The sequence below is a fragment of the Sorex fumeus genome, unplaced genomic scaffold, assembly GCF_029834395.1.
Source record: "Sorex fumeus unplaced genomic scaffold, SorFum_2.1 ptg000037l, whole genome shotgun sequence".
Classification (NCBI taxonomy): domain Eukaryota; kingdom Metazoa; phylum Chordata; class Mammalia; order Eulipotyphla; family Soricidae; genus Sorex; species Sorex fumeus.
Window position 1 is genome coordinate 1 of NW_026606094.1, and position 65046 is coordinate 65046.

Genomic DNA, 65046 nt, shown 5'->3' on the forward strand with positions numbered 1-65046 from the left:
GATCACAGAAGTTACATACAGTACAACAACGACAGAAAACATTTCTACCAACAAGTATTAAGAGAGTTTTTCTCACGCTTACGCTAAGGAGTTCGTTTCTCTTTAAACATAGGTCTTAAAAATGAGACCAGAGGTTCCAACCTTGGGTCTGCTGGCTACGGACCCTTTTGCTTGATGGTTGTTGGCATGTTGTTTCTAAAAAATTTGGCATTTGAAGAATTTTTCTCTCCCATTGAGGGTTTCTGCTTGTTGCCAAAACTCCATTATAAACTTGTATAATGCATTTTGGAGAAAAGAAATAGCATTTTTTTCCCTTAACAATTAGACTTTTAAAACTTTGTTAATTGTCGATTTATATTTGACACATCATATACCTGCTTAAAAACAAACTCCTTTCTATTCTTTGTTTAGTCTTTGCCAGAAATTCTGAGATTTTTTTTTTGTGGGCAATCCCCAGTCTTAGCTGTGCAATGAATAGAAGTGAACACAGGGCATAAATTGGGAACAAAACGGGCTTTTGCCCAGTTCCTTGTTTTGCATTTTTCCACTGCTATATTCTGAATTTTGCCAATTAGCTGAAGATCTATATATCACCTTGTCTCAGCTTGGAAAATTTATTTTCCTTACAATCACAGAAGGAAAAACAGAAATTACAGATTGTGATTTCCTTCCATTTGAAAATTGTATAGCATAATGGGAATGTAGGTTATAGAGTTAAACATTGGGAGATTTGAATTCTGACTCTGCTCTATAATGCTGTGCTGTAAAATTCTGGATAAGTTACGATTTCTGTAAGCCTTTCGTAGGTTGTTAGGAGGATGAAATGAAATAAGTATGGTCATGAGCACGGTTCCAGACACATAGTAAATGCTCAGTAGATAGTTGTAAAGTGTCAACAATAGCTCTGTCAGTTTTCCCCTTTGTCCTCTTTAAAGTCGGCTTGCACAGTTCAAGGAAAAAAAAAAAAAATCCTCCACTCTTCTTTAGAAAGCTGTTCGCCAATGATTCTTATCTTTTATCTTTAAGCTTTCTAACTCCCTCTCTGTAAGTATACAAAAATCCATACCAACTGAACATCCTACTTTAACCCAGCAGCCAGGCGTGAGCCTAACTTCCTTAAATGACAGTTAATTTCTGGAAAAATCTAATTGATATCAAAAGGCTTCATTAATTCCATCCTCCGTAGGATCTTGCCCCAAGAACCTCCCCCCTAACTCAGACACATGCAGGGATGCCTCCCCTTCCTCCTTGCCATAGTTATTTGTGCCTAGACTCTCTTTCCTCTGAGTTATTCACTGCATCACTAATGATGTATACTGTCTATGCACCATTGACCAACTTCCCCACTTTGAATCTCCCTACTGCCTCTGTTGGATTCTTACTCGGTTACCTATTCAGAAACATTTTAATTCCTGTATTATTTTATTATGGAACACAGACCTTCCCTCATATTTCTCATCATCTCAAACTATTCCACAACTTTGAAGAACTCACTTTAAAATTCTTCAACAGACAGCAGTCATACCAAGATAAATTTTAACTGTATACATATATATATGTGTGTATGTGTGTGTATGTGTATATATATATATATTCTTCTGTTTCTATTATGGATGTTGTCAACTGCAAAGCAACTCTTACCATATATCTTTAATTCTCAGCTTTCTCCCTACACTTCCTTAAACATCAGTTTAAACTTGAGCAACCACAGGATTCTGATGAACTGGGCACTAGAACTCATCTTTGAGTCTGTGGGTCTCCACATCACTATGTCAATCACATTGACTGTTTATCTTCTGTATTAAATATACAACTTTGAGGAAGTCAAATTTATCTCCATCTTTTATTGTGACTTGAGACCAACTGCTCATTGGGATCCATATTCATGACACTTGATAAAACTTCCTTCCAACCCTAGTTCTAAAAAAAAACGCAGGACTGCTAGAGTATCACCATTTGATCAGGATTTCTCCTGCTGTTACACGAGAATTGATACCCAGCTAACTTGGAAATCACTGGGCTTCCCAGTTTACCCATAAGGAGACTGACAACGATTCTCGGTGTGAAACTTGCTTCCTGAGGCGACCCTCATTTTACACCTAAGCCCCCTTCGAACACTGACTTGTGTGTCCCTGGCTAGTGGACTGCTTTCCGCCGCGCCTCTTATCCTGGCTGACCTTCTATTCCCATAGCGTCCCCCTTACGGTCATCGTCACTGCTGTCTTTCTTCCACAACAGTGCTCCAGAGCACAGTGGAAACATGGCCTCTCCGCTCACGTCCACGTTTCCTTTTCAGTTTATGTTTTGGATGCCAGGGCTTGATCCCAGGGCCTCAGACGTGGGAAGCAGGGTCCCAGCCCCGCGCCACGCCCTTCCCAGCCTCTTACCACCCCCTTCCAGTCTCTGGGAAACACATACACTGCTTCTCGGTTCTACCCACGCACCTTCCTATGGGTCCGTTTGTAGACATGTCTGACCTGCCCTCGTGGCTCCCTACTCTTGCTATCCAAAGCGTTCCAGCCGTGGGCATGCATCTCTGTCTGTTGGCATGGCAGGTACCCATGTTCTGGGATGGTATCTACCAGTTCTCCACTCAGACCCCCTCAGGAACTGACCCGGGTTACCGTGTGTCCTCCTGACCTCCCCAAGAGTAGAGGCAGTCACTCAAAGCTCCCTGACCATTCCTTTCCTGTATTTCCCCCACTTTACAGGGGCAGTGTAATTGGTGGCTCACGATCACCATAATATTCCGCAGTAATTTTGAGAATGAATATATATGCATAATATTGCCTTGATTTAAGAAGTATACAGATACTCTTAATTCTGTTTTTCATCTTCAACACTTCTTTCTCTCTGTCCTCTGCTCATTTCCGTCTGAAAGTTGGGAAACGGCTGGCTGTGTACTGTGCTACTGTCTGTAGTTTGCAAGTGCTACCAGTGTACCTGCCTTCCCCAATACTGAGCCAGAACTGCGCCTCCTAGTGGAGGGTGGGCGGGCCGCCCTGTGGCCCTCTGCATCCGCACTGCACACGGTTCTCTCCACTGGCACCCCACACTTGTCCCACAGCAGGGACGCGCCGACACTGTCCACTGTCCTCTGCTCTGACCCTAGCCTCTAGCCCGTGCCCACCAGCCCCCCTGCTTGCTTCCCCGATAAGGCACCCCCCAGCCACCGTCCTCCTCTGTTGTGTCCCCCTCACCAGCTGTCCCTGATAGTCCACCTGCTTCCAAACATGGGTCCCTCCATATCAGAACGGCTCTCGCCGACCCAGACCCATGGGCTTCTCTGGAGCGCGGCCCTTCTCTCTCTCCCCCTCTCTCTCTCTCTCTCTCTCTTTTCTCTCACTCTCCTTTCTCTCCTCTCTCTCCTCTCACTCTCTCTGCTGGCCCAAGGAACCCACTGTCCACCCGCTGTCACTCTCTAGGCTGCACCCTGACCTGACCCCTCACCTCCACACACCGGTCCGGTCTGCTGTCACCCTGCATCCTGCCCGCCACTGTCTGGGGAGGGAGCAGCCTCTCCACCTGCCAGCCTGGCTTCACCTGGCTGCTTTCCGCCAGTGTGCCTTGGGGCCCACCCGGCTGCCTCTGCCCATCCTGCTGCAGCGCCCACAGTGTCCGCCTCCTGGAGTCCCCAAGGCCCTCTGGAACGGGAGCCTGGGATTTGGGGGAGGGCAGGGCCGCGGTCTCTGCTGAGGCACTGGAGATACTTCATTCATCTGCTTGCATCCCATTTTACAGATAGACCTGGGGGTCAAGGCTGGTCCCAGACACCCTTGCTGGGGAGGAGGGAAGGGGGCTGGGTACTGGCGGGCGGGGGGGCGGGGGACTCTGCACCCCGCTTCTCCCCTCCCCAGGGCCTCTGGGGACCTCTGTAACTTGAGCCAATTAAAAACATGAACTCACAGAAAAAAGCTCCTGGCTTCTCCATCTCTTCTCCCGCCTGGGATTCCGCACCAGCTCCCCCGCCCCCGCCCCCCCCCCCCCCAGCCTCCCCTGGATCCAGGCCCTGCTGCCTCCAGCTCCCAGCTTCCCTCGGGGGGCGTCCAGGCACCCCTCACACCTCTGACCCGGCTCTCAGACCCCTCCCTATCCCTGAGCCCCCTGTTCCCCACACCCCTTCAGGAGCCTCTGTCCTGCTCCCTCCTCCCCCCCCACCCCCCTGTCTTCTCTCCTACCCCCTCCAGCCCCTCTCAGGGTCCCTGCTTGAGCCCCCACAGCCCCACCGGCCCTGGCGCCCCCTGTCCTGGCTACATCCATTTGCCGCTGTCTGCTGGGCCCGGGCCCTGCCGCCTGCTCCCCCTCTGCACTCAGGGTCCCTGTACCCCTCGGGCTTCTCCCATGCTGCCCCCCCCCCCCGCCCAGTGACTCTCCCTGAGGACGCATAGCTCCCAGGGCGGCCTGTCCACAGCACCTTTGGGTGTTTTTGTGTTTGTTTTTGCAAGTTTTGGGGTGTGTTTTTGTGCTGCGCAGAGAGAACTGCTCAGCCCCCGGGTGTGTGGACAGACCCCCTGGGGGCATGCCCACCCGCCCTCGGGTGATGTCACCCCCCACCCTCGGGGAGAGTCATGGCTGTGGACGCCCCCTGACCCCGGGATCCCTCTGCCTCCCCTGCCTTCTCCTCGGGGACCCCAGCCCCTCACCTGTCCCGGCTCGCTCCTCCTGGACCCACCACGTCGCACCCTGTCCCCCCGACCCCTCTCACACTCTCGCCCCCGTTATGTGACCTCATGGTTCTCACACCCCCCAGCCTTCTGCCCCACCCTTAGTGCCACACTGCCCTTTCCTGACCTGATCCTGACCCTAGTGACCCGTCCACTGCAGTAAGGGACACAGCCCCTGCAGAGCCTCCACCGGGGCCCCCCAAGTCCCCCAGCTCCCATGCTGTCCACCTGGGGGTCAGTGCCCCTCCGCAGGCAGTATCCCAGCATTGACCACCTGGCCCAAAGCCTCTCCTCCGTGCCTGCAGCGTGGCCTCACCCACCCACCCACTGACCCTAGCCTTGCATCCCGGATCGGATCCATTCAGATCACCCCAAAGCCATGCTATGCTCATGTGTCCCCCCCCCCTCCCGCCATCACACACACACACACGTGTACATATACACACACACATGCTTCTGCATGTGTGCACACACACACAGAGTATAATTAAAGGTGGAGGAGAATGTCACCTTCTGTGCCATCCCTTGGCTGAGCTGACACCCCACTCTCCGACCCCCCAGCCCTCGCAGGATCCGTCCAGGCTGATGGTTTTTGCTCTCCGCACTCGCTTTCCCTGGGTCCTGCCTCGCTACCCACTGTGCAGCTTCTTTCCAGCCCCTGAGGCGTGCCAGGATCTGAACTCACTGTATGCCCGCCACTCCCACTCTGCCCACTGCGCCCTCGTGCCAGCGCCTGCCCTGCCAGAGCAGGCTGACGCCCCATCCCTCTCTCTCCGGGGGTCACCCGGCTCCTGGCTCCTGCCCGCTTGTTCTCTCTCTACAGTGCTGTGTCCCTGCGGTCACCTGCTCTCCGCTGGCGGCCTTTGCTTGCCCTCGCCTGGGGTCTGCCGTTCACCCAAAGCACAGGCGGTCACTGGCCAGGCCCTTCCGGGACTCCGGCCTCGGCCTCACCTTTGGGCTCCGCGCCTTGATCACACCCACCTGCGCCCCCTCCCCCCTCAGTCGCAAATCTGCTGACGGGGCTTCCCAGCCAGCCTTGTCGCCTCCGTGCCTCCCTGTCAAGTCCCCTCACGGCAGGCAAGCTCCCTGTCTCCTGGCCTCTCTCTCAGCCTCCCTGCCCTGCCTATGCCTTCCCTCACACCGTCTCCCCTGCCCCGCTGGCTCCGTTCCGCGCTGGGCCCTGTGCACCACACGTTCTCTGCCGGCACCTTCCGTTTCCACGCGTCCTCCGCATACACTGACTCCTTCCAGAGCCGCCCAGTCCCTGAGATGTCCCGCCCCCTGCCACGCGGCCCTCTCCCCATACTCGGTGGCCCCTAGGACCTCCCCAGCACACACACCACCACCACCACCACCACCCCCCATGGGCTGCCACCCTCGGCTCTGTCGAGACGCTCGCTCGTGTACCCTAACACACACCCTGCTCAGCTGGCCGCCCCTTGGCCTCCCTGTCCCCGCACCTGCCCTCCGCTCCAGTCTCCCAGGGCCCACTGCTCTGGCCTCCAGAGTGGACAGACACCCGCCCACCCTGTCACCTCCCCAAGGACACGCCCCTGCCCCCCGCCCATTCCCATACCCCGCCCGCCACCTGGTCCAACCAGCACTGGACCTCCGTTTCGTCAAAAAAGGAAAAAAAAAAGCAAAAGAAAGAAAAGGGGCGAAATGCTAAAAAGAAAAACCGAGCACAGATTTGCTCATCTGAAAAATGCTACTTGCTGGGCCTCGATTTACTGTTTCTTGTGTTGCTACTCTACTGCATATATAGAAAAGGTTCCTGAGAAACGCGTGCTCCCAGCAGCAGTCGGGGGCTCTGAGCCGCCCCCCACTGCTCCCCCCACTCTCCCTGGCCCCCCTCCGGGCCCTGCTGCCTCCCCCCAGCGTCCAGGCTGGGGGGAGGCCCCTCACACCTCCGACCTGCTCTCGGCCCTCCTCCCCCTCCCCCTGAGCCCCCTGCTCCTGGCACCCCTGCAGGGGTCCCTGTCCTGTCCCCTCCTCCCCCCCATCTTCTCTCCTGCCCCCTCCAGCCCCTTTTGGGGTCCCTGCTCGAGTCCCCACTGGGCCCGGGCCCTGCCCCCCACGCCCCCTCTGCACTCAGGGTCCCTCTGCCCCTCGGGCTCCTCCCCTGCTGCCCCAACCCCCCATGACTATCCCCGAGGACGCACGGCCCCCAGGGCAGCCTGTCCACAGCACCTTTGGGTGTTTTTGTGTTTCCTTTTGCAAGTGTTTGAGTGTGTTTTTGTGCTGAGCAGAGAGAACTGCTCAGCCCCCAGGTGTGTGGACAGACCCCCGGGGTCATGCCCGCCCCCCTCGGGTGATGTCCTCCCGCACCCTCGGGGAGAGTCACGGCTGTGGACACCCCTGACCCTGGGATCCCTCTGCCTGCCCTGCCCTCTCCTCGGGGACTCCAGCCCCTCACCTGTCCCGGCTTGCTCCTCCTGGGCCCACCACGTCACGCCCCTGTCCCTCCCCGACCCCTGTCACACTCTGGCCCCCACTGCCCTGACCTCATGGTTCTACACTTCCCAGCTCCCTGCCTTGTTCGTTATTCAGGTCTGTGACAGTATCACTGGGGCCACACTGTCCTTTCCTGACCAATGGAATCAGGGACACGCGGCACCGTCTGTCCCCGTCGAGCCCCAGCACTAGTTCTTAGCACGGGTCCGCCAGCCCCTAGAGGGGGTCACCTCAGCCTGGAGCTTGGCTCAGTTTCCCGCGTTCCTTAGACACCCAGTCTCAGCCACAGACACCCCGGATGCCCCGGGTTCCCTTCACACCACCAGTCAGCCCAGCCTGCGCCTGCCCGGGGTCCACCTGGCCCTCAGATCTTCTGAGGGGTAGGCACCTCAGAGTGCCTGGACCCTCCCCCCAGACTCCCCTGCCTCCCTCCCTGTGGCATAGCCTGGTCTGGCTTGGGGAAACAACCCCCGCTCCGCCCTGTATGTGGCCGCCTGAGGGCCAGTGTCTGCCCCTCTCCCTTAGATGTCTGAAATGACCCCAGCTTCCTCCTATCACTATCCGCACCTCAGTGTCCCCTTCACGCTGCTCGGGCCCCCCCTCCCCTCCCCACCACCCGACTGTAAATCACGCTGGCCCAGAGTCCAGGAGACCGCCCCCCTCTGACCCTGCCCTCTCCTAGGGACACTGAGACCAGCCCCACCCCCACCCTGTGCCCTCCCTGCTCTCTCTGTGCCTTCATGGGGCCCCAGCGGTGCCAAGCGCGGAGGCCCTCAGACCCCCCCTCCTCCTGCCTTACCTCCCGCAGTCCTCTCTGTCCTGCCCTGCCCTCGCCCTCTTCTCTCCTGGCCCCCTCAGAGGGTCCCCACCCCCGCCCGGCACCTCGCAGAGGGAAACCCCCACCCGTCCCTTCCATACTGCCTGCCATTTGTCAGGTCCAGTGACCCTCTGGCACCCGTGAGCCCCCTCCCTGCGCCCCAAGACCGTGTGCTCCTCTGGCTACTGGAGGTCCACTGGGCCTTGCTCCATCCGGAAGTGCTGCCCGGTGCCCAGCTGCTCTCCCCACCCCACCCCCCAACTCCTGCGACCCCACACGCTCGCCCACACCACCCCCTGCTGCCCGCCGTCGGCCCCACCCGCACCTACCCACCCCCAGACCCCCGGCCCATGTACACCGCCTCCTAGCGGCCTCTGGGACTGCCCTGCCCCCCTCTGTCGCCTGCCCTGCCTTGCCCAGCTGAGCTGTCCAGCACCACACACGCGGCCCAGAAACCCTGGCCTCCCGCCAGCCCCGCGACAGGCTCGGGGCTTCTACTTGCCTCCCCTGCCAACTCAGCGCTCCCCCTGCACCCCATCTCAGCCTCGCCTGGGACCGGGCCCTGCCGCCTGCTGCCCCCAGCCTGCCCCCGGGGTGGCCAGGCTCCCGCACACTTCGGACCCGAACCTGTTCTCGGCCCCTTCTCTCCCCACAGTCCACCTTCCACCTCTCCCGTCCCCCTGAGCCCCCTGCGCTACCTCACCCCACGCACTCCTGCAGGGGCCTCCCTCCTGCCCCCTCATCCCCCATCTTCCTCTCCTGCCCCCTCCAGCCCCTCTCAGGGGTCCCTGCTCAAGCCCTGGCGCCCCCCATTCTGACTACATCCATTTGCCGCTGTCTGCTGGACCCGGACCCTCGGGGTCCCTCTGCCCCTCGGGCTCCGCTGCTACTGTCCCCCTCCCCCCGTGACTTTCCCCGAGGACACATGGCCCCCAGGGTGGCCTGTCCACAGCACCTCTGGGTGTTTCCTTTTGGAGGATTTTGGGTGTTTCTGTGCTGAGCAGAGAGAACTGCTCAGCCCCCAGGTGCATGGACAGACCCCCAGGGCCATGCCCACCCCCTCGGGTGACGTCACCCCCCACCCTCGGGGAGAGTCACGGCTGTGGACGCCCCCTGACCCCAGGATCTCTCTGCCTGCCCTGCCCCCTCCTCAGGGACCCCAGCCCCTCACCTCTCTGCCTGTGACTGACCCTCCTCCTTGGGGACCCCAGACTCCCACTCTCATCCATCCTTACTCGCATCCTGGGATCTCATCACTCCTTGTTGCACTGGATCCCCCTTCTCTTACCCTGCACTATGGGGGTCCTTCCTGTCCCCCACTTTTTTTGTCTCCGGCTTGGTGACTGTCATTGGTGGTCCCTGGCCTTCCTAGGCAAGTGACTGTCCTTCTCCATCTGTGTTTCGGTTTCTTCCGTGCCCTGGCCCTGTGTTCCAGCCCCAGTTCCTGCCTGCCGGCCTCCCCTCATCCTTCCCCGCGCCCCTTGGGTCCCTGGGCTGCCCAGCGCAGATTGAGGGCGTTCGTTCCGCAGGCTGTCCTGGGTAGAGCGTTTCCACTGGGCCACCCATGGGCCCTCCGCACGGCCGCCCTGCGTCCCAGAGCCCAGCCTCTCAGAGCCCTCCTGGCCCCTGCACCCCTCCCATGGGCACCCCTACGCTCCTGCCCCCCATTCTGCACCCCTGTTCTCATGATGCCCCTCACCCCATCATCCTCTTGCTCTGGTGCCTGGGACCCCCCCAACACCCCTGCTCAGGTCCTGCTGCCGCCCAGCCCCCCAGGGATCCCAGCTCCCAAAGAGTGCCCCTCACTCCCCTGCCTGCTGCCCGGCCCTCTGCTGCTGCCCCGCTGGGGGACTGCACCTGACCCCCCGCTGCCTCTGACCATGCTCCCATGGCCGCCAGCCTGCCCGTCCCCGGGGTTCCTTCGCGCCCCCAGCCCACTCTGTACGCTGCCTAGGGCCTCTCTGCTGCTGCCCTCTGCCTTCCGCACCGCCAGGGCATCCCCGGGCTCCCCGGACACTCCCCCACCCCAGACTGGCCTTTCCTGCGGCCACCCCATAGCCAGAACCCTGGGCCTCCACCCGCCCGGCCTCCCATCTGCACACTGCACTTTCCAGTCCACCCCGCACCGCCTGCCCTGCTCTGCCCAGGGCCATCCAGGGTGACCGTGGCTGCCCCCCAACCCACACTGCCCCCGCCCCATACTGCTTCCACCCTCGCCACCCTCGGTCCCCAGCACCAGGCCAGTCCTCCCCCGCCAGCCCCTGGAGGTGTGCTCAGCCCTGCAGCCCGTGGCTGGCTCCTGCACCTGCACCGTCACTCCTGCTCAGTGCTTAGAGCTTGGCTCATGTCCCTCCACCCACCCAACCCCTCATCCCAGCCCTGCCCGCCCCCCAGCCCAGCCTCCCTCCCCCCCCCCCCCCCCGTCCCCGACCCCCCCGCCCCCCTCCTCCCCCCACACCCTCCTCCCGCCCCTTCCCCGCCGGATCCATAGTAAAGAGCCTGGCCAAAAGTGTCTCCCCTCGCCTCGCCTCTCCTCACCTCTCGCCCACGGCTGCAGGAGCCCACCCCTTCCGGCCTCTGCTCCCCAAAGCGGGCACCTCTCACCCCTTCCCACCTGGAGGGGACCCAGGCTGGCCGGCCCTGCTCCTGGCCCGGAGCCAGCCCTCAGCCAGCAACCCCCCGCTACCCGCACCTGCCCACCCGGTCATGGTGGTGACCCAGCCACCCTCTGCCTTGTTACCCCCATGCCCTTTCTGGCACTCAAGCCCCCCCCACCCACTACCTACCCGGCCTCCAGCCCCCAGGCACACCCTCTTCACTCCCTCTACTTTCTGTGCTGTTCGCACTCTGTCCCCCACCCAGTGCTCACCTAGCACACACCTGCCCCTGCCTTCCCTCTCCATACTGCCCGCCCCTACCGCCCGCATGCGGGGGGGGGGGGGGGGGCGGTAACCCCAGCAGCTTCAGCCCTCTGACCCCCTTCCTGTCAGGCACAGTGTCCCCACACACACACCCAGCAGCCCGGGCCCCACTGCCCACCTCCTCTTGAGGGGCCGAACTTCTGCTTCCCAGGTTTCCACTGGCTCATTCTCCACAATGAGTGGAGTGCCTGCTGTCCACTCCCTGCCGCCCACTGCTGCCCGCCCCCTGCTGTCCACTCTGCTGCACACTGCCTGCTGTCCACTCTGCTGCCTGCTCCCTGATGTCCACTCTGCTGCCCGCCCCCTGCTGTCCATTCTGATGTCCACTCTGCTGCCCACTCCCTGCTGTCCACTCTGATATCCATTCTGCTGCCCGTTCCTTGCTGTCCACTGTGCTGCCCACTCCCTGCTGCCCGCTCACTGATGCGTGCTCTGCTGCCCTCTCCATGCTGCCCTTTGTGGCTGCCCATTCCCTGCTGCCTGCTTCCTGGGTCCATTCTGCTGCCCGCTCTTTGCTGTCCACTCTGCTGCCCGCTCCCTGCTGTCCAATCTGCTGCCCGCTCCCTGCTGTCCTCTCTGCTGCCTGCTCTGCTGCCCTCTCCATGCTGCCCTTTGCTGCTGCCCATTTCCTGCTGCCTGCTTTCTGATGTCCACTCTGCTGCCCAATGCCTGCTGTCCACTCTGCTGTCCGCCCCCCTGCTGTCCATTCTGATGTCCACTCTGCTACCCATTCCCTGCTGTCCACTCTGATGTCCACTCTGCTGCCTGCTCCATGCTGTCCACATGCTGCCTGCTCCCTGCTGTCCACTCTGCTGCCTGCTTCCTGCTGTCCACTCTGCTGCCCACTCCCTGCTGTCCACTGTGCTGCCCTCTCCCTGCTGTCCACTATGCTGCCTGCTCCCTGCTGTCCACTCTGCCACCCACTCCCTATCCACTCTGCTGCCCTCTCCCTCCTGTCCACTCTGCTGCCTGCTCCCTGCTGTCTACTCTGCTGCCCATTCCCTGCTGTCCACTCTGCTGCCCTCTCCCTGATGTCCACTCTGCTGCCTGCTCTCTGCTGTCCACTCTGCTACCCTCTTCCTACTGTCCACTCTGCTGCTCTCTCCCTACTGTCCACTCTGCTGCCCTCTCCCTGATGTCCACTCTGCTGCCAGCTCTTTACCATGCACTCTGCTGCCCGCTCCCTGCTGTCCACTCTGCTGCCCAATGCCTGCTATCCACTCTGCTGTCCGCCCCCCTGCTGTCCATTCTGATGTCCACTCTGCTACCCATTCCCTGATGTCCACTCTGCTGCCTGCTCCATGCTGTCCACATACTGCCTGCTCCCTGCTGTCCACTCTGCTGCCCACTCCCTGCTGTCCACTTTGCTGCCTGCTCCCTGCTGTCTACTCTACTGCCCTCTCCCTGATGTCCACTTTGCTGCCCAGTGCCTGCTGTCCACTCTGCTGCCCGCCCCCTGCTGTCCATTCTGATGTCCACTATGCTGCCCATTCCTTGCTGTCCACTCTCTGATGTCCACTCTGCTGCCCGCTCCCTGCTGTCCACTCCCTGCTGTCCACTCTGCTTCCCTATACCTGCTGGCCACTCTGCTGCCCTCGTCCTGCTGCTGTCTCCCTGTCCACTCTGCTGCCCGCTCCCTGCTGCCTGCTCCCTGCTGTCCACTCTGCTGCCCTCTCCGTCCTGTCCACTCTGCTGCCCGCTCCCTGCTGCCTGCTCTCTGCTGTCCACTCTGCTGCCCTCATCCTGCTGCCCTCTCCCTGTCCACTCTGCTGCCCACTCCCTGCTGCCTGCTCCCTGCTGTCCAGTCTGCTGCCCTCTCCTTCCTGTCCGCTCTGCTGCCTGCTCTCTGTCCACTCTGCTGCCCGTTCCCTGCTGTCCACTCTGCTGCCCGCTCCCTGCTGTCCACTCTGCTGCCCGCTCCCTGCTGTCCACTCTGCTGCCCGCTCCCTGCTGTCCACTCTGCTGCCCTCGTCCTGCTGTCGCTCCTTGCAGCCTGCTCCCTGCTCCCTTGCTCGCCCTTTCCTGCTGCGTCCTGCCCTTGGGCGTCCCAGAGACTCCTGTCCTGACTCCATTTCATCAGGACCCTCAGCCTCCAGCAGAGACCACGCCCCCGCACCAGATGCTGCCCACACCCCTGCTTCCTCCTCAGACTCGCCTCTCCTCTCCACTTCTCCCCTTTTGCCCTCCTCTCCCCTCCCCTCTTCTCCCTACCTCCACTTTTCCCTCACTCTCCCCTCAGCTCCTCTCTCCTTCCTTCCTCTTCCCTCCCCTCCCCTTCTTTCCTCTCCCCTTGCCTCCCCTCCTGTCCTCTCCTGTCCTCTCCCCTTCTCTCCTCGCCTTGCCTCTCTCCTCCCCCCTCCTCTCTGACTGCATCATGTCCTCTTCTGTTACCTCTTCTCCTATCCCCATTCCCCTCCCCTCTTCTCCCCTCCTCTCTCCTCTCCTCTCCTCTCCTGTTGCATCATCTCTTCTATCTCCCCTCCTCTCCCCTCCTCTCCTCCTCTCCTCTCTCCTCCCCTCCTCTCCCCTCCTCTCCTCTCCTCTCCCCTCCCCTCCTCACCTCTCCTCTCCTGTTGCATCATCTCTTCTATCTCCCCTCCTCTCCCCTCCTCTCCCCCTCCTATTCCCTCTCTCCTTTTGTCTCCCCTCCTTTCCCCTCCTGTTCCTTTCTCTCCTCTCCTCTCCCCTGTCCCCTCCTTTCTCCTCTCCTCTTCTCTCCCCTTTCTCCCCTCTTCTTTCCTTTCCTGTCCTGTCTTCTCCCCTCCCCTCCCCTCCTCTCCTCTTCTTTCCTAACCTGTCCTTTCCCCTTTTCCTCTCCTCCCCTTCCCCTCTTGTCCCCTCTTCTCCCCTCCCCTCCTCTCCTGTCCCCTGCTCTCCTTTCCCTTCAGCTCCTCTCCCCTCCACTTTTATCCCCTCCTCTCCTCTTCCCTCATTTCCTCTTCTCTCCTCCCCCTCTCCTCCTGTCCCCCCTCCTTTCCCCTCTCCTCCGCTCCCCTGCTCTCTTGTCCCCTCCACTCCTCCCCCCTTCCCCTAATCTTCTCTCTCCTCCTTCCCTCTCACTCCTCTTCCTCTGCTCCTTTCTCCTGTGCCTTCCTTCTCTCCTCTCAGCTCCTCCCCATCCTCCTCTCCCCCTCGGAATCCCCCCTCCCCTCCTCTCCTGTCTGCTCACCCCTCTGCCCTGTTCCTCCCTTCTCTCCGTCCTCCTGGCCTCCCCCATTCTCCGTTGTCTTCTTTTTTCTTCTCAGGGTTCTCCCTCCCCTCTTCCCTTTCCTCCCCTCCACTCATCTGCCCCTCCCCTGTTCTCCTGTTCTCATCTCTTCTTCCTCTCCTCCCTCCCCTTCCTCTCCCTCTCTCCCCAGCAGCCCCCCTTCCTCTCCACAAGGCTCTGTGGCCAACAGAGCAGGGCCCCCATGTGACTCTCCTCACTTCCCCTCAGCCCACTCGGACCCACCAGGGGTTAAGGGGCTTCTCTGCTGTGCCCCCCTGACTCAGGCACACCTGCCGACAGACCCCCGACCCCTCCCAATGCATTCCGGCTCTCCTCTCCTTCCCCCAAGTCCCCTGCTCAGCCCCCCCTGACCCTGCAGGGGCATCTGTCCTGCTCCTTCCTCCCCGCTCCCCATCTTCCTCTCCTGCCCCCTCCAGCCCCTCTCGGGGTCCTCCCTGCTCGAGCCCCCACACCCCCACCGGCCCTAGCACCCCCATCCTGACTACATCCATCTGCCACTGTCTGCTGGGCCCAGGCCCTGCCCTCCCGCACCTCCTCTGCACTCCGGGTCCCTCTGCCCCTCGGGCTCCTCCCCTGCTGCCCCCCCCATCCCATGACTCTCCTCGAAGATGCATGGCCCCCAGGGCAGCCTGTCCACAGCACCTTTGGGTGTTTTTGTGTTTCCTTTTGCAAGTTTTTGGGTGTGTTTTTGTGCTGAGCAGAGAGAACTGCTCGGCCCCCAGGTGTGTGGACGCCGCTGACCCCGGGATCCCTTTGCCTGCCCTGCCCCCTCCTTGGGGATCCCGGCCACTCAACAGTCCCGGCTCACTCCTCCTGGACCCACCGCATCACGCCCCTGCCCCTCCCTGACCCCTGTCACACTCTGGGCCCCGCTATCCATGACCTCATGGTTCTCACAGACCCCAGCCCTCTGCCCCTCACATGGCCTGCACACTGGGACCTCCGCGTCCACTCCCCAGTGCTCACCCCACATAGCACTCCTGGGCCGTCCAGCCCTGCCCCTCCCCCGTGAAGCACCTCAGCTCCCCAACACGCTGCTCTGACAGCTCAACCTCCCCACCCCGCCGTGGGGGCTCCATCTGTGCTGGCCGAGTGCCCGGGACCCCAGCCGCCGCCAGCCTCCGCCAGCCAGCCCCTCAGTCCCAGGACGGTGCCTGCACCCTGCGCCGTCTGCTCAGTGTGGGTGACCCGCTGCCCAGGGCCTCCTCTCTGCCCCCTGCGGGCCCTGCCGCCTTCCGAGTGGCCTGGTCAGCGCCACCAGAGGCTCTCCCGCCCATGCTGCCTCCCAGGGCTCGCCAGCTCCTTGGGGCCTGCCTGATGGTCACCTGTCCTGCCGTCTGTCCTGCCAACAGCGCCCCTGCATGCCCTGCACACCAGGCCCCTCCTGTCCCGTCCTGACCCCTGACACCAGGTACCCTCCTGTCCTCTCTGTCCCCTCGTACTGGGTCCCCTCCTGTCCACTTACACCAGGCCCCTTCCTGTCCCCTCACTCTGCGCCCCCTTCTGTCCCTTCGTACTGGGTCCTCTGCTGTCCCCTTACACCAGGGCCCCTCCTGTCCCCTTCTGGCCCTTCCTGTCCCCCTCACACTAGGTCCCCTACTGTCCCATCACATCAGGTCCCCTCACACTGGGTCCCTTCCTGTCCCCCTCATACCAGGTCCCCACACCGGGCCCCCTCCTGTCCCCATCTGACCGCAGGCGCCCCCCCGCCCCCCCATCCCTTGCTCACCCTGTTGCCGCCTGCCCAGGGCCCCTGTCCTTCTCAGGCCTCGCTTGTCCCCCTCTGTCTCGGCAGCCTGCCCACGGTCTTCTCCTTCCGGGCCCTCAGTCCTGCTCTCTGCCTGCCTGTCGCTTCCTCCCTGCCCCCGACACTGGGGGTCTGGAGATGGCTCCTCCCTCACCCTCTGGGGACCCGGCTTCCTCAGCCTCAGTCTCCCCATCATGTCTCCTCGCTCAGGTCCCCGGCTCCGGCCACTCCTCCACGAAGCCCCAGACCTGTCAGAGCACCCACGACCCCGCTGTCCGCTCTGCCTCCTGCCTCCTGCCCTCCTGTGCCTGCCTCATGCCAGCCACGCCGCGCCCTGCCAGTGTCTCCCTCGTGCCCAGCAATGCCCCCTCCCCCCTGCCCTCCCCCCAGGGCTGCTCGGACCCCCTGCTGCCTGGCACAGGGGACCACGGCCCCTCCCCGGCCCTCCGCCCTGGACGAGGCGGCCTCCCGGGGCTTTGGGGGGATCAGCCCACCTCAGTCTGAGGCCTGTGGGTGCAGTGGGCTCCAGTCGCCCCCTGGGACCATGCCCTGCCGCCCTCAACTGCTCTCGGCCCCCCTGGGGGACCCTCCAGAATGCAGGGGCTGGGCTCTCTGCTGCGTGTCCCCGTCTGGCTCACCCCGGTTCCTCCCCGGCCCTGCTGCCTCCAGCCTCCCCTCAGCCTCCCACAGGGGCGTCTGGGCGCCCCTCACACCTTTCACCTGCCCTCGGCCCCTCCTCTCCCTGCCTGGACCCCTGTCCCCCCACGACCTTGCAGGGGCCTCTACCCTGCCCCCTCCTTCCTACATGGACCCCCGATGCTCCTGCCTCCTCCTCCCCCGTCTTCTCTCCTGCCCTCTTCAGCCCCTCTCGGGGTCCCTGCTCGGGCCCCCATACCCCTACTGGCCCTGGTGCCCCCTGTCCTAACTACATCCATTTGCCGCTGTCTGTTGGGCCCGGGCCCTGCCCCCTGCTCCCCTCTGCCCCTCGGGCTTCTCCCCGGCTGCCCCCCACCCCGTGACTCTCCCCGAGGATGCATGGCCCCCAGGGCGGCCCGTCCACAGCACCTTTGGGGTGTTTTTGTGTTTCCTTTTGCAAGTTTTTGGGTGTGTTTTTGTGCTGAGCAGAGAAAACTGCTCAGCCCCTAGGTGTGTGGACAGACCCCCGGGGCCATGCCCGCCCCCCCCTCGGGTGATGTCACCCCCCACCCTCGGGGAGAGTCATGGCTCTGGACGTCCCCTGACCCCGGGATCTCTCTACCCTGTCCCCTCCTTGGGGACCCCAGCCCCTCACCTGACCCGGCTCGGTCCTTCTGGAACCTCTGTATCACATCCCGTCCGCCCCTGACACTCGACAGGTTCCCACGTCACTGTGCACTGTCCCCGCCCCTCCCTGATTTGGGGCACCAACACTGTTCTCATCCCCTGGTTCTCCCTGTGCTTGCCCTTCCCATTTCTCCAGGGACCCTTCCGAAGCGCCTGACCAGTCCCTATTGTCCCAAAGCTACGTCCCTCCCCACACTGTGAGCTCCCGCAGCCAAGACAGCTTGCTTGCCCCCAGCCCTGCCCAGGCCGCATGGCCGCACCCCATATCTGCCCGGGACAGTCACAAGCCTCCAACAACGCTGCTATCCACCACGCCACGGGCTAGCACCCCGGTGTGCTCCCCGGCTCTGCTCAGCCCCTGTGCTGCACTGCCCCGGGCACCGACGCCTGCCCCCCACGCTCCTCTCACTTCCCGCCGTCCAGTGGGCTCGGTCAATGGCGAGCAGACCGTCAGCCACCCTTCCGTGGTGGACACCCCTCTCCCCTGCCTGCAGCCTTGACCCCTCCCACTCACTCAGGCCTGGCGCCTGCCCTGCCCATTCCCGATAGCCTGGCCTGACCTCCTCCTCCTCTTCTTCTTCCTCCTCCTCCTCCTCCTGTTCCCCCGCCCCCACCCCTGCCCTTGGAGCCCCAGCCACGATGCCCTGCCCACCCAGCCGAAGCCCTGCCCCACCTGACCAGCTCGCCTCCACTCAGTCCATCTTGGGCTCCAAACCACGCTTTAAGGGGCTTCTCTGCTGTGTGACCCTGCTGAATCCCACAATACCCCCCCGTGCTTCCCCCAGACCCCTCTCAGACTCACCTGGGACCAGGCCCTGCCGCCTGCTGCCCCTAGCCTTTCTCCCCCTCCCCGGGCATCTGCCTCCATCATACCTTGGACCCTCTGGGCTCCTCCTCTCCCAGCACCCCACCTTCCACCATTCCCTCCCCCTGAGATCCTGCTGCTCCCCGTTCTGTGCCCCTGTAGGGGCCCCTGTCCTGCCCCCTCCTCCCCCATCTTCCTCTCCTGCCCCCTCCAACTCCTCTCCGAGTCCCTGTTCAAGCCCCCACACCTCCACCGGCCCCAGGGCCCCCTCCTTCCTGTCCTGGCTACATCCATCTGCCTCTGTCTGCTGGGCCCAAGCCCTGCCCCCCCCCCACTTCCCCTCTGCACTCAGGGTCCCTCTGCCCCTCGGGCTCTTCCCCTGCTGCCTCCCCCCATGACTCTCCCCGAGGGCGCATGGCCCCCAGGGCGGCCTATCCACAGCACCTTTGGGTGTTTTTGTGTTTCCTTTTGCAAGTTTTTGGGTGTGTTTTTGTGCTGAGCAGAGAGAACTGCTCAGCCCCCAGGTGTGTGGACAGACCCCCAGGGCCATGCCCGCCCCCCTCGGGTGATGTCACCCCCCCCACCCTCTGGGAGAGTCACGGCTGTGGACGCCCCTGACTCCAGGATCCCTCTGCCTGCCCTGCCCCCTCTTCGGGGACCCCAACCCCTCACCTGTCCCGGCTCGCTCCTCCTGGGCCCACCACATCACGCCCCTGCCCCTCCCCGACCCCTGTCACACTCTGGTTCCCGCCATCCGTGATCTCATGGTTCTCATGCCCCAACTCGCTGCCCACTGTCCTTTCCTGACCTGGCCCTAGTGACCCGTCCACTGCATCAGGCGCACAAGCCCCCACCCAGCCTCCACCTGGGACCCTCCCCTCCTGCCTCGCACCCTGCTGCTTCCTCAATGGCAGGAACTTGGCTTCTCCACGCCCCATTCTGCACTCAGCAGCCTGCACCCGCAGTCCCCCACTGGGCCCAGCCACTGCCCCGCGTGGGGCGGGATTTCCTTAGGGACACTTGTCTCTCCTCTCGTCTCTCCCCCCTGTCCTCTCCTGGTGGGACACCGTCTCCCCTGCCTCATCTGTCCCCGGCACCGACCCTCACTCCCTTTTCTCTCCGAGCTTACTCCCAGGGCTGCCACCGTCTCCTGTCCCTGCCGCTGGCCACGGGTCAAGAGCCCGTTACCATCCCGCGTCCAATCCGCCTCGAGCCCTCCCTGCTGCGTGGCCCCCCTCTTGCCCTCAGCCTCACCCCTTCCCGCCTCACCCTCTTGGCGGACTGTCCAGCCCTCCTCGGTCCCCCTAGCCCTGGTCCCCTCTCAGCACCCCCTTCCTGCCTGGCCCCAGAGGCCACACGGGGCTTCCCCTCTGCCTCTACCGGTGTGACCCCTCCTTTGCTTCCCAGTACCCTTTCCCGGCGTGCCCCTTCCCGGGTCCTTCCGCCCAGAGGAGCCCCTGCTCCGACACCTGCTCCTGCCCGCGGCTTCTCTGAGTCCCTCCTGGCCCCCGAGTCGCCACGCCCGCCCCTGCCCTGCGTCCCGCTGCCTGTGCTCTGCCCGCGGTGCCCTGCCTGGGGCCCCAGGTGAACTCACAGCTTGGGGCTCGGCTCCGGGGCCCCCCTAGCCTCTGCTCCGTCCCGCACCCCACATGGCCTGTCCCTGAGCTCCCGTGACCACAGCTCTGCCTCCACCCGAGACGCCCACTGCCCACCTCCTTCCTCCACACCCGCTGCCCTCATGCGGCCTCCTGCCCGGCCGCTTGGACACTTCTGGCTGGAAGTGTCCACGGCATTGGCCAGCGGGCCTCTGCTCTGTGAGCCCACGCCCACCCCTGGGCGTCCTGCTGAGCGCACCAGGGCTCCGCCCGACCCCCCCCCCATGCCAGCCAGCCAGCCCCCCCTTCCCAGTTCTTCACCTCCCCCAGCCCACATCCAGGCTAGGGCCGTCCCCGTGACCACCTCCCAGCCAGCTTGCCCGGGCTCCGGAGTCCGCACGAGCAAGTGACCATAGCTGGTTACCAAGACCCGCTGCTCCTCACCCACCTGCTACCTACTGGGTCCACAGTCGCTACCCGGCTGTGTATGTGCAAGATCCCTGAGATGCGTGGGGGGGCCCTCACCGCCCCCAGCCTTACCTGCACCAGGCCTGTTGCCTCCTGCCCCCAGATCCCCCACCCAGAGCATCTGGGCCCCTCACACCCACTCTCCCTCCTCCTGAGCCCCCTGCTCCCCGCCCCCTATGCCCCTGCAGGGGCCTCTGCCCTGTCCCTTCCTTCCCATGTGGACCCCTCGGTGCTCCTGCCCCCTCCTCCCCGTCTTTTCTCCTTCCCCCTCCAGCCCCTCTCGGGGTCCCTGCTTGAGCCCCCGCACCCACACCGGCCCCAGTGCCCCCCCCATCCTGGCTACATCCATCTGCCGCTGTCTGCTGGGCCCGGGCCCTGCCCCCCCACTCCCCCTCTGCACTCGGGGTCCCTCTGCCCCTCGGGCTCCTCCCCTGCTGCCCCCTCCAGTGACTCTCCCAGAGGACGCATGGCCCCCAGGGCGGCCTGTCCACAGCACCTTTGGGTGTTTCCTTTTGGAGGATTTTCGGTGTTTCTGTGTTGAGCAGAGAGCACTGCATCACCCCCAGGTATGTGCACAGACCCCCAGGGGCATGCCCGCCCCCCCTCGGGTGATGTCACCCCCCCACCCTCGGGGAGAGTCATGGCTGTGGATGCCCCCTGTGATCCCTCTGCCTGCCCTGCCCCTTCCTCGGGGACCCCAGCCCCTCACCTGTCCCAGCTCGCTTCTCCTGGACCCAGGACGTCACACCCATCCTTCCCTGGCCCCTCTCACCTGCTGGCCTCTGCTGGCCGGGACCTCATAGACACACCCCAACTTTCTGCCCACTGGACAGACCTGATCCTGACCCCCGATGACCCATCCACTGCGGTCAGTGCATGAGTCCCTGCAGAGCCTCCACCCGGGACCCCGGCCCCTCCTGTCCTGCTGTCTGGCCCACAGGCTGAGCAAAAGAGATACTTTCCCCCAGACCAGAGCTTGGCCTCTCCCCGCCCAGCCCCCCCAGCCCCCCCTCCCTCCCAGCCCGCACCCACCCACACCCATCCCACCCACCCTTCTCCCACCCCGCTCCCACCCCCTCCGCCTCCCCACCGGATCCATATGAAGAGCCTGGCCTAGAAGTTAGATACTTTCTGGAATGTTCTATTGCTGTGGGACCACCACTTCTCCCTGCCCTCCTCTGGCCTCTCTGCGCCCCTCCACTCGCCCACGGACACCCCATCCTGCACCGCTCTTCCCCACGCTCCCCCACCAAGGCAGCTGCGTCCTGTGCGTGTTGGTCAGGAACCCGGGAACAACCCCGCCTGCCAGGCGCTCTCCAGAGGATTTGTCCCCTGACCTTCCTCTGCCAGTGCCGTCACCTTCACCTTCTCCCAGGGACGCTGCCTTCCTCTGGGGTCCCTTTTCCTTCCCCTCTCTTCCCCCCGCCCCTGCACTCTGCCTTCCCTGCGTGGGTTGGCCGCCCTTGTGGCCTCACTCCCCTCCTCTCCTCTCTGACTCTTGCAACTTCTTCCCAGCCCTGCAGGGCCCTGCCTGGGGGTCAGGAGCTTCTCCACTGTGCCCCCCCCCTCCCGCTACCCCACTGTTCCCCCTTAGCCTCACCTGGGTCCGGGCCTGCCGCCTCCTGCCCCCAGACTCCCCTCACACCTCTGACCCGCCCCTCCTCTCCCTTCAGCCCCTCTAGGGTCCCTGCTCGAGCTCCCGCACCCCCACCAGCCCCGGCGTCCCCCGTCCTGGCTACATCCATTTGCCGCTGTCTGCTGGGCCCAGGCCCTGCCCCCTGCTCCCCCTCTGAACTCGGGGTTCCTCTGCCCCTCAGGCTCCTCCCCTGCTGAGCCCCTCCCCCCCACCCCGTGACTCTCCCCGAGGATGGGCGGCCAGTTCACAGCACCTTTGGGTGTTTCCTTTTGGAGGATTTTGGGTTTTTTTGTGCTGAGCAGAGAACTGCTCAGCCCCCAGGTGTGTGGACAGACACCCCCCCCGGGGGGGGGGGCACGGAGCTCAGGTGCAGTAGTTGTGCTCAGCCTCCAGTGCTCTCCTGACCTCGCCCTGCCTCTCACCCATTTCCAAGCCCTCTCTGAGCCAGTCCCTGACTTCTCGACTTCTCTCTAAGCGCATTCATCCTCTGTGGACCCCGTTCCTAGCCAGTCTCTGCAGATGCTCCTGGTCTCTGACCTCATCTTCTCCCAGGACCCCTGCACTCTACCCCCATGCAGAGCCGGATGTCGATGTAAACCGCCACTCCTGGGGTCTGCATTGCTCTCTGTGGATCTGCAGTGCCTATATGCATAATTATTATATTCGGGGATACAGCTGTCACTTCAAGCCTGGATGTTCAGTCTCTCATTCTCACACGGCATCTGAGGGTGCGTCTTTCCCCACTGGTTCCTGTGTGGAGCAAATATACCCCTCTGCACCGACACTCCCTTCTCTTCTTCGCTTTTCAGTTCTGCGGGCGACTCAACCCACTTCTCTCTTCCTGCCTCAGATTCCTCGCCTTCCAGTGGTCCTCCCCTTACTGGAGCCTGCCTTCTTTTCAGTCCATTTCACTAATGTCTCGAATGGCTCTGAGTTTTGTGCTCACTTACTTTCCTGGGTCTGGGCACTTTCATGTCTGCAGTTCTATTTGTCACCTTTCTTGCCTCCTCTTTCTTCCTTTAAGAACTGCCTCAATTCTCTTTGTGATGCAGCTACTTAACAACTTGTAACAGTCAGTTACCAGCAAGATGCATCATCCTTTGTCTGAAATACGCTAATAGTTCTGTCATTAAATATTTACATTCCAATCTTATATTTGAAAAATTCCTCAACCGTGCCTTTTGTAAAAAAAACAAAATTAGCATTTTTCCTCAAGCATCACATTTTGAGAACTCTCAATATATTTCTCTCTCTAATCATTTTTACATTTTAAGTGTATGCATCACTTTAAGAACGGTTGCAGTTTTTAGCCGATAATTCATTCATGAGTCTACACATTCCTGTGCGGTACAAACCACCACCTAACTGCATTCTTTTACCCCGCCAAGGAACAATGGACTGTATTCAAGATCAATACCAAATGCATCTAGGTGTCTGAAATGCAATATGTAAGTAAGAAGCTTTCGGAAGCATTTACTTACCCACCGGTGAGATGCCCGTGTCGCTCCATATTGTAAGGAGGAGGATAGGAATATAATGCACAACATATTTAAAACTTCAGCAGAGCCAGTCGCCCTATCTAGAACTAGGACTGCAGCGCACACGCCTTCCCAACCAAACTCTGGTGCAAGCTAGATGCTTGTGCTACCACGGGAAGGCTAACTCGCCCTGCCACTGTCCCCTCTCATGGTGACGGGAAGGAGCACACCCCACGTGGACCAGCTGTCAGGCCACGTGTGGAGCAGGTGGCTGCCGCCCTCATTTCTAGTCTCAGGTGCCTCAGCCTCTTGGCTCTGTGCGTATTCCCAGCCCTGCCTGCTTCGGGCTTTCCTCCCCTCCCCACCCCTGTGCTCCTTCCCCTCTTTTGTGTTTGTCTTAAAATTCAAGCCTTGTCAAGTGCCCTCTTAATTCCAGCCTGTCCTCACACGTAGGAGCCCTGAAGTTCTTGGTAACTTTAATATCACACCTCCAGCGGGTCTTCCTTGGGATATCTGCCCTGTGGGGTCTTAATCATCCTCCCTCCTTCCACCGCCCTCTCTGTACTTACCAGCCCAGGCAAGACTGTCCTCTGGAGGCTCACCGCCCCTCCACCACGCGCATTTATTGGCAGTGCATATGTGTCCCTCCACACCTTCCAGAGCGCAGTGGGGAGCCTGGTACATTTCTGCTGCCAGGACTAGCATCTCAGATCCCGATACCTCTCCTGCCACCACGCACGCACTTCCGTCCTCAAGTGCCCAGTGGGAAGGGCGGAGGCAGCCAGGCTCTCGGTCCCCTCCAGTCTGCTCGTGCTCCGAGCTCTGGTCACTCCCCGCTTCATTCATTCCCACCAGATTTCCCTCCCTGCCACGCCATCTACTCAAAGCTGCTCTCCTCCAGGTCAGACAAGGCCCCATTGTCTTTCTGCCACCCACTCTCTTTAGTCGGTCACAGCCCCTGGCCTGTGTGTGATGCAGAAGCCATCCGTACCTGCCCCTGCTGCACCTGAGTATTGCTCTCCTGCTCCTTTCCCCTTCTCCTTTGATTCCCTATGTTTCTTCGGATGTGTCTCCTTTCAGCATTTTCATTCCAGAGAGCTTGATCCTCTCTTACTTCCATACAGTTACCCTTCTTCCATCTATGGGAACTCCTTCGATACACAGTTACCCTTCTTCAGGCTATAGGAACTCCTTCGATACACAGTTACCCTTCTTCAGGCTATAGGAACTTCCTTCGATACACAGTTACCCTTCTTCAGTCTATAGGAACTTCCTTCGATACACAGTTACCCTTCTGGCTTCATTTCTATCCTCCAGTTGGTCTGGAGCGTCTACGGTCCCTGCTCTGGCTTTAACTCCATTCTGTTGCCTCTCTCACCTGTGCCAACTGCTCCACATCCTCTCCCAATAGTCTTATCATCTACACACTATATTCCAGCTCCATTTTAGCCACATTCTTGCCTCTCCCTCACCGAGCCACTCACTCGTGCCTGACATATCCTAGAACCTCCCATCTGTGCCTGCTGTGTTCCTCATCCTGGTCCTCCTTAAATAAATGTTCGTTCTTGGGTCTGAAGAGAGAGCCAAAGGGCTAAGGGCATACTTTGCATACAGGGTGCCCAGGTTCAATCCCTGGTACCACGTGGTCCCCAGGCACCACTGGGAACAATCTCTGAGCACAGAGTAGCCTGAAAAGACCACCAGGGAACATACCCTCAACAAAGCTAAACAAAATTCATTTCAATAAATACCTTTCTGGGGCTGGAACCATTGTACAGAGGGGAAGGCGCTTGCCTCACACCAGCTGACCCAGGTTCAATCCCTGGCACCCCATATGGTCCCTTGAGCCCTGCCAGGAGTCAGCCCTGAGCACAGAGCCAGGAATCAGCCCTGAGCACCACCAGATCTGACCCCAAAACCAGTAAAGAAATCAGTACACCCTCCCCACCTTTTGACCCTTTTGCAAAACTCTAGCTCTCCATCACAGTCCCGACCTGCGATCCTCCCCATCTTAGATGGCAGCTCCAGTCTCTCCCTGCTTCGCCTTCCTGCCTTAAACACACACAGACATCTGCAATCTATACATACTTGTATTCCTGAATAGATTTGCATGTTCTTTGTCTCGTACACTGACACGTATAATAGTTGTAGCTTCCACCTCTCATTATGTAGCTACACTGGTCTTGAGCTGTGCGCTTCCTAAACCATCCCCACCCACTTCTCAGCGAACAGATCATCACTCAGTTGCTCAAGACACCATCTTTCTGGTGTGTTTAAGGTTCCACTGCTATCACAACTTTACTTCAGGATTCATTCTGATCTTCCCTTGCTAACCTTTCTCATCACAGTGCCCTTTGTTATATTCTAATCTTCCTTGTCACATGTACCCTTTACACTTTTCATATCCAAAACTTCATTTAGCCTCTCCCCTCCTTCATGCGTTAGCTTTATGCTGATTTGGGATCTTCTACATCACGTACGTAATCGAGGCTTCCTCTGTGCCACTTCAGAATCATTTCTTTCCTCCTCCATTTAAGAGAAAAATAACTACTCAATTTTGATACATAACCTTTATTTTAATATTTATAGCATGTAATGCTATATTTAAGGATTTAAAATAATATCTGTATATGACTATAGATATGTAATGATTTTTCCCATCAAGAATTCTAAAGCTACTTCACTTTCTGTATCTTATTCATTTGCAGGACTATATTTCTCCCACTGATACATTACTCAACTAGAATTCCCTGACATCTCTCTCTATTCCCGAACTCCTGTTTGTTTGGGGGCCACACCTGGTGGTGCTCAGGGCTGACTCCTGGCTCTGTGCTCAGGGATCACTCCTGGTGGGGCTCAGGTGACCATACGGGGTGCCAGGGATTGAACCTGGAGTCATCATATGCAAGGCCAGCACCTTAATCTCTGTTCCCTCTCTCTTGGCTGTGTGAGTCTCTGCAGTCCACATGAGAAGCCGTGCTGTAGCTCAGTGCTCCCATTATTTAGAAGGAAGCCTTCCCTCCCCCCTTGTCCTGCTATGCCTGACCCTCTTTTCTCTTCATTCCAGCTACCATCCCTGTATCTTATCAATAGAGTTTTCTCATGACATTTGCACATTCTTTATGGTTCCAATCCACGTTTCCAAACAGACCCTCTATCTGATCTCTAGGCTCGTCCCTCATCTCAATCCTGACAGAGCTGAAGGCTGTCAGAAGTGTCTTCTAGAGAGCACGCATCTTAACCGGACCGCGGGAAGCTCTCCCGCCAGCCAGATCTCCGTCGGAACCTTCTGCCCCGGCCTCAGGAGCCCGTGTCCTCTGACGCTCACTCCTGCCCCGCTGGTCCCCTGCCCGCCCACCCTGCTCCCTCTGTGCACTTGTCTGGCCCGCCCGCCGCTCCTGCCCCGGCGTGCACTTCACGTCCCTCTCCTCCAGCCTGTCCTTGGCCCCTTGCCCTGCACTGTCCACACCCATATGGTCCAGTATTTTTCCAACCAAGAAAACTCTCACTCTCCCTCCTTGTTAATTAATATGCGACTCCAACAAGTTTCCTCCTGTTAGAGGGGAGGGCAGGTGCTGGGCCACACTGCAGTGCTCGGGGCTGACTCCCGACTCCGTGCTCAGGGAACCAGAAGTGGCACTGGGAATCAATCCCGGTTGGTCGCCTGCAAGGCCTTCCTCGCTCTACTCTCTCTTTGTCTCTGTCTGTCTCTGTCTCTGTCTCTCTCTCTTTCTCTCTTTCAGTCCCATATTTTCAGCTCCCATTTCCCAATGGTCCTGTTCCGCTTCTTGACTTACCTGCCCTTCCACATTCAATTTTCTGCGCTGTGCTCCCCAATTCCTGCATCTCTCTCCCCTACCCGCTTCCAGCTTCAATGTGTTCCTCTGACCTGCTCCTGCTGTTCTTTCCTGTGAGGGCTCTCGGGTTGCTTGTCTTTCAGCAGATCCTAACCCCCTCCCCTCTGATTCCCCTTTGGGCATGTCCCTGCATGGACCTTGCAGGGTGATGGATGCACGTTCTTTCGGGGGTCCCCTCCCCACCGCCGCCCTCACCCCGACCCCCTTTCCTGCTCTTCACACAGCCTCCTCCTCAGGTAACTCCCCTCCCTTTCTCCATCCTCACCCAAAGTGTGGGGCCTTATTCCTCCAGCTGGTACCAGTGACGATTTCTGGATCAATGCTGAGGGATTAAGCAGCCCCACAAACCACACCCTGTCGCCTTCCCTGGTGGGGCGTCACCAGTCTCCCCACTCTGTCCCGCGGCCGCCGTCCCCGCTGTCGCTCAGACACTCCCAACTAGGCCCTCACAGCTTCCGTCCTTTTCCCAGCTGACAGCACATGACAGCGGTCCACCACCAAGGGTCCTGTCCTTTGCTGCCCACTGGCCATTGGTTCCTCATGCTTCCGACCACCCACCCAAGCCTGAGGCCCAGGTGCCCTTTTGCCTTCTAGCTCTTTCCTCCCCTGCCAGCCCTGCACATGCCCGCTCAGTTGCACTCTTTAGTTTTCAGCCAGTCCTGCTGTGTGACAAGTTACTCACCAGACCTTTTTCCCAGGATTCCTCCCCAGCCGCCTTGGTGTAAAGCCTTGTTGTTAGCAGACCGTGGTCTGTTAAAACACAATCCTTTCTGCCCCACCCTGAATTTCTGGTGACTTTAAGAATTTCTGTGCCTGACAAATTCCTAGTCCTGACGGATCCCAGTTTATGAAGTAAATCAGCACTTCAGTCAGGCCTAGGGCAGATAGCGCGCTTCGCATGCAGGATACCAGGGTTTGGTCCCTAGCACTCCCTGGCCCCCTGCACACCACTGGGATTGACGCCCACTCCTCCCTGCCCCCAGCCCCCCTGAAAGTTTCCAACCAAAGCATCAGGAGTGATGCTTCCTCAGCCTTGCCAGGTCTTTATTTCTCCACCTCCCAGTCAACCACCGTCGGACCCATCAGCAGCCAGGCCTGTATCTTACCAGGTAGTTCCATTCCCACAGCTGAGAGGGTTTCCCGCCCCAGGACCACAGTGCGTGTGGTCTCTCTTACCCACATGCCACCTCCTTAGAATCATTCTCTTATCTGTTGAATGAGGCCTCTTAATTTGGGTCCTTCTCTCTCTCTCTCTCTCTCTCTCTCTCTCTCTCTCTCTCTCTCTCTCTCTCTCTCTCGTGTGTGTGTGTGTGTGTGTGTGTGTGTGTGTAAGGTGAAGCTGGGGGTCTTCTCCCTTCACTCCTATCATTGTGTGTGTGTGTGTGTGTGTGTGTGTGTGTAAGGTGAAGCTGGGGGTCTTCTCCCTTCACTCCTATCATTCTTCAAGAATTGTTGGGTCTTGAGGCAATTCCAGTGTTGCTCTCCCACCCTTCCCCCTATACCTCTCTTGTCCTACAGAAATAGGGACCACACCTCCCTTCTCGCTTGCCTTCTCTGTCGTTCACTCAGTCTCCTGCCTAGCAGCACTTCCTAGCCAGCGTCCCTCACATCCAGCAACCCTTCCCAAGCCTGAGCAACTTGCCTTGCATATGTCTGTCCCAGGTTTGATCCCCGTCACCACCCCAGATGGTCCCCCAAACACCGCCAGGACTGATCCCTGAGCACAGCGCCAGGAGTAAGCCCTAAGCACCGCTGGTGTGACCCCACAACAAACAGAAACCCTTGTCATGACAGTGGGTTCTGAGAGTCACTTGAATGTGGCATCTGCACAGGGGCACTCATCTCTCCCTTGGCGGTCGCCTCCCCACATCTGAATTCCTTATAGAGCGACACCATCGACCCTCTGTACATGGATGGAATTTGACCTCAGAGTTGGGTTCCCAGCATGAGCACCCTAAGCCATTCATCTCCCTGCACAAGTCATCCCTGCTACAAACCACCCTGGCCATCTTCAGGTTGGCACCCAGCATGCTCAGGGGCTGGTCCTGGCTCTGTGCTCAGGAATCACCCCTAGTGATGCTGAGGATCAAGCCCAGCGGTCTCCAGGTACCTGAGTGACCCGCTGCTCTGTCTCTGGCCCCACCTCCTTCTGATCCTCCCAGTTAACTCTTCCCGCCAAAACGGCCCGGTTCTTTCAGGCTCTGTTCCTTTCCCGTTGATTCAAGACCCAGCATTTGGCCAGACAGTTCTCAAATCTTTCCTGTAGCAGAAAACTAGGCCTTGCTTGTCTGCCAAGGCCGCCCCACCCACCGACTGGCAGCTGACCTATGTCTTTCCCTCATTCCCATCTCTTCTTCCTCACTCTGACGCCGTGCCCTCCAGCCTGCACTGGCACCTTGCTGCATCCCTCCTGCCCAGACCCACACCCTTCAGACTGCCCCGTCTTTTCTGAGGCTTTCCATTCTCTTGCTGGAACCTAAGACAAACCTATGGATTGAATTACTTACACTTCGGTCAGGATTTGAAAGGGACAGGGCACCGTATGCAGTGCTGGGGACCAACGCTGGGCCGGCCACATGGAAGGCAAGCACCTTACCTGCGGCTCTATCTCCCTCGCCCCACGTGGTCAGTTGTTTTGATAGCTACCCTCTCTAGATCAGTACTCGTGGATTTAGTAACCTTTTCTGTCCTCTTCTTTCCTTCACACTGTTCTGAACGCACCTGCACTCTCAGTTCAGCCCGGTCCTGTGTGGGAGTCCTGCCACTGGCCGCCACTCGGTTCCCACCCATTCAGACTCCAGATTCCCCCAGCGTGGACAGGCCTTCCCACTGTTTCCGCCCTCATTCACGCGTGATGCCCCCTCGTGACACCAGCCCTTTCTGAGCCCCTTCCTCGTGGTCTTGCTGTCTTTGCTGCTGATCTCACTGACTGGCATCTCTAGTTAATAAGCAGTGGTACCACTTTCCAGTCAATATGCCAGACACAGTAACAACAAAGTCTCCAACGGAGATGTTACTGGGCCCGCTCGAGCAAATCGATGATCAACGGGAGGGCCTTTACCTTTACCTTTACCACTTTCCAGAATCCCTTGTTTTGGCCCTCTTGCCTGCCCTTCTTGATTCACCCCTTCAGTTCTGCACCCCGTTAAAAATCCTTGCATTTCTGCCTGTTGGCCCTCCTCCCTGTTCCTCTTCGTCCCTTGCAGAGGGACAGTCACTCCCCACCCGTGCTCACGAGGCACGCTACCACAGCGGCCGGCCACAGCACCGTCTGGCTGTCCCTTTGTGAGCCTATCACTTTGCATCTCTCAACACAAGACATGGGTGCAGAGTGCTTCTTTCCCAAGCTGCTTCCCTCCGTCACTGGTCCCCATCCAGTACACTGATCACAACTGCGGTGCAACCATTTCGTCCTATCATTAAGTCACGCCAGTAGCCTTTCCTCAGCATTCCTCAGAACCAGATTCCCCGTCAACTTCCTTGCCAGCCAAGTCTTCCCAGTAACAAGCCCCTCCCCGCCACCCCCACTGCTGCGCCCAGAGCTGCAGAGCTAGCCTCCTGCCACCTCCTGGCCCCTCCACTTCCTGTGCACATCTCCTTGCAGCGGGATCTTTACCCCCAGGTGCAACCCATCAGACCTCTTGGAGGCTCTGGCAGGATTTCCCGTTCCGAATCTGCGTCACGCCTGCTCGGGCCACCCCTACCCAGTACTGCCCTATTTCACTCTTCTCTTTCTTCCTCCATCATTACTTGTGGCCCAGTAGGGTTACCTTTTCCCTTCCAGTGGCTGTCTGTCATTCCTTAGTGACTCCCTGGGGACAGCGTTTTTGCTTTCCTGTACCATTCCTCCTCCGTTCTAGCCCCCATTTCTCCTACAGAACCCTGTGTCCCCCGCGCCACCACCACCACCATTTTCTCCTGCAGACCTTCCTGCACAACAGCCCTCCTGCCCTGTGGCTCTCCTGGGGGTTCCGCACTCTCCTGAGAGGCAAACACCCTTCCTGATCTCTCCTGACCTGCGACAGGTCTTTCCCTTTGACTCTCTCGACTCTTCTACCCTATTGGCCACAACCATTTACTTATATTCCCTCAGAGCTTTCTGGAATCTCCTCAGAGGCCTTTTCTGTGTCACTGCTGCCTCCTCCAGTGTTGGAGAAGCCCCTGGCCTCGCTGGGTGTGCATGCCTCGTTCACACGCCTTGCTCCTCACTGAGCCTCCTGCAACCATCCTTCCTCCGAGTCTGTCAGTCTGACTGAGCCTCCCGCAGGCATCTTTCCTCCAAGTCTGTCAGTACACACATTTCTCCATAGTTCTCTCTCTTCTGCAGCTAATGAGTTGTCAGCTGTTGGAAGACAACTCGTCACACGACAAGCCTCCTTTCTGAGACAAGTGACACTTTCTGAGACAAGTGACACTCCTTTCTGAGACACTTCCGGGCTGCTGCCTCCTGCTCCCCGTGGGCAGTTGCCTGCCCCAGAGCCCCTCCAGGGGTCTGACCAGTGAATTCGGAATTGTTCCCTGACCTGGAAAGGCTCTCTCAGCCCCTCTCCTCATCATCCGCTATTTCCCCATCCTCCTGGCCACACTGATAGTTCTGTGAACTTCCTCTTGAGAGTCCCTGGAACCTCCCATCTCATTATATCAGTCGAATAGCTTAATTAAAACTTCGTCACAAAAGTTTCAGGAAGAGTCGCTCTACCAATTTCACTCCTATTTGTTTTCTAAACCTCTCTTCTCGGTATAATTGTCTCATACACAAGTGTTTACTGTCTTTGGACAACTGCACCAGCATGCCTTAACCTGGGATTTACCTTGGATTCTGACTGTCTCTCTTTATTCCTCTCCCTCGATGCCCTATGCCTCCCGCCTCATGGGAACCACACCGGGCCCATAGGATCATGTGAGAATTAATACTGTCCTGCCTCTTCATCCTTACTTGATCTTGACCTTCCTCTCTACCACAGTTGTGTCTTTATTCTTAAGAAAAATCCCTTTAGTTGTCTATTTCTGTCTTCTTTCCCCTTCTTTCTGCAGAAACCCGACCTGAACTAGACCTCGATAATTTTCTCATTTCCACATAGTATAGAAATATGTGCTGAAGATAAGCTCTTTTCTAAATGGCTGAGCACGTTACCATGCTCTGTTTTCAACACATGCAATTAGATTCATTTACTCTTGAATTCAGACTCAAATATCTGCCATAGGATTCCCACCAGTGGCTCTAATTAGGCACAGTTTTACCTCAGCTTCTCAACTTCTGTCTCCGACTGCTCAGTCCCCAGAGCCCTGGGAAAATACCTCGTCTCCTTCACTTGAAATCTGGGCATTTCACAGCTCCTTCCTAAACAGATCCCTCCTCAACACTTGATCCCAGCATCCATCACTGGACTATCTGCATCTGCCCCTGACTTTCTGCTCATATGCTGCTTCCTAAAGCTGACATCACTGGATATCTAATAAAACTCTTCTGTCTTTCTAAATTCTTTACGATGTATTCAGACTGTTAATCCTGCAATCCCACACACCCTCGATTAAAACTTCTATTGAAGAGCCTCTGGCATTGAGTTATAATATCATAAGTATATAGGTAGATCAGTCTCTCATGTTCTCCCTCTCTCATGTTCTCTCATATTCTCTGTCTCATTCTCATTCTCTCTCTCTCTCTCTCTCTCTCTCTCTCTCTCTCTCTCTCTCTCTTTCTCTCTGTCTCTCACACACACACACACACACTTTCCTCTCACACACACATACACATTCACTCAGGACCTATACGATCAGCACTTGGAGATTAAGGTCATATCTCAGTCCTCTTTTTATCGTCATGTCGAAGGGTCTGGTATATCAGTTTCACCTTTTACATGTAATGTTACCATGTACTGACATTGTCACATGTGTTGAGGGAGGGAAGGGCGGAGGGAGGGAGGGCCCTTAAAGATAAGACTGAGCAGGTGAAAGTCTCAAAACCGAACCTGTTACACACAGCCTTCACATCTGCGTCTGTTCTTTCCCGTCCTTGCTTATCTTCCCAAAACTTGCAAGTCCCTAATCACTACAATGTTTTTTTCCTCTCCATAAGCCTTTTCCAGACCATGACCTAGACTGTAAAAATACCTTTTCTTCATCCGTCTTACAGTCTCTTCCCTCAGGCAGTTCAGAAAATCCTGTTATCATCACAAAGGCGTCACTTTTCACAAAAGGCACCCCCAGCCCCACCCCATTTCTGATCGCCCCACTCAGACCGCAGCGCCTCCTTTCCCCTGGGCTTTCTGGGGTGACTCGGGGCTGACCTCGACTCGGTCACTCGCCAGTTCCGGCAGGTGATCCGGAACATGGCGGGGACACAGAGCTCGTGCTTCCTCCCCTGGGTGGTGCCCGTCGCGCCTGCTCTTGAGGCAGGGCTTGGTGTCTCACAGCTCGGGCAGAAAGCTCCCCAGCGCACCTCTCTAGCTTGCTTCAGGCCGGGATAAGAGAGTGTCCTCCTGTCCACTCTTCAGCCCGCCGCGGGGATGCAGTTTAAAAGTTGGACCAGCCTCTGGGCCGCTGTGGCCGAGTCCCTGGGTGAGCTAGAGCCCTGGCACGGGGCACTGCTGCCTGAGGGTCCTGGCCCCTGACCGCGCCTCCTCTCCCCCCAGTGGCAGCCACCTTCAGCTGCACCATGAAGTTCTCCGTCCGGGACTGCGACCCCGACACTGGGGTCCCCGCTGAGGAGGGCTATGAGGACGAGTACGTGGTGAGTGACACCTCGCCTGCTTCTGGCCTGTACTTAGGGGGCTTCCAGGCGCCAGCCCAGGAGAACCGAGATGGGGACCCACCCTCCGGTACGTCTCTGAAAGGGCGAGCTAAGAGATGTCTCTGCAAGAGACTGCTGCAGCCTAAGGCGCCCTCCCTGGACGGCTAAGGGCAGAAGGAAGGCCCTGGCCAGCCCGAACTCTACAGTTTTGGGGGACAGCACGCCCTCCCACCCCGGGCTGTCAGGGTTAGAATCTGGCTGGCATGAGGCATCCTCCGGCCTCACCCGCCTTTGCAGAGGGCCCTGTGTCCATGTGTCTGTGCTCCAGGGGCAAGCTCAGGGGAGGGCTTGTCAGCCCAGCTCCCACCGGCCACAGCTCTGTCCCACAGTCCCCCCGGCCCTAACAGTCTGATCCTCCCTCACTAGCTGGAAGATCTGGAAGTGACCGTGTCCGACCACATCCAGAAGGTTCTGAAGCCTAACTTCGCTGCGGCCTGGGAAGAAGTGGGTGACGCCTTTGAGAAAGAGGAGACGTTTGCCCTCAGTTCTACCAAAACTCTCGAAGGTGAGAACAGCATTGGGAGTGCCCGACGCGGTATGAGACGTGCCCTCCTCGTTTACTCCAGACGAATCCTCTCCCCTAGAAAGTATGCCACAGCTCCCTCTCCTCTAGCGCCACTGTCGCCCTGACTCTGCATCCGTCTTCCCCACACAGAAGCCGTCAACAACATCATCACCTTCCTGGGCATGCAGCCCTGTGAGAGGTCGGACAAAGTACCTGAGAACAAGAACTCCCACTCCCTCTATCTGGCGGGTAAGGCGTTTCCATCAGATGGCACCCCCTCCCCTGCACTTTGCTGCAAAACCGACTTCCATGCCCTGCTGCCATGTCCGTGTTCCCTTCTCTGCATTGCATTTGATGAAATCCTGTCACAGTTTAATGGGCTCACAGGTGGACAGCAGAATTGGCTGAGCCGTCTAGGATCATTGTTCCCTTTTAAGATGGGTATTTGGCCTGCAGCACCTTACATCTCCCCCACAGATACCAATGCCACCTCCTTGCCCCAGTCAATACTCCGGGTTGACATCATCGACTACTTCCCACGTCCCGGGGAATGTCAAAGACACTGCAGGATGTGTATGCAGGACTCAAGTCCTGCCTCATACAAATACGAATCTCTGGAAAAGCTAAACTCATAGAAAGGAGAAGCAGGTGGGACATGATCATTCCCCGATTCGGAGCTTGTCTCGAGTCCTGAATGTGGCTCTCCTCACTGTTTTTTTTCAGGTGTGTACAGAGGAGGCTCTGACTTACTGGTGAGGTCCCGGCTGGCCTTAGCAGATGGCGTGACCATGCAGGTGGCTGTCAGAAGCCAAGAGGGAACACCGGTAGATGTCATCTTGGCTTCTGTGGGGTAGCTTTCGGTGGGGCGAGATGGAGCTGGCGTGCACGGCCCTGTCAGGGGGCTTTTAGGCTAGTGCATGACCTTCCCAGAATCATACTTCAAAACCGGAATGACTTTGGAGAAGCAAATTAAATTTTTGGCCCTGAGCCAGCAGATCAAGCGAATCTCTGTCCATGTACACAGGTCTGTTTGTTTTGTTTTCTCCTTTTTCTTTTAATTACCCTCAGTCAGCTTTGGTATTAAAGTGCGGCTTTGGGTGATCTTGAAAATCAAATACTAGCCTATACCCCAGCTGCTTAACTCCGTTACGGTCTGTAATCTAATGTGTGTCTGAGAGCTCCTGGCGAGGTGGGGAAAGTCGTATCCCAGAGGGGTGGTAGGGGAGGGGAAGCCAGAGTCCACTTTTGTCAAAATTCATTTTTATTAATAGAAAATAAACACTTATTCCAGTTTCAGTTATACTTGAGGTTGCTAATAAAAAAAAAATCACCCGATCATCCTATTTTGACTACAACAATGAAATTGTGGCTTAAAAAAAAAAGGTATTCAGCACCATTGCTTTTAAGTCTTTCAAATTTTTTTCTTAAAAGTTTCTGGAACTTTCCTGTATGTAAAGTACAGGAATTGCTGAGCTACATGAGGCAGTCTCTGTGGGACGACCAATGGGAAGTTAAGCAATCATCGTCAGAGGAATAACGTACATTCAGCATGGTAACTGGGACTAGCCGACGATCCCCTCCCCTCCAGCTTAGGAGGGAGATGCTTCTAAGCACTGAGGTATGAAGGGTCGTACTGTTATTAGCTGGAAAGACCAATTCTAACCGCAAATAACAGTAAATCTCTGGCACAGATGCTATTGGTCCTTAATGTCCTGTGACCTTAGGAAATTCTGTAAACAGTTTGGATTTAGTTCAATGTATTCAGAAAAAAAATTAAACAATGATTATTAGTAAGGTTCACTACTCTAGCAGAACAAAATCTGCTGGTTTAGTAAAGGATACATATATGTATATAAAGAGTAAATAATAAAGCATACTTAAAAAGACTACATCAAACTAAAATCTACTTTAACAAGATGCCTAGATTGAAGCAGCAGATGAAACTAAATCCAAATCCAATGCCGGGAGAGCTGCCCTCATTGGAGGCCGTGGGGAAAAACAGCACCCGCCCTTGAGGCTCCTCGAGGAGAGGAGGGGAGCACCCACTCCTCATGCTTTAGGATCCAATTGGAGTTGGGCCAGTTATGATTTTTTTTTTTTACTATATCAAGAATTTTTGTTTCTATTTTTTAGAAACAGTAAGAGAAGGAATGGCTTTCAGCATCGGAGAGTAGCTGTGCCCGTCAGAATTTCCTAATAGCACAGTGACAAAGGCGGGTCTGCACACATGATCAGATGTCAGAGGAATGGAAGGTGGACAGCGCAGTCACCCGCAGTCAGAGGTTCTGCTGGCATTTTACTCTAAGCTGTCCACCAAGTGAGGCGAGAATAGTGTGTGGTGGCCAGGACCTCTGCCGGGCCTTTCTTCCTAAGTGGAGCACACGACAGATGGGGGCTTAGGGGAGGTAATGCAGGGAGGCTACGCTCTCCAGCTCAGAAGGAGTTGATGAAGCCCATGTATGCATTCAAGAAGCCCATGGGATCCTCTAGCTGTGGATAGTGGCTAATGTGGTCATCCAGAATCGACACTGTGGACCGCGGCAGCGTTTTCCTAGTGGAAGAGAACAGCATGGAGGTGAACGTGAGGCCGGAGGGAGGAGGAGGGAAGTAAGCCAGAGGGGCAGCCCCAGCAGACGCCCCCGCTGTGTCGGCAGGACCCCGCACGGAGCTGGCCACCATCTACTCTGGAGTTCATCTCAAGCTCACAGCCTTGCCAGCTCCGTTTATGATGTATGCAGACTAGTTTCCGAAATGTTAATAGTCCAACAAGACAACAACAACTCGAAAGTGTAACGCTTGGGCAACATACATTCAAGGCAGGACCAGCTCCCCAGAGACACCTGAGCCTCATCAGACGGGGGCCTCTCGGCAACTCACTGTCCCAGTCAAAGCTAGGAAATGCCCCTCCTGACCTGGAGGACAAGCAGTTGGGCTTGGAATGACATGGGAACCGTGTGCTATTGTTCTTTCTGCTTGGCCGTGTGAAGGTATGGAACGGCCTTCTGGGACAGAGTCTAAGATTTCTTTATTGCAACAGCTTCTGAGTAAGCACCCAGGGAAAATAACCGCCAGGGAGAAGGCACTTCTCCACAGTGAGCTTGCTCCCGTCACTCCCTGCAGTCTGCTAAGCTGAGGTCAGTGAGAGTTAGCATTCCGGAAGGTCAGACCCAAGCAAACACGCCTCAAGATACCATCCCTGCTATGTCCTGGTTACCACAGCCCCCTTTCCCTACAATACACCCATGACTACGTAGAAGCTGTGACAGTGAGGAACAGGCTAGTATGAACTCTCTTAACTTTGACATTTGCAGAAGAGTAGGGGCCCCTACACTCCACCTCGCCATGTTTCCTGGGTGAGCAGGTCAGAGACAGTAGCTGGAGCGACAGTTCTCGAGAAGCAGCGTCAGGAGGAGGAGAACAGAGCAAAGCAGAGGCCAGCCCCGGGGAGACTCACCTGTACAACTCCAAAAATTCCGGAAAGGGGTTCACAGGATCCATTGGCCCATAGATAAAATGAACTGGAAGAGGGAAGAACAATGAATTACTAACAGGACTCACATCTGTTCCCCTACCCCTGCGCTAAAATAACTCTCCTTTTCCCTAGAAAAGACTGTCTTTAGAAATCCCAGATGAAACATAAAACTTGATCCATTGGGGGTTGGCGAGAGCACCAGAAAGTCAGTCCAGGGCTTTTAAAAGGCACTTTGCCTTGCACGCAGCTGATCCGGGTTCAATCCCCAGCACCACATATCGGTCTCCTGAGCCCCACATGGAATGATTGCTGTGTGCAGATCCAGGAAGAAGTAAACCCTGAGTACTGCTGGCTGTGGGCCAAAAACCAGCAACCCAAGTTCCTCGTCCAACTCTCCTATGCATGGAACAGAAAGGAAAAAAGAAGAAAGGCCAGTGGGAACACTCTAGAAAGCCAGGATACTGGCATTCTGGAATTCCTCTTGAGCTGTAACTGACTCTTGGTTCTTGGCATCAGCTAATCCTTCCCTGAGCATTGCTGTGAGTCGAGACAATGCAATGATTTTCTTTTCAACCCTCTAAAAATGGAGAGACAAATGATGAGAAACCTCTCCCCGCCTCTTGCTCCATCACCTACCCAACCTTCTGTGCCAGAGGTTCAGCGTCAATGTGGAGACCACGCCAGCCAAGCCCTGGCTGTGGTAGTGCTCTGCTATAATGCGTACCTCACTCTGCAGTGCAGGGCACAGGGAGGAGCACCAGTGAAACCTGAGTCTCAGATGATATCTTTAGTACGGATACGTCCCTAATAGGACAGAGCATTTATGGAAACCCCTGAGAAAAAAAGTATCTGTTGTTCACATAAGATTCACATTTATGCTACCTGTCTTCTATTTTTGTTCGGTAAACCTGGCCGCTTACTGTTCAGCCCAGTTCCCCCACACAATGGAGAAGAGAAATACTCACTGGGAATGTTTACAGAGGCCAGCGCTCCAATCCAGCGTCGTCGAAACTTCTTCCTCTGGTTGATGTACTGCAAGAGACTGAAGGGCACAGGCGTCAACGCGAGGGGCACCAGAAACCCTTTTCCTCATGGCAGTCACAGCCCCGGACTCGCGTCTCGAGGTATAACATGTTTTTTGGTTTTTGTTTTTTTGTTTTTAATCCCTAAGCAATCGGACATTCCTGGAATGGCCTGTTCAATTGGCCCATTTCTGTGACCCTCTCTCTCTAGCGTGAACCTTCATGCCACCAACGCCGGGCTAGCCAGCTCCAAGGTGTCCCGCACGCCTTGTGACGTACAGAGACTGACCCGCATGGCCTCTGGGTCGTCAACACTACTACAATTCTAAGTGTAGAAACGCAGGCACGCAGAATTCGGGAGCACATGGAGCTACGAATCACATGGGAGAGCCTTCCTCCTCCCGCGCCGCTGCCCAAATCAGACCCAACCCAGCAACTTCAGGACACAGACTTTTGTTAACTTCAGATATCATCTCTTCCAGCTTATACTTGCTATTGGGTCATGGCAGTAAAAGGATTTTTTTTTCCAAATGGGCTGGTATGCTTATATTTCCTTTCTTTTTTGAATATTAAAATTAAATCTTCAGGGATCCTGTGGAGAGGCTGGAGAGGAAGGGAGGAGTGCTGGCTCCCTCTGCCTCCCAGCATCCCAGCCAAGCCAGCAGTTCAAACAAACCCCACTAACCCAGCTGACACACAGGTAGCATTTCATCTCGAGTCGCCCCGGACATCAACAGCTCGTGAGAGCTGCTCCGTTTCCATTTCCATCTATACCGAGGCAAAGGCATCGCTACAAAGGGAGTCTTTGTACCGGACAGGGAAATCTCTGCTCTCGGTCCCCGCTGCTAGGGGAGACTTGTCTCGTTTCTCGGTGGAAAGCCGATACTCTCCAACATGCCCCAAACTCGGTCAAGTGGCCATTCCCAAGGAAATCGGCATTAGGACTCGCAGCTGCTGGTGCACACGTCAGTGCCCCTGGGCTGACACTTGCCCTTGTCTCCCTTGTCCCCGGGAAGTACGGAGCAGGACTGGCGTACCCGCGAGGAGCGGAGCTAAGCCATCCCACACGGCACCTGCCGCCTGGAAATAAGCCTCCCGAGGCCTGAGGGCAGGGCGCCCCTTACCTGTCGATGACCAGGTTCCCGTCGTTGTTGCGGATCCCTGCCCACATGTCCCACAGCTCGCTCTCCGAGGGGCGTGTGTACGGCCCGAAGACGGGGGTGAGACTGAAAGAGGAGACAGTGGGAGAAGAATTCAGAATGTCGAGTATGACTGGAACCCCAGAGGTCACGCGGCCCGACCCATAACTGATTTATGGATTCCTTCTCCTGCTACGCTGGCACATGGCCAACACCTTCGCTTCGAATACCAAGCCCGCGGGTCTGAGCCGGAATTTTAATGGCAGCAGCTTTTCTCACTACGCTGTTCCCAGGCTGCGGTGAATCCGGGACTTACCCTCGAGAGAAGACAAAGAAGTTCATCAGCCGTGTGAGGATGGGTGAGAGCACGCCTCCATCCTTCAGCAGCTGTTGGTACAGGGGTGAGAAGGAAGATTAGGAACTCGAAGAGAGAAGAACCGGGACAGAATATCCCACACTAGCAGCTGAAAGAGGACTTTGGCCAAACCTCCCACTGACAGGTTTGATCACTGGCTCCGAGGATTTTGTTTTGCCCTGCCTACATCTCTCATGGGAGGAAACCTTCTAATTCCTTCTAAAATTACATTCCTGCCCTTCGACTAAATCCCCAAGACTTCACTGACACATTCAACTTGCATTGAGGATCCCAGTTTGTTTAGACACAATGTTGAGACATAACTGTAGCGCTGTATCTTCAAATAGTTGCTGGATCTCTTATTCTCAGAAATAAGGTTTAATCTAGGAACATTTCTATTACTTTATTTGCATGGAAGTTAAAAAAAAAAGGTAACCCATAATAGCAAGGGTGCCAGCATTATTTATGTCAGTTTGAATCTTAGAAGCTAAACATTGTGTCAGCGGAGTGATGCCAACCTTTTGAAGGAGGAGAGGCCGGTGAGTCTCAGGAAAAATACCTAGAAGAGAAGAGACTTATTTAAGTAAGTCATTTACCAAACAATTGAGGCTGCACCTGAGCCCATTATCAACGATCCATGCTAGATACTGTCAACCTTTGGGGCCTCCACTGACCCAAAGAAAAAAAGACTGAGGTACCTTTGTACCTGGTCATGGAATTACTTCTCCATGAAATCCCATGAGGAACAGGTAAAATTGTATCCCACTGGAATTACTTTCCCATTTCAAAGGCAGAGGAAGGAGGAAATAATGGCAAGGTTACCCATCATGCTAATGACTAGGTGCTAAGTCCCCTAGGTGTTCCCCCACCCCACTCCCCCACCACCGCCATTCCTCAGAACATAGATAGTACTGTTCAGGCTATTGAGAGGTTTTCAGAAAGCGTGGCTTCTCTGTAAAACAAAACAAAACAAAAAAACAGAAAACTACAAACTCAGGTTTTCCTCCAGGGTCAGTGAGAGAAAGCCCTGAGGGTGTGAATGACAGGACATCTGCCCTTAAGACAGCAGGGGCCAGGCAAATCTACAGCCCCGTGCTTCAGAGCCAAGACAGTGGCACCCCAAAAGACGGACAGAGGCTCTGATCAAAGGGCTCACTCGTTTCCAGCCACGTTTCCAAACGCATCAACCAAGAGTTTACAAGACAAACCCCAGGTGCCTGACAGGCACCTGTGTCTTCACGTCCGACAGTGACATTAACCGAAGTGCACTTGTTGCAGATGTTCCAGAACAGCATCTGCCGTTCCCAGGCCTGCCCCTGGATCTGGCTATGTTCTCCCGTATCTCAAAGGGACAGCAGCGACTCTGGGGACTGCTTGGCCATGTCAGTATCATTAAGTTCCTTTCTGATTCGATTTATTTAAAAACATTCTAAGAAAGGATCGCTCAGTCTCAGACTGCCAAAGCAGTCACAGCACACAGAGTGGTCAGGAGTCCTCAAAGATCCCGTGGCTGCTGGCGGGGTGGGGCGGGGCGGGGCGTTACCATGCAGATGTCAGTGCGGTGGTGTCGGAGATGGCCCTTCCGGCTCCCCCTCATTTTACCCCACCACCAGGGCAATTACCTCCATTGGACAGACAGAGACTCTTGATGGTGAGCCGGCCAGATCGATTCTGCTTGAACCTAGAAATGGGAGGGAGACCGTGCTAATTAGCACGTATCGTAGCAGAGCAGCTAAAGACAAACTCCCAAGAGAGGGACAGGCTCGAAGGAGCCCGGGAACAAGCAGCTTTTCCCAGTCCCTTCCCCCAGTGAGATGTGTGGGGAGACCAACGTCGCTGGTGGCTTCACTGACCTATAGAGCAGCTCCTGGGCAACGATGTCTCCGTAATCGTGAGACAGAAGGTTGATTTTGCGGTTCTGGAGCCCCAGGTGCCGCAGGAGCGCCTCCACGATGCTGGCCTGCTCGAATATGGAGTAGTGGTGTGGTCTCTGCGGAAGGAAAGCCACATGCACAGGAGGAAGTCATTAGTGCCCATCTGTCTGCCAGCCAGACCCCCCCCCAACCCTCGCCCTTATCTAGACGCAACTTACGGGTTTGTCACTGAAGCCGAAGCCTAGGAAATCGAGGGCAATCACGCGATGAAATCTCAGGGTGAGGCCCTCCCAAATCTGAAAGAGAGAAGGAGAGAGAGAACGTTTGGACTGTCTGCTCCTCCCCTTCTCTCCTCCACCTGCCTCAAGAGAAGAGATTTCAATCCTAACTCAGCATCAACCCATAAAGGGAAACCCCGCCACATGCCCAGAGATGATCCTCCTGGAAAATGCTTGGGGTCCAAAAATTAATCTCGACTGAAGGAGGACCTCTGGCATTTTCAACTTGGCAGTGATCCTTGCCAGACTGCTGAAGACTTTTTTTTACTCCCTTCCAGTAAATGAGAGTCAGTTCTACAGTTAATTCTATCTCATGAAGCAATTCAAATCTGTGAGAGCCTTCCGGTGCTCACAACAAAATCCTTGATGTGGAGTTTTAATGCTTCAGTAAGACCTGAAGCCTGGTTTCATTACCTTGTACCAATCATAGCTGGACGTTGGAAAGCCATGTAAAAGCACCACGATCTCGGGACTTCCAACCACGCCCACAGAGTCTGGAAAGGAGAAGAGACACGTTAGAGGGATTCTCTCTCCAAATAGCCTGCAGAGAAAAAAAATCTGAGCAGCCAGGTAGAAAGAAATACTGCACAAGTTAAAGACATTAAAATTTAGGCGCCAGAGAGATGCTACAAGGGTTAAGGCACTTGCCCAGTGTTCATCCAGCCCCCTACCTTACACAGTCCCCCAGCACTGCTAGAGTGACTTCTGAGCAGAGCCAGGAGTAGCCCCTGAGCATCACTACATGTGGCCCAAAATTAAAATACTAATATTATTATTAATGTAAACTTATGACTTTTTTTAAAAAGGCATTCAAATCTTTTTTTTAATCCTGTATACTGAAAAAGTTATAAAGCACGCTTTATATGAAATACCTGAATTAAATTCATTGACATTCACCTAGCTGTTTTTAACTATTTCCCCATTTATCCCTTTAGAATGTATTAGAAATATGGAAAGTATTTTTCACATTATGGAGTACACTCAAAGCATAATGTCACAACATTTGAAACTCCTTGTACCTTGTCATTTATGACTCCATAAAAATTCTCTAAAATAGAATCCTTTTGAGCACCTTAGCTGATGTTATTTGTCCATCAGGGACTTTTATTTCCCATAGGCAACTGAATCCATTATCAAAAACATGATATTCGGTCCATGACAATAGTCTAACAATTATTAATAAGGGTTTATTGTAGATATGAACACCCTTTAATGCATACATTTTTAAAAATATTTGAGTAGTAAAAATTCAAACAAATGCTTTACTAAAAGTCTTAAATTGTAACTGTTACATTCTCATATGCTGCCAGTGCCAGTATTGCTATCATGGCAGAATTTGGTAATGTGGCTTGCAAAAAATAATTAGAAGAAATTTAAAATGTAATATGCTTTAGCGTGTGCATTTTAGTCTCGAATACCCATGCAAGTAATTGTCTATTTACTATTTTAAAATGGTCTATTTACTAGTTTAAAAATATATGGAAAAAATAAACACATGCATGAAGATTTTCACTCAGCTCTATTTAAAACATTGAAAACAACCTAAATTTACCAACATCAATAAAACTATACTTACTTACTGGAGTCCAATATATGAGAGGCGGTCAGGAGCAATAATGAAAAACGGTTTATGACAAACATTTTTCGTTATTGCTCTTGACCCCCGCCCAAATGATCTTTTCCAATCATGATTCTCAGTTTCGTTACCTGCAGAATGAGGTTAGTGGCATCTATTTCCAAGAACTGTTGTAAAGATTAAATGAACTGACGGAGGTAAAAAGCTTAATTCAACACCTAGCATATGGTAATTACTTGATAAGCAGTCATAACCATAATTACCATTAGCAAATTAATTTATACCAGGGTTTCGGGTTTAAATGACAGTGGTTATGAACATAACAAATAACCTTTATAGAATGTAATAAAGTGAAAAGGGGGCGGGGGGGGGGGGGGGGGGGGGGTGTCGAACCAACAGAAACTCTATGGACCCCGCTTCCAGGACCCGACACTAGGGGCACTACACCAGCAGCCAGCAGCACAAAATCGGAGTCCGGAGGAAAAGGAGAGAAGGTTGAGGGGGGGGGGGGGATCATCAGTTCTGCGCAGAGGCGCATCAGAGTCCCAGCGCCGACTTCCCCTGCTCTCCGGGCATTCGGCTCGGAGAAGGTGGTGGTCCCCCCTCCCACCCCCACACCCAGCACCACCGTCCCTGTTCTCTGGGCCTTACCTTGATAGAAGATGCGCAGCCCCTTATAGGTGAAGAATTTGCCGGATGACTTCCATGAGTGAAGCGCAGGGGAGAGCTGCGGGGGTGGGATGTGCAGGTAGGCTGCGAGCAGGGGCACCGCCAGCAGCCCCACCTGGACCCACCACTCCCTCATCCTGGTGGGGGGAAGCACAGGGCAGGGGTCAGCGAGCAGGGAGAGGGAGCGGGGAAAACCGCAGGCCACACTGCCCACCGCCCGGGGTCACCTCTGGAATTTTCAGGAAAATGCAGGTTATTTGCATCTGCGGTCTTCCCCCCCCCCCCCCCCCACTCTCCAGCACCCCCTCCCCCACCCTCCGCGGCCCTTGGTGTCCTTTTCCCAGGCTGCTGAAGTATTATGCACCTTGGGGGGGGGGGAGGGGGCGGGTTATGACATTTTTCCCCTTCCTTAATATTTTCTCTAAAAGTTCTAACACCTACCCCACCCACCTCTCCCAGGAAATCGTTAAATCTATTTTCTGTATTAAAAAAAATAAGGGTCTACACATTCTTCCTAAGGTTTAGTAAGGAACTAAGAGTAGTAATAGCACATGCCCTCAAGCTCTTGGGTTTCTTTTTTTTTTTTTTAAGGATTCTTCAGCCCGCGGGTCCAAGCGCTGCCTCGCCGACCGCCGCAGTACTGTCGGCGTTGGCGCTAAGGGCCAGCTGGGGGCAGTCCGAGAGGGGAACGCGAGGGGCGCGCTGCTGCGGATCTGCCCAAGCTGCAGATTCTCTTTTTGCTTCTCTGAGCGGACTCTGGGGAAAATGAGTTAAAGGTGGTCGGACGCCCTCCCTGCTGGGAAAGGACCCGAGGGCGGGGGGAGTGGAACTCTGGGTTCGCACCCCTGGACCCTGAAAGGTCCACAACGACCCACGGTGGTCAAGCTCGCGGGCACGAGAGGTCCCGGCCTCTTTCCAACCCCAGGAGCGGGATGGCCACGTTGCGGGGGGTGGGGGGGCACAAGGACCGACCGGTGCAAAGCGCCCGCACAGAAATGCCCATCTACAGCTAAACCCAGCGCATCCCCAGGGCCCATCCCTGCACCCGCCCTACAGGTCGCCCAAACCGTGGCCACAGTCCCTACCCATCTCGGGCCAACTCGCACAATATTATTTTTAGCTCTAAAGCACAGAATTGTGATTCTACAAGGGCCAAAAAGAAAACCTATTTTGCTTTTTTTTTTTTTACGCATCGCTGGGATGTCTTTTTTTTATTATTTCTTTCCCCCTACCTATGAACCTGTATGCCACAGAACAGACGCAGTAATTGATTCTTTCCAGCTGTTTTAAAGGGGGCGGAAGGAAGAAGTAACCCAAAAGTGATCAGTGTTCACCCCGCCAACAGAGGCAGGCTACACCCCCAGGATCTCCTGGAACAGATGAGCCGGACCAAAGTTTTCTCGGTGCTATCTCTGTTCTAGGCGTCGGCGCCCACGTTTCCACCGGGGCACTTTATCCCTCGGGTGAGGGCGGTGGGGGGTCCCCAGGCTCGGGGTGTCCATTTAAAGACTCCAACAGCGGGATATCTGCGATGACTCAGCAGAGGGCCAGGGAGGGGCTGCCCAGCAGCTGGCGGGAGGGGGCGCCCCCTCCCCGGCCTGGCCCGCCCAGCCCCCGCCCGGCGGGTCCAGGGGAACAATGTCCAGGCTGGCTCCCCCCACCCCGCCGCACGTCCCTCGCGGCTCACGCCAAAACCGCAGAGGCGAGCGTGCGTGCGTGCGTGCGTGCGTGCGTGCGTGCATGCATGCATGCGGGAAGCCTGCGTCTTCAGTCTTAAGGACCGCAGTAGAAAAAAACGCCCCTTAACGACAACTTCGGAGATTTTTAAGTAGGGCAGTAATTTGGCAGGCAGTGGGCGAAAGGTTTCAATTTTTCTTTTTTTTTTTCTTTTTTTTAAACCAAGATCGCCAGGGTTTGGTAAGCCACGAGTCGAGAGCATTGAGTCAACCCTAGCATCAAACCTTCTGGAAACGATCAACCTCTCAGGGCCCTTCATTTTCTTTATCGTGTGAGCTGCAATATATATATATATATATATATATATATTTTTTTTTTTTTTTTTTTTTTTTACAATATCCCCACTCTTACAACCGCCGGACCCACAGCCAACAATCTGGTCGCAACGTGACGGCGGTCTGGGCTTGGCGCCATCTCCTGGGTTCCGTGCTGAGCGCTGAAACATACTTACGCCCGGCGATGGGACCGGTGCCCCCTGGTGCGGCGGCCACTCCCCGCGCCGCGGGTCTGCCAGGCTCCCGACTGCGGCAGGCGGGGCAGCGCCGGCTGAGACCCACGCACCCGCGCCCCGCGATGCGGGCTAAGAATCCTGAACAGCGCCCGGGCGACGAGTGGGGTGCGGGGTTCCGCGGTCCTCCAGGGCGGACCGCGGGTGGAAAAAACCGGAATCGCGCAAGGGTGCCGGATGCCAAGGGTCCCGAAAAGCCGCCCCTGCCGTGGGGAGGGGTGGTCGGGGGGGAGGGAGTCTAAAAATCGTGGACTGCACCAGAGCCACGCTCCGGGTGGGGGGGTGGGGTCCAAAAAAAAATCTTAAATTGCACCAGGGTGCGCCGAGGGTCCGAGATTCCTAAATCATATACCAGGGTGACTGCGGGGTCTAAAATCCCTAAAAATCGCGCACAGGACAATGCCGGGTCTTAAACGCCTAAATTGGCGCCAGGACCAACGGCGAGGTCTGCAAGTCCTAAATCGCGCTAGGGCAATGGCGAGGTCTGAGAACCCACAAATCGCGCAGGACATTGTCTAGGGTCTAAAGACCCTAAGTCCGCCGGGGGTAGGGGAACTGAAAAATCCTAAATCGTGCCAGGGCGACGCCGTCAGGATCTGAAATCCCCAAATGGCGCCAGGGCGTCGCCGGGGTCCACGAACCCAAACTTAACACTAGGGTTCCACGGGGGTCTAGTTAATACCCCTGTAACGGGACAAGCGCCCCTCTCGGTCTGCAAACCCCAAGTTAAGTCAAGGCAGAGGGGGGCGGGGGGGACTACAAAAAAAAAATCTCAAAACCGCGCCAGGGTCTTAAAAATCCCTAAATGGTACCCGAGTTCAGAGCCGTCCACGGCGCGCGGGGGGATGGGGGGCCACCCTCTTTCGAGCGGACAGAGCGGGCTCCGAGAACGTGATTGCGCGCACCACCACCGCAGACCGATTTCCATCCTCCCCTTCCCGCCCCGGGAACTAACCACGGCCCCCCGCAGCCCGGCTCAAAGCCGAGGACCCCCCCACCCGCAGGCGGGCAACCCGATCCCGATCCTGATCCCGGGAACGCGGCTGCCCCGAGCGGCCACACCCCCCTGGCGCTGATCGCCGCGCACCCACCTGCGGAGGCGATCTCGGCGCACCATGGCGGTATCCTATCCCATGCCGTCCGCGCTCCCACCCCGGGCACCGGGCGCTGCGGCGCCCGCAGCCACGCACGCAGGCTGGCCGCCCGCAGCGGGCCGCTGCCCACAGCCCGCGAGGGCGGCGCCGCCGCGGCAAGCGCCGAGCCACCGGGGGAGCGCTGCGGGGCGTGCGGGCGCTGCGGCACTGCGCAAGGCGCGGCTGCCGCAGAGGACTCGCTGCCCGCCGGGAGAAGAGGCGCCGGGGAAGAGCTGGTGGCCGCGCCAGCGCACCGCCGGCGGGCACCGACTTTTAGAGCCCACCGAGCCCCGCCCCTGACCCGCCCACTGCGCCGCTGCACCCCCCTCCTGCCGCAGTCACCGCCCCTCCCCGCCCCCCCCTCCCTGCAGCCCCGCAGCCGCTGCGGGGCGGGGGTGCCCCGCTCACGGCCCCTTCTCCACCGGGCACCTTCTGGGGTATCGCCTCCCGCTAGCACGACGCTGCACACACACACACACACACACACACACACACACACACACACACCCCGCAACACACAAACCCCACGGCTCCCCGCAGCTCGGAGTCCCAGCTTCTGCCGCAGTCGTCCGGCTCCGGCCGGGTTGCTGCAAGATACCGAGATGCATAAACCCCTGAGATCCCAACACGCGCCCCACTTTAGACCGCTCGCCGGCAAAACCCACCACCACCCCACGCAGGTGGACCGCGGACGTGCTGGGGTTCAGGGAGGCACGATTGGGGCGCCTGCTCCCACTCCACCTCGGGTGTGAAGTCCGAGGCCGGACCCCAATCAACGATGATGGCCCGGTCCTCAAACGCCCGACACCTCTAATTTAGGTCCCTAACTCCTGGGGACCACCAAGGGCACGATGACCAAGTAATAGGGAACGGCCCGCCTGGCTGCACCTACCGAGTTCATGGGCCGATTCTCGGCAGGGCTGATTACATGGGGAAGGGTGGGGGAACAGGGGGCAAAACTTTTGGAAAGTAGTGTGGGTGCTCCCGGTCCGCCAGCAGCGCGCCACGGCAGCCGGCGTTTTCTCTGCAGCAGCATGACGTGGTCCGCAGGCCGGAGCCCCGCCGCCGCCACCGCCGCCACCACCACAACCGCGGCACCGGCCCAACGCCAGAACAGAACCATCAGCACAGGCTGAGACTACATTTTCCCCCAATTTATGGGAGACCGAATCTCCGATGCAACGGCTTCCCGGTGGCACGGGAAAGTGGGAAGGCATGGAGTTCCTGTTCTTCCGCCCCGTAGACCGGGAGGGCGCATTTCTCGCGCCTTTGGAAAAAGTGTAGAGAGAATCACGGAGACGTCTATGCTCATTTTTCTCATTGTAAATTGAAATTCCACGGCGCGCGCACACACACACTCACACACACGCACACGCACGCGCACGGGCTGCAACGGAGCCAGGCGGCCAGAACAGTGCCGGTTTCCTCCAGTAGGGGCGCTGTCGGCCTCTCTTCCAGCCCGCTGCCCGGGCCCGGCCGCAGCCCCGCGCGCACGCGGCCAAGTACAATTCAATTCGCTAGAAGCGGGTTCGCGGCATCGCCCACCCGGCCACATTGCAAATACCACCATCGACAAGCCCGTCACCAAAACGCAGGGAGGCAATCCCGAGAGCAATTTTACTCGTGTCCGAAGGGTCGGGAAAACAAACACTGGTTTTAGCACCTCGGGCATGCTCACTTGCCCGCGCTGCAAAAATGAAAAAAAAAAAAAAGAGAGAATGAGCCCCGGGAGTGAGATGTTCACCATCGGGTACGGCAGACACACCAGAACCGAGGCTGCTTCAACCCCCCCTCTCCGCCTTTCCTTCCCTTGGCGACATTTTGTGACAGGTCCCCCATCCCCTCCTAACGAGTAAGGCTCTCAAAGGCTGAGCCCAGGCAGTATTCACCTTTTGTGTTCCCAGAGCCCGCCACGGTGCCGGCCACAAAGCAAGGGCCCTAATAAATAGTGCATGAATAAGTACAAGAATTTGAGGGAGCACAGGGGAGGAAGTAATTAAGGGGAGGGGGATGGGCTGTCTCGAATGATGAATAGACATTTACTGGAGAGACAAAGAGCATTCCAACCTGAACCGAAGACAATCGCAGAGCTCCGGAGGCGCAGGGCCGCACAACCTCTGCGGGAACCGCGAGTCCTTTGCTCTGCGGTGCAGACAGGACAAAATAGAAATTAAAAAAAAAACCTTATAATGGGGTAGTGGGATGCTAGAAAAGGTGTTTCATCCCAAGGAGCTTGCAATATCGGGGTGGGGGTGGTGTGTGAGAGAGAGAGAGAGAAGCCGCGGTGGATTTAGATCCTTTATTATCTAAATTGGTTGCTCGACCAAATTTCCATCCCATTCACTTCCTAAGTGGCAGGATGGTCTATTTTAACGCGCCACCAGTGCCTTTTACGGAAAGGATTCCATAGCAACACTTAATAAAAAACGGTCCTTTCCACCAGGCAAAGGCTTCCTCCACCTCTGCTCGCGACCACGCTGAATCCCCTCTGTGGGGTCGATGTGTTTTTGCGTGGATGTGTTTTCAATGGGACCTGAGGTCCCACCCGAGCAATTCCACGCTTTCGCTCTGGCCGGGAGCCTGCATCCAAGAAGGGAAAGGCGATTTTGCGCTGAGCGGACCGGGCGCACACAAAGAACCTTATTCTGCGAGCGCCGCACACGTCCGCCCAAGTGGAACAAGTGGGCAGACGGCGAGAGGGGACGGGAGTGACCACCGGGGGAAGGAAGCTCACAGGGCACCAGAACGCTCAATCTGAGAAAATCCCACACTCCAGCCCGGGGCCGGGGCATGTACCCCGCGAACCCGCCTTGCGATAGAGCAGCGCGGGTGGGGTGGTCCCCGCGGAGAAGGAACCCGGAGCGTGAGAAACGCAGCAGATGCGGAGGGAAACCTGTCTGGCGGGAATTTGCTTCCTAAAAGAGTCACGGGCGAGAATGCAGGTGGTGGTCCTGGCCCCAGGAGCGGAAGAGTTAATCTTTTTTTTTTTCTTTTTCTAACTGTGCCTGACTTCTAGCGAGCAGCTTCCTCCACGAGAGAGAGAATCTGGCCCAGGGTCTAAAACACTCGGAGTGCCTGAGAAAACATGCCACCAGACATAAATCTCCCAGCGGCCGCTGGCCGGCTCTCAGTGCACCCTTTCAGTTCCCGGATACAGACCCTCACGCGGGCCGCACGGGGGCCAGTAGGCTTCCCTCCCCTCAAGCTTTTCAGACAGTCCTGCCACATTCCAATTCTAAGACAGCCATGGCTGCACAAGTCCCCGGATTTGTGCAAACATGCAGGCAGGAAGCTCTGCATTGATTAGCTTACTAAGGTACCCCAGCGAAATGAGATCCACAGGGCTGATAAGCCGGGCTTCAATCATCCTGTTTTTCAAACTGCAGTTTAAAACCAAATACACACACACACACGAGACCATGAGGACATCGGGCAGAATGGGAAACTGCTACTTCCAAGCAATATAATGATGAATTCAAATAAACTACAAGAAGTTAAAGATGGAAAGAAAACCGGCTGAAGAGTGGTGCTCCCTAGACATTGTGGGGTTGTCCATGCCATAGGACTCTCAAAAGCCACTGTCGGCAGTAAAGTGAAATGAGAGAAGCCCCCAGAATTCACTAATCCTGCTCTCTCCTGCTAGTTGGACCTCACAGAGAGCATCTGATTCTGTCCTATGGGGTAGACAGGGAGAGACACACATCTGCAAACAAGAATTTATTAAAAGAAGATCTGCTAAACTGCCCTGCAAATGCTGTCACTTGAAGGTAGAACAGCTCTGATATTGCACGGATCTTCACCCAAATTAGTCCTGATCCCCATAATCACTGGGCTAGATGAGGATTTTCATCTATTCACTCCCTTACAGACACACACAGACACGCACAAACTCACTCTCTTACACACAGACACACAAACACACACACAACACACCACAACACACCACCCCAGGGAAAGATACAGCAGCTCAGGCAGAAGTGTTAGCATGTGAAGGGGCTGGGGAACTGAACCCAGATGTCTGGCTCCAAAGCTGGCCTTCTTTCCACTGCCCCACACTGCCTCCCTGTTTAAAACCACTGGGCATGCTAAGTTGGAAGAAAAGAGCCTTATGGAGTGAGTGGAAGGAGGAAATGTGTTTGTGGCCTTCAAATATTTGTGGAAGCAGCATTAGACATTTTGCTCCGTATGGCTCCAATGAGTGAATCGTAGAAACGCAGATGTGGATTCAACATACAGAATCTCCTAGTGGTTGGCAGGCCCCGGGCTAAGAGCAACTGAGTGGCTCTGTCATTTTGAGGGGGACAGGTCCCTGTCACTCAAAGCTGGGGAGCCTCATGGTTGGTATGCAGAGGCTGGGTAGATGTGGAAGTGAGTGGGTTTTAAGGTCTTTTCCCACTGATTGACACTAAGGTTGGGAGGAATAATGCAACTTAGCACAACTGACCCCATGAGTAAGGAGTCAACCTCCCCTGCCCAGCCATCAGCACAGAGCCTTTGTACCACTTCACTGGAAGGACCAAATGAAGAAACTATCAATACCATCACATCCGGCAAAGTCCCTCTCACCCAGATTGAACCAAGATATTCACTCCAAAAGTGACTCAAGTCTTTCTTGCGTTTCTGCCTCATTTTGGGTTAAAAAAAATTTTTTTTGACTGCAAAGAGTTTAAGGGCAAATGGTAGAAGGGAGAAGAAATTGAGCTGAATAATCATCTACTTGACTAGACAAAAGGGAACCTAAGGGAAGCGAGCTCTTAGGCTCATTACCAATATCAAGGAACACCCCGAAGTAGTTTACAAAATCCTCTGCACTGCCCGGCGCATCACACGTATCAGACACTCTAGCTTGGGGTCTGCCCCCACGGATACCCCTTCCCCAGCCTGCTCAGTGCCACTGTCACAAATCCTGAGATCGGGCGATTGGAAATAAAATCTTCCACGTTTACAGCTCTTTTTACCTTTCACCTACATGAACTAAGCGGCTCACCACCGCTTGCTAAGGAACCCCGGGTCTGTCTTTCTATCTCCTAGCCGCCTGGGGAAGAAAGCGCGACAGCACTTTTTTTTTTTTTTTGGGAAAAAAAATTTTTTTAATTAAAAAAAAAAATTCCTTTGCACATTTGAGCCTTCCTCCAGCCCGGCGGAGCCAAGCCCGAAGCAGGTGTTCAGCTGTTCCTTGGCTGCGCTGTCCTCTCGCACCTTCTCCAGCCGTCCGGGGCGCCCCGCCCCCCAACACACACACACACACACACACACACACACACACACACCGCACCCACTAATCCCCCAACGCCCCGCCCCCCAACACACACACACACACACACACACACACACACACCGCACCCACTAATCCCCCAACCCTCGCTGCACCGCCCCCCCCCCCCCCCGCCTGGACCCCCCGCGCACTCCCCGCGCCGCTTTCCCGGGACAGCCCAGGCACCCGCCAGGAGGCCGCGCCCGCCCCCAACGACCCCCGCGGGCTCGGCCTCCCCGGAGGGGGGCGCTGCGCCCACGGCCCGGACGCCTCGCCCAACCCCACCACGCCGACTCCCCGCGGTCCTGGGCGCCCGGGAGCCTGGGCCTCGCCCACGTGGCCCTCGCGTGGCGCGCACCACCTCGTGCGGCCACCCACGCACCCCAGCTCGGCCGCGCGCGGGCCCCGGGGGGTGTGGCCACGCGCGTTCCCCCACCCCAGCCCCCGCCGCGCCCGGGGCCGGCTGAGGGGGCGCTGGGAGCGAGCGGGTGGAGGCGCATCGTCGAGTCCCGGCCCACGCCCCGTCCTTACCTGACTCAGGTAGGACCTGGGCTACAGGACTCCATGTTGGGGGGAGCGGGAGCGCATGCGCCTCCGGTGGCCGGAGGCTCCCGGCCTCACCCCCGTCCCCAGGGACGACCCGGCCAGGGCCACCGAAACCCCGGCTCGGGGCTAGAGCGTCGCCAGCTCCGCGCTGCGGCCCAGCGGCCCCGAGCCCGGCATGTGCTGCCGCCTTGTCCCTGCCGGGCGTCAGCGCCACCTATCGCAAAGGGTATGAAACGGCAAGCCGGGCCCTGGGAAAGACTCTTGCTTTGACTACTGTCTCTGCCAGGTCTCACGCACCTTTCTTTGGTGGCGCCTGGCACATGCCCTCCGACTCCCGCATCGCCATCTCCAAACTGACAGTCCGGGGAATTGCTGTCTTTTGTTCATCCTCCTCCGTGAGTCCCAAAAGGGGTCAACCGGGGGAAATGCTAAATGCAGTTCACGCCTCCTTGGCGCTGCGCACCGGTCAGCCCGACCCCAGACACTGTGCTTCCTTCTTTGTTCCCAACTTCAGTCAATGGCCTTGCCAGATGCTCCATCCTCTGTTACACACACACACACACACACACACACACACACACACACACACACACACACCACGTGTGGCCTCGTGGGATGAGGTTAAAGCTTCAGGCAGCCTTGCCTCCGGTTCCCGAAAGGCGCCTTCCCTCTGCCCTTCATCTTACCGCCCAAGTAACTCTTGATTGCTCTCATTCACTCCCACTGGGGCCTTCCCTGGTTTAGGCCTTATTACCTCTCACCTGGACTCCTGCCGCCTAATTGATGTCCTGCCCTCCAGAATCACACCTTTCTGATCCATCCGTCATCACATACCCACCAAAGTGTTATTCCCCCCTAAGCTACAGATCTGATCACATCTATTTTCTTCTTAAACTCTTAACCAACTTCATATTGCTCGCGCTAAATTCACCATCTCTTGCATGGCATTGCTGAGATACTTCAGGAGCTGATTCTTGCCTTACACTATAACCTCCACCTTGTCCAACCCCTAACCATTACTTGTTGTAATAGTTCCCCCGAAACACCATGCTAGTTCCTTACACGTGCCCTTACACATGTTCTATACTCCGTCAAATAGGTTCTTTCCAACTTTTGCCACCTTCAGAATTCATTCCTCAAAACTCAGCTAAGTTATCACATCATCTCGCACGCCTTCCCTGAAAGCTTCGGACAAAAAAGAATCACTCCCTCCTGTGTTATCTCTGTCCTTTGTACACACTTCGAGAGTTGCATTTATCACACTGTATTGTGATGACTTTTGAATATCTGTCTTGTCTCTCCCGCCACATTGCAGAGCTCCTAGAGGAGAGTGACAGCATCTCATTCATTTCTGAGTCCCTTGTGCCAAGCCTGCATTTTATAATTAGAATGATAAGAATGAATAAAGTACACATTTGTTGATCACTTCTTGCCAGACTCTATGCTAAATGCCTGGTGTGCATTAGAATCTATAATTCTGGTGATAGCTCTGTGAAAGAAGAACTATTATTATCCTCATTTTACCAATGAGAAATCCATGGCTCTGAAGGATGAAGGAAGAAATCAAGGTTGTGGAGCTGATGAATTGTGGAGCCAGGATTTGAAGCCAGATATGTCTGCTCGTGTTTATCTATTCATTGCCAAGGTGTGTGGAATTAAAATATTTGAAAAGCCACACATCTTCTTGAGTATTTATCAGATTATTTATATTTTTATCAGGGCAACAGCGGTGCTCAGGGGGATTGTCACGTGGTGCCAAGAAACAGAGTCAGATGCATATTAACGATGTGCTCTACACCTGAGCCATTTGCTATAAAACTAATTTTGTTGTTAATTTTAGGGTCAGAGCCGGCAGCCCTGAGGTGACCATGTGGTGCCAGGGATTGAACCTGGACCTCCTGTATGTAAAGCACTCCAGCTATCTCTCGTCCCAGAACAAATATACTTTTTTAAGTAAAACACGGGTATTCTACTCTAGTAGATGTAATTAGAGTGTTTTCATTTAAATGGTAAAGAAGGCAAACTAGACACCTTTGATGTCTGGCTAAATGAGAAAACAGTCTTGCTGTTCTGTGTAATCTGTTCTTATTATGTTACAGTTGTGAATATTTGTGCTAAGAGACTGATCTATTATAAACCATAAGTAGACATTTTTTTTTCAAACCCTTTCTGGGGGAAGGAGTGGAAGGGAAATTTAAATCGAAAGTCCCCACGGAATATTTAAGAAGTTGCCGAAGATGGGAATACTGAGATGTTGAGAGGGGTAAGTGAGATCTAGTGAGTTAACATGTTCATAGATAGCCCTTTGAAGAGATTCTAGCACATAGGAAACACCATATCATGCTACAGTGTATCGGTCACCAATGCTGTTATTGCTAAGAACTGAAAGTACTTTCATCCAGTGGTAAGCACCGAACAACAAATGTGGCAAATAAACAAGATGCCCATGAGTAAAGGTCTATGGAAGTTTCTCAAGAAGCAACAGAGAAGCATCTGCCAGGAAAAGGGGGAGAAGGGCAGAGAAATCAGATGGCACAGGACTGAGTAAGGAAGGGGTCGCTAGAACCAGAGCAACGCCACCCAAAGTGAAGAAACATGTGTTGGCCAACAAAGCCTCTATTTCTTAAAATAGTTAAAGCTTCCTCACAATTCTTAGCATTTTTTTTTTTTTGCTTCTGGCACAGAGGTGGCACCCTGGGCACTGGGCAAAAGAGAAAGACTTTCACAGATCTGAAAATAGGGGCGAGTGAGGAAGAGGAGGCTGAAGTTTACAGTGATGTGGTCCAACTTCCACTCTCCCAGCCCTGCACTCTCCCCTCTGAGAAGACAAGCCGACCAGTAGATAATTCCAGAAGTTTAACTCCAGCAATCAAGACTTCAGCGAGAAGAGCTCCATCCCTCGCCCCCAGACTCCAGTCCCTCCCCTGAGAATGGAGAGATTTGGGCTCAGACTTAGCGATAAGTGCAATCAGCAAGAGAGAAGGGCTAAGAGGCCCAGGCCTTGTCCATCCTGGTGAGCGTTCCCCAAGAAGGCCCACCTTTTTCCTCCACATCTGCGCCAGCTGTCTAGCACACTATCCCAGTGTTTCCCAAGCCAAACAACATGGACCGTTGCTTAAAAGTCTACATTCTTTACCACAGGCCATTAACTTTATATGTAGGCAAAACATATTTATGTTCCTCCCGTTCTTCAATAAACAGAGTAAAGAAACTTTCTGTGGGGAGTTCACTTTGGACGCGTGAAATGAGGGCAGCTGTTCTGATGGGAATAACTAATGAGACACATACCAGGGTGGGGGGAGTTAAAAATTAAACAGAGGAACACTGTTGGTAGGATTAAATAGATATAACTCTTTCAAGGGCATTTTGGCAACAGCCACCAAACTTGACCTTGCTAGTCTACTTGGCCAAAATTACCGTATCTGCGTACTCCCTAACATATGTCGAAGGATGGACAATGCTACATTATTTGTGAGAAGAAATCTAGATAAAAATCTGAATAGCCATCAGGAGGAAGTGAGTGAGGAGGCCCTGTAACCTATCAAGTTTTCTTAATGTACATGGAGAAACACGATTCCAAACAGTATGTTATAATCTTACTATAATTCTCTGTATATTATAATCCTACTCTAAAGTACCTATGAACCATCGATCTATCATTTTCACACTATGTTTTTGTGTCAGAAATACCTGGAAAGACATAGATATGGAAAACTGGCAATTCAAGGGCAAATTTAGTCTAGAGGGAGATTTTATTATTTCCTTCTTTCTTTTTTTAGTTGTTGGGCCACACCCAGCAGTGCTTGGGGCTTTACTCCTGTCTCAGCTCTCAGGGATCACTCCTGACAGGGCCTCAGGGGACAATAAGCAGTGCCAGGAATCAAAACCTGAGTCAGCCACATGCAAGATAAGCACCATACCTTCAGTACTATCTCTCCATCGCCCTGTACCTTTAAACTTAAAGTTGAATATTTTAGGAAGGACTCCCATATACTTCTTATTTTGTTTTGGAGGCCACACTCATTGGTGCTCTGGGTTTATGCCTGGGCTCTGTGCTCAGGGGTCCCTTCTGGTGGTATATGGGAACCATAGGTGATGCTGGAGGTTGATCCAGGATCAGCTGTAAGCAATCCCAGCTCGCTCGCTCTTTCTCTCTTTCTCTCTCTCCCTCTCTCTCTCCCTCTCTCTCTGTCTCTCTCTGTCTGTCTCTCTCTCTCTTTCTCCCCCTCCCATACTGCTTTCACCCTTATACTTCAGTGGCTCCCTGATGGCCCCTGAGCAGATATGGGGACATAAATGAGCAGGTTTATGGAGTAGATGAAATTGATGCTTTTGGTTTTCTCTTTCAATAGTATGCTATAAACCTACAGAGGTTTTAGGAATTAAGGAAGGCCAGGAGAGACACTGAATGTCTTTCGGTATGAGAGACACCTGGAGGGAAAGACCCACAAGCAGAGACAGTGATTGGGAAGCTCCTGCTTTCATCCCAAAGAGGAGTGCAGGAAGAGTCAGAATCATCTAGGAGGAATAAGGAGGAATGCTGAAGTTTCTTTTTAAATCTTCTGTCAGTTCCCACAGTTTCAAAAAGAATGCATAACACACACACACACACACACACACACACACACACACACACACACACCATCCTTCTTTCACCACTATGGGAAATTGTGAACGATGGTTTCTTGCATGGGCAACTAGGCAGGGTTCTGGTGTGCTCTGTGGGAATTCAGCCTTGCCCATTGCTCTTGTTGAGAGCCCCATTTCTCTAGTGCCCCCAAGTTAATTTCTCTACCTTCACTGCATTGTACCAGCTGTAGAGGAAGCAGGAGTCTGGCACCAAAGGGACAGCAGAACTTCTGAGCAGGGTCTACCAGATGGTACTGTCCCAGCCCCTGTTTTCCAAAGAGTAGGAACTGTGGTTTCCATAGTTCACTTTGAGATAATATTAGAGACCCTACAGTTTTCAAATAAGAGTAAGACTTTACCTTAAAATAAGAGCAAGGAACACTTACAAATGAAACATCCCCCTTCGTTTTGGCAGCAGTTAAATGACAGACTGGCAGGAGTCCTGGATGCCATATACTTTTGTCTGCTGGAATTTTTTCAGTTAAGTGGGATTATTTATTGGAAATATTGTTCACTGAATTTGGACTAATAAGTTAGAAACTCTCCATTCTGTGGTCAGAAGAGTAAAGAATTCAGCACAGCACTAACCTGGGGAGAGTGGGCCTTGAATAAAGTCAGATCCATGATTTACTCATCTCTTTAGTTTTCTCAGAAAGAGAAAAGAGAAAGAAGGGAGGTTCAAACACAGATGAGGGGGGCTGGAGTGATAGTACAGGGGGTAGGGTGTTTGCCTTGCATGCGGCCCAGCCTGGGTTCTATTCCCAGCATCCCATATGGTCCCCCGAGCACGGCCAGGAGTAATTCCTGAGTGCATGAACCAGGAACCTGTGCATCGCTGGGTGTGACCCAAAAAGAAAAAGAAAAAACACAGATGAGGCTCAGTGGAGAGTTTAACTTCTTTTCTGGAACTCATTCTACCATTCCCACTATTTCTATCCTATCACATTATGCTAGAGATGTTTAATGTAAATTCACACAAGTAGATGAAACTGTCCATCCATTGGGTAGTAAAATATTTCCTCTGGGTAGTAAAATATGGAACGTGTATACAATAAAATGTTATTAGGCAACAAAAAGTTTTGAAATACATGTGATATATTGAGGATGAAACTTGAAAACATAAAGCTAAATGGATCTGTGGCTCAAAAATTGGAACATGTGCATTGCATGAGAGATCCCTGGGTTTGATTCCAGGGCTGATCTCCCAAGCACCATCAATAAGATATATGTACATATATATTATATGTAGGCAGAAAGTACATTGATGGTTTGCATAGGACTGAGGTAAGATTTGGGAGAAGAGCTGTGATTTCGAATGAGTACAGGTTTCGGGTAGGGTGGTGGTTAATCTATTCTAATCTGCTCTAAAATTGATTGTGAAGATGGTTACACAACTTAGAATAATCCAATAACCACTAGACTGCATTTTTTAATAAGTGAAATAAGCAGTATGTAAACTATAAATCAACTGTGGTGGTCTGAGGCTGGAGAGAGAGTACAGCAGGTAGGGCGCTTGCCTTGTATGCAGCCAGCCTGAGTTTAATCCCATATGGTCCCCCAAGAACCACCAAGAGTAATTCCTGAGTGAAGAGCCAGAAGTAAGTCCTGAGCATCGCTGAGTGTGATCAAAAACAAAATAAAATGTGGTTACCTATTGGTGTAATAAGACATCAGTGTTATTAAAAAATAAAAGGAAGAAACAATAGGATAAAAAGATGTAGATCACAGGCCAGAGAGATAAGATCGGGGTTTAGGGACATACCTTGATGAAACCTACCCCGATTGATCCTCAGACACTTTCTGTGTCACCTGGGCACCTACAGGAGTGAGCCAAGCACAGAGATAGGAGTAGACCTACACTTACTGCTGCATATGGCCCAATACTGCCCACCCCACCATTCCAATAATGTAGAACAAGAAAACATCCATTGAAAAACACTAAATCAGCTCATATCTTATATACAGGATAGCACAGCGGTAGGGCGTTCGCCTTACACACGGCCAACATGGCCCACCCGAGTTCGATTCCTCCGCCCCTCTCGGAGAGCCCGGCAAGCTACCGAGAGTATTGGATACGCCAGACACAGTAACAACAAAGTCTCCAATGGAGACGTTACTGGGCCCGCTCGAGCAAATCGACGATCAATGGGAGGGCCTTTACCTTTACCTTACCTTACTTATACATACCACATATTTAGTATGAACCTAAACTATTTTTTTCCTCTGGGATCTCCCAGTCAGTACTCAGCAGGCCCAGGAACCATTCACTGTGATACTCAACCCACCAGATTGATGGTTCCATGCCAGCACCTTGCGCTGCAGTGCTGCTTGGGTCCTGTGGGAGCAGAGACCACCAGAGAACTCCAGACCCTACTCAGAGGTCCAGGGCCTCACCCAGAATGCACAGGAATCATGTGGTGCCAAAGACCAAACTCAGACGTACTCTAACAACTGTACTAGCTCCTACCCTCAAAGATTTGGAACAAGGAATGTTACCTTAAAGAATTTCATAATGGTATAGGGTTCAATTCATTGCTCTGCACTCCCCCCAACCATCAAATTCTAAGTACATGGATATGATAAGAGAAAATCAAACCGAAAACAAAACCTGATAAAATCTACAATGGAACTAGGAAGTTTGACACCTCTTTTAAAGTAATATATAAAGGAAATAGATATCAAAATGAAAATATAGAACACTCGGACAACCACTACTGATCAAACTGAACTAAGTGCCACTTAAAACTTTGTGCAACAAAAATAAAACTCACAGTATTTTTAACTAAAGATGAAATGTTTACTGAAATAGATCATATTTGGACCATAAAGCAGGCCTCAAAAATTTAAAAGCTTGAATTCATATGGTGTATATTCTCTAACCACAAAGGAATTAAATGATAAATCACTTAGAGAAAAATATATGGCAACCCCCAAATATTTGGAAACTAAACAACATATTTCTAAAAAGTGCATGGGTCAAATAATAAATCACAAGAGAAATTATTCAAATTTGAGCTAAATGGGAATAAAAACACAACATATCAAAATTTGTGGGATATAGCCAAAAGTATGTTAAGAAGGAAATGTAACATAATAAATTACTATGTTCAACAAGTAGAATTGTCTTAAATTAAAAAAATTAATCTTTCACTGTAAACTATAAATCAAAATTAACCCAAAACAAAGATAATGAGGCACAGAAACAATGATATAGAATACAGAAAAACAATAGGGAAATATCAATGAAAATTAGTTTTTTCTTTGAAAAGATCATTAAAATTAATAAAGCTCTAGTCACACTAACTTGAGAAAAGATAAGAGAAATATTTAATATTGGAGATGGAGGAGAAGAGATGACAGATACTTGGATATTGAAAGGCTAAAAAGATAAGATTATTGATAATTTTATGCCATACATCTAAGAACACCAATGAAATGATAAATTTCAAACTACCAAAATAAAATACAAACTACCAAAGTTAACAATAACTAGGATATAAGTTTGATATTGCTCTACCAAATAATTTAGACTCACAATTAAAGATCTTGCTTTGGGGCTGGAGAAATAGTACAGGGGTTAAGTTACTCTGTCTTTTACACAGCAGACCCCAGTTCAAACCCCAGCACTGCATGTGGTCCCCCAGAGCACTGCCAGGAATTATCCTTGAGCATAGGGCCTGGAGTAAGCCTGATCCACAGTTGGGTGTGGATTTTCCCGACCCCCATTCCACCCGTCACACACACTCAAAAACCTTCCCACTAGGTTACCTCACTAGAAGTCCTCCAAGCATTTGGGGAAAGAATAAACCCAAGTTTGCACAAGTTTTCTAAGAATAAGGACCAAAGAGTGGGCTCAGTGGGCTAGAATACATGCTTGACATATTGGAACCCTAGATAGGAACACCGGAGTCCATCCCAGTATGTGGTCCCCAGGAGCGATCCTTCAGCTCTGAGCTGGGATAGCTCTGAGCACCACTAGATATGGCCCCAAAACAAAACAAATTTTTGAAATAGAAGAGGAGGGTGCACTTCCTAACTTCACTTTATGAGGCCAGCATAATTCTGTTGCTAAAAGCCAACTAAGACACTGCAACAAGAGAAAATTATATGCCAATATCCTTAGGAACACAGATGCAGAAGTCCTTAACAAACATTTGGCAAGTTGACTCTAGCAATATAGAAAATGAATGACAAGTCATAACTAAATGGGGTTTATCCCAGGAATGTAAAATTGCCTTAACACTAAAATAATCTATGTAGTTGGCCACATTAACAAACTTAGAAAGAAAACCCACCTTAACAGATGCAGGAAGCATTTGGCAAATTCAAACCCCATTATTAATTTTTTAAAAAATCCTTTCAGCAAGACTAGGGAGATAGCATAGCACTGCATGCAACTGACCCGGGTTCAATTCCTGGTACCCTTTGTCCCCTAAGCTCAGCAGGAGTGATTCCTGAGTGCAGAACTAGGAGGAGTAAGCCTTGAGCACCACCGGGTGTGTCCCCAAACCAAAAATGAAAACAAACAAACAAAACATAAAAAAAAAATAAACCTCTCAGAAACTAGGAATAGAAGGGAACTTTCTCAACTGGAAATAAGGACATATCTGAAAACCCTTCCACTGGCAATCTTCTTCATGCCTTTCCTTAAAATGTAGAGCAAAAGACAAAGCTGTCTGTTCTTACATTTCTATTCAGTATGTACTATACTATACTATACTATACTATACTATACTATACTATACTATACTATATCACTTGACATCCCGTTACTCATCGATTTGCTCGAGCGGGCGCCAGTAACATCTCCATTCATCCCTGTCACGTGCTAATGTAGCCCAATGAAGAGCCTCAAACCGATCGTTCAGGGTCTTGACGAAGAAGTCTGACCATCTTGTAGGTGGGCAGCCACGCGGTCTTTTGACATCCCGTGGAATCCAGTCAGTAACGGCTCTAGTTCAATGGTCATCTCCAAATCTCATTACGTGCCCAGCCCATCTGATTTTCGACACCTTGGCAAACCAGACAGCGTCCCTGATTCTTGACCATCAATGGAGGTTGGAACTCTGGATTCTTTCTTTCATTTGAGTGAAATGTGATATTCCAAGCATAGCTCTTTTGATTCCTCTTTGGGAGACCCGAATAGCATTCTCATCCTGTTTTCCTAGGGCCCAGGTCTCTGAGGCGTATGTTAATGCAGGAAGAACAGTGGAATAAAAGAGATGTACCCAGAGCCAGAGGTTCTTCATCCTCTTAGCTATTTCTTTGACGCTCTTGAAGGCGTTCCAAGCCGCTCTCTTTCTCCTGCGCAACTCAGGTGCCAGGTCATTCGTCATGTTGACTTCTCGACCTAGGTACACATAACTGTTGAATTCGGAGATGTTCATTCCATTGAGAGCGAATGGAGCATCAGGAACGAGGCTGTTTCTCATAAACATTGTCTTCATGAGATTCAGCTGTAGTCCAACCTTACCACACTCACGGTCGAAGTCGGCCAGCATTTGTGCTGCTTGGCTAATGTTTGGTGTTATTAGAATGATGTCATCAGCAAAGTGGAGGTGGTGTAGTTGCCAACCATCTATCTTCACTCCCATTCCTTCCCATTCCAGTCGTCGCATGATGTTATCAAGGGTGGCACTGAAGAGTTTCGGTGAAATGGTATTGCCCTGCCGAACCCCTCTCTTGACATGATGATCACTTCTTTGTAGATTGGTGAGATCCTGGTAGTGAATCCATAATACAGCTCATGGAGGATCCTGATGTACTGAGTTTGAACGCCCTGTTTGGCTAGGGCTTCGATGACAGCTTCCGTCTCAACAGAATCAAAGGCCTTCTTTAAGTCAATGAACATTAGACAGAGCAACATCTTGAACTCCCAAGAAACCTCAATGAGCTTGGTTATAGTGTGGCTATGATTGATCATGCTGAATCCTTTGCAGAACTCAGCTTGCTCGCATGGTTGTCCTTCATCTAGTGTTCTGCCAATCCTATTCAGGATTACTCAAGTGAACAGCTTGCAGATGACAGACAATAGGCAGATCAGGCAATAGTTGCCAATGTCGTAGATGCCTCCCTTCTTGTATAGAAGTACAGTCCTGCTGGTTTTCCATTGGAATGGAACCTTGCATTCAGACAGGTAGCTTGTGAAAAGCCGAGCCAGTGTATTGATGAGTACTGACGGCAGATTCTTCAGGTGTTCGGGTCGCACCTTGTCTGGGCCTGGTGCTATTCGCTTCGTTACCGACAAAATGGCGTGAAGGGAGAACACTGGGAACAACATATCCATCCTGTGGAATTTGGTATGTGGACAGGTGGACGTGGCTATCGAAGAGATCCGAGTAGAAGTCATGGATAATCTCCATTGCCCTTTTGGAGGATGTGATAGAGCCATCAGGACATCGGAGGGCAGTCATCTTGGTCTTGTAGTTGACAGAGGACAAGCGGACATTGAGAATGCTTTTCCTGGCTTCTGCTGCATCTGCCAGCACTGCTGCTCTTCTCTCTCTAAGATCTTCCTTTATCACTTCTCTGCACTGCTTTGCAAGCTCGGACGTTCGCTTGCGGT

At 54.5% G+C, this 65046-nt stretch overlaps 2 protein-coding genes and 1 long non-coding RNA gene across 3 annotated transcripts; 1 reads left to right on the forward strand and 2 right to left on the reverse strand.

The window, feature by feature from the left end:
• Positions 1-11372: 11372 nt before the first annotated feature.
• Positions 11373-11870, reverse strand: LOC130027774 (uncharacterized). Its single transcript, XR_008793044.1, has 3 exons — positions 11818-11870; positions 11665-11769; positions 11373-11432 (listed from the first exon to the last, which is right to left on the reverse strand). It is a non-coding gene; the product is annotated as an uncharacterized LOC130027774 (long non-coding RNA).
• A 21750-nt stretch (positions 11871-33620) lies between these two features.
• On the forward strand, positions 33621-35589 carry LOC130027560 (coatomer subunit gamma-2-like). Its single transcript, XM_056118401.1, has 4 exons — positions 33621-33724; positions 34151-34289; positions 34440-34538; positions 35013-35589. Exons 1-4 carry the CDS (start codon positions 33650-33652, stop codon positions 35141-35143), a joined length of 444 nt encoding a protein of 147 aa, XP_055974376.1. The 5' UTR covers positions 33621-33649; the 3' UTR covers positions 35144-35589.
• A 696-nt stretch (positions 35590-36285) lies between these two features.
• MEST (mesoderm specific transcript) lies at positions 36286-48279 on the reverse strand. Its single transcript, XM_056118406.1, has 12 exons — positions 48011-48279; positions 44657-44811; positions 42844-42923; positions 42370-42447; positions 42131-42267; positions 41900-41958; positions 40796-40836; positions 40239-40309; positions 39908-40009; positions 38727-38803; positions 37744-37807; positions 36286-36840 (listed from the first exon to the last, which is right to left on the reverse strand). The coding sequence occupies exons 1-12, from the start codon at positions 48034-48036 to the stop codon at positions 36723-36725; spliced, it is 1008 nt and encodes a 335-aa protein (XP_055974381.1). The 5' UTR covers positions 48037-48279; the 3' UTR covers positions 36286-36722.
• Positions 48280-65046: the final 16767 nt, after the last annotated feature.

What these genes read in the sequence shown, in the direction of transcription:
- MEST (XM_056118406.1), bottom strand. Translation starts at nt 48,036, where the DNA reads ATGGTGCGCCGAGATCGCCTCCGCAG. An exon ending in GCTGCGCATCTTCTATCAAG is followed by an intron (nt 42,924 to 44,656) that starts GTAAGGCCCAGA and finishes TCTCCTTTCCAG; the next exon opens with ACTCTGTGGGCGTGGTTGGA. An exon ending in GCCCAGGAGCTGCTCTATAG is followed by an intron (nt 41,959 to 42,130) that starts GTCAGTGAAGCC and finishes TCCCATTTCTAG; the next exon opens with GTTCAAGCAGAATCGATCTG.
- LOC130027560 (XM_056118401.1), top strand. Translation starts at nt 33,650, where the DNA reads ATGAAGTTCTCCGTCCGGGACTGCGACCCCGACACTGGGGTCCCCGCT. An exon ending in GCTATGAGGACGAGTACGTG is followed by an intron (nt 33,725 to 34,150) that starts GTGAGTGACACC and finishes CTCCCTCACTAG; the next exon opens with CTGGAAGATCTGGAAGTGAC. An exon ending in TTCTACCAAAACTCTCGAAG is followed by an intron (nt 34,290 to 34,439) that starts GTGAGAACAGCA and finishes TTCCCCACACAG; the next exon opens with AAGCCGTCAACAACATCATC.